At 38.2% G+C, this 72,089-nt stretch overlaps 3 protein-coding genes, 1 long non-coding RNA gene and 1 pseudogene across 5 annotated transcripts; 2 read left to right on the top strand and 3 right to left on the bottom strand.

The window, feature by feature from the left end:
- Positions 1 to 2,710: 2,710 nt before the first annotated feature.
- Positions 2,711 to 18,090, bottom strand: LOC128205552 (uncharacterized). 2 transcript variants are annotated; one of them, XM_052907285.1, is made up of 17 exons: positions 17,987 to 18,090; positions 17,651 to 17,679; positions 16,699 to 16,783; positions 15,641 to 15,725; positions 12,442 to 12,605; positions 11,855 to 11,965; positions 11,257 to 11,400; positions 10,891 to 11,102; positions 10,326 to 10,399; positions 9,617 to 9,979; positions 8,374 to 8,473; positions 7,795 to 7,924; positions 7,263 to 7,355; positions 6,734 to 6,972; positions 6,463 to 6,519; positions 3,355 to 3,493; positions 2,711 to 2,804 (listed from the first exon to the last, which is right to left on the bottom strand). In XM_052907285.1, the coding sequence occupies exons 6-13, from the start codon at positions 11,909 to 11,911 to the stop codon at positions 7,272 to 7,274; spliced, it is 1,164 nt and encodes a 387-aa protein (XP_052763245.1). In that variant the 5' UTR covers positions 11,912 to 11,965; positions 12,442 to 12,605; positions 15,641 to 15,725; positions 16,699 to 16,783; positions 17,651 to 17,679; positions 17,987 to 18,090; the 3' UTR covers positions 2,711 to 2,804; positions 3,355 to 3,493; positions 6,463 to 6,519; positions 6,734 to 6,972; positions 7,263 to 7,271. The 2 variants fall into 2 exon arrangements, with proteins under 2 accessions (XP_052763245.1, XP_052763244.1); XM_052907284.1 differs by lacking the exon at positions 17,651 to 17,679 and having other exon boundaries at positions 17,987 to 18,088.
- Positions 18,091 to 18,523: 433 nt separating this feature from the next.
- On the top strand, positions 18,524 to 24,459 carry LOC128205553 (uncharacterized). Its single transcript, XR_008256274.1, has 7 exons — positions 18,524 to 18,728; positions 19,857 to 19,977; positions 20,447 to 20,584; positions 21,504 to 21,666; positions 21,945 to 22,093; positions 23,620 to 23,679; positions 24,220 to 24,459. It is a non-coding gene; the product is annotated as an uncharacterized LOC128205553 (long non-coding RNA).
- A 1,273-nt stretch (positions 24,460 to 25,732) lies between these two features.
- On the top strand, positions 25,733 to 30,640 carry LOC128204449 (60S ribosomal protein L19-like; annotated as a pseudogene).
- Positions 30,641 to 34,474: 3,834 nt separating this feature from the next.
- On the bottom strand, positions 34,475 to 38,673 carry LOC128205554 (uncharacterized). The gene is made up of 2 exons (XM_052907286.1): positions 36,468 to 38,673; positions 34,475 to 36,314 (listed from the first exon to the last, which is right to left on the bottom strand). The coding sequence occupies exon 1, from the start codon at positions 38,586 to 38,588 to the stop codon at positions 37,599 to 37,601; it is 990 nt and encodes a 329-aa protein (XP_052763246.1). The 5' UTR covers positions 38,589 to 38,673; the 3' UTR covers positions 34,475 to 36,314; positions 36,468 to 37,598.
- Positions 38,648 to 48,766, bottom strand: LOC128204450 (uncharacterized). The gene is made up of 3 exons (XM_052905865.1): positions 48,610 to 48,766; positions 47,659 to 47,823; positions 38,648 to 43,455 (listed from the first exon to the last, which is right to left on the bottom strand). Exons 1-3 carry the CDS (start codon positions 48,764 to 48,766, stop codon positions 38,648 to 38,650), a joined length of 5,130 nt encoding a protein of 1,709 aa, XP_052761825.1.
- Positions 48,767 to 72,089: the final 23,323 nt, after the last annotated feature.

The following is a 72,089-nucleotide window of genomic DNA, read 5'->3' on the forward strand; positions in this document are numbered from 1 at the left end:
GTAAAACTGTGATCTGATCTTTTTTTGCAGGGTATGAACTCTTAAATGGTTTCCACAGATTTATGCAAAAATTGGCTTATTCAAAGACCTCATATAGTAAAGTTGTCAAAACAGTCAGCAAGAGCGCAGCTTCATATTGTACCTTTATGTACCAGCCTTTTACTTAACATAAACACCCAAGGGTATTGACATAAAAAAATCATATACATGTACACATTTATAGTATTAACAAGGATTGCATTACCCAGCAACCCTGACTAGGTATTTCTGAATGTAACTCCCATTTGTGAACAATAATGCAATAATTTCAGTAAACATGCCCCTTTTTCTGCATGTCCTGAAATTATCCAACTTGTGTATAGTAATGCTACAACAATTCACCTTCTAGGCTTCTACTAACTTCTATGTCGCCTTTTGTAATATTTTTTTTAATTAAAGGTCAGTATAAATACCTGTATAACATAGGCACCGCATGATGTTCCATCCCTCTGTTTTGCATGAGGAAGGAAGTTGATGTTCCAGTGTTGAGGAGATGTCTCTATCCCGTGCTTGTACCTCTCATTCATGAAGGCACTAAAAAATTCAAACTCAGATATTATAGGAAACTATTTTTGTTGTTATTCTTCAAAGGAGGATGTGATTGTAATAGTTGGTTACTTGAAATGATATAATCTTATGGTAAAAGGTGCAGAAACAATTTAAGTCTCATTTGACAACTACTGACACTGCATTACATGAACTTAGAAATGAACAGTATGAAAGCACAAAAGAATAGTAATGAAATGTGGTATGACCAGTAAATAAGAGCATTCGAGAAATAGTTTTAAAAGTGAAGACAAAGCAATTAAATGTAATATGAATACTGAATTAGCGCATTCAACAGGGGGGTTGGGGAGGAGGGAAGTAAAAGCAGTAACTGAAACATGCCATACAAATGAGATGACATTAACTTCAATCTTAAAGTAGCAAACAATGTTAAAATGCACAATGCACAATAAATGCCCGAAATAGTAAAAAATATTTGCATTCAAACTCTCGAACAGTATGCAACACTTGATAAGTTACCACTTGGTTCACTTACTACCATTTTTGTAGGTAGAGGGTTTTTGACTTTTGCAGGTCTCCCAATGGGTTAATGTATATAATACACCTCTCTCTTGGCTTTATTATCTTGTGAGTCATTACAAACAGAAATGTTAACATGTAAACAAGATAGAAACGACAAAATCTAAAGTGTTTGATTAATTAAGTATATGAAGCTACAAACAAATTGAAACTTAAACCATCCAAGCAGATCATCTTACAAAACAAGGTAATTAAAAAAACCGGCATTCAAGAAAAAATAGTAGTACTAAAACACAACAAAATTAAGCAAGAATTACTAGAAAACTAGAAAGGCTGTTTTAGAAGTGGCAACTTTGAATGCTGATTTCTATCATTCAAATTATGATTATAAACAATTAACAAGCATAAAGAAGAGGAAGAAGAAGACAGCTTTCAATTAAGTACCTTAGAGCTATAATTTGTGTATTGGTATCTACATTAAGTCGTTGTGTTTTCTTCTAAGAACAAAATTTGGTGGAATAAAAAAAAGAATAAGTAAAAAGAATAATGAGAAACACAGTATGTTGTCCACCTTTCAGTAAAATAAGTAGACAAAAATGATTAAGGAATACTATTATGAGGTCCAACTTAAATTTAAACAACTTACTTTAACAACTTACTAAATAATACATTTATGGAAAATATTAATTACTGATAACAAGATTGTTACAGGGTATTGAAGAGCAGAAAGCGCAAAAATATTAAATGATTGGTGAATGCTAAAAGATAAACTGTGTTCTACTATCGTCTTATTAGGTAGAAATACCGTGTTTTATGCTCATTTCTTTCAAATTAAGCTCGGTATCTTTCAAAAGAACAATTGATTTTGGCATTTAATCACCCCTTTTTGGAATATTAAATCAATATTATTAATTGTGGTTAATCTTATTTGTGAGTAACAGTGCATCTTTCAATGAACTTATTAACATTTTTATACTTTTCGCACAATACCCTTATTTTTAGGCAATGCTGTATTTGGATCAGGCTATAGGAGGGGAAAGAAAATAATTGAACTTAGGTCTGAATTTGTCAGTACAGCAATGCTCCTAATAGCAGATCTTACATGCAAATATGGCTGCATGAATGATTGGAATGCGCACTAATATAAATAACCCTTATCAACACTCAGTGGTGTTTGAGTGTGACTTAATTTTAACAGCTACAAGTTCAAAAGAATACACAATTATGTAAACACCGCAAAAAATATCAATAAAGTTAATTTATATCCTCACTTGAAGGGATTATAAGGTCAACCCAATCCAAAAGTCGATAGTGCAACAGATGAATAGATGATTGAATAAATGGTTTTGTGTGTGCCATCAACTAGAATAACTCACCACCAGAATCCAGTGACAGTTGTTCTCATTCACTGCACCAATGACTGATTCATATTGGTTGAAGTTTACCTGCAAAATATAAGAATTAATCCTAAAGCCTATTAGTTGAATCATACAACTTACAAATAATTTACATCCTGATAGATTTATTAACATGTTCTTTAAAACATTTTGATTGTAATAACAATAACATCAAATGTTAACTTTTATATACTTTTAACAGTCACAAATAAATCTGGCAACTTACTTCTCTCAAGTAACCAGTCCTTTCAAGACAACCTCTAAAATGGCAGTTGCATTTATACAGTCCAGGTGGAGGACCTTTCTTCCTGCTGTGGCGATATGTAAGCAGGCATCAATCAGCTGGAAACATAATTTGTAAAGGACTTACTACAGATGAAAGAACTACGTCAAACCTTAAGGTGACATAGTTGAAACACAAAACTTACTATAGAAAATGATAACTGACTCACGACTTTCCTATAGACTTTGTTGCACAATGACCAAAGCAATATTGACAATCCATTCAGGCCAATGGTGACATATTGATCAGGCCAATAGTGACATATCGATCAGGTCTATGGTGACATTTTGATCAGACCAATGGTGACATTTTGATCAGGCCAATGGTGACATATCCACCCGACCAATGGTGACATATCCACTCGACCAATGGTGACAAATCCATCCGACCAATGGTGACATATCCATCAGGCCAATGGTGACATATCCACCCGACCAATGGTGACATATCCACCCGACCAATGGTGACATAACCATCAGGCCAATGGTGACATATCCACCAGACCAATGGTGACATATCCATCAGGCCAATGGTGACATATCCATCAGGCCAATGGTGACATATCCATCAAGCCAACTTGTGTTACACTTCAAGCATGCATAATAATACCATTGAAATGTGATCGCAAAGCTTGCTTCATCTGACAACGTGCTTTTAAGGAATTCAAAGCTCCTTCTGGTGAGAACATAAGGCCCAATGTTCATCACACGGGTGTCATCTATTGGTTGATGAAGAATTGTTCTCAGCACTAAAAAAAGAAATCATCCATGTGTCAACATTGCATATTGAAATTTCACAAATGTCTTTAAATAAATCACTGTTATCTTAAAAATTGAACACGTTTTGAAGGACAAGAGATGTTTGTCAAACATTATGCCCCCCATGAGCGCCATGTTGTCAGGATTATATGGACAATTGAATGAAATATGCATGGACCGAAATGACAGCTGATTTGTTGCCATTAAGGCAGTTTTCAGATTATGACCATTAAAGTGTGAGGATAGAGTGTGTTATGACCATGACCTTTGAACTCAAAATCCAGAGTCATCAGCTGGTCACCAGAAACCTAAATGTCAAGTTCGAGGGCCATGGGTGCAGGCATTGTCAAGTTATCACACAGACAAGTTTTTTTCGTTCAAGGTCACTGTGACCTTGACCTTTGACCCCTTAAATCATAAGGGGTCATCTACAAGTCAGATGCAACTCCAAGTCAAGTTTGAAGGCCATGGGTTCAGGCATTGTTGAGTTATCACTCTGACAACCTTTTACCATTCAAGATCACTGTGACCTTGATCTTTGGCTCTATGAATCCTAAAATCAATAAGGGTGATCTACTGGTCAGGCTTAACATCCATGTCAAGTTTAATGATCATAGGTTCAGGCATTGTTGAGATATCAGTGGGAGAAGATTTGTAAACTTTTTTGCGTTAAAGGTTACTGTGACATTGACCTTGGCCTGATGACCCCCAAAGTCGATAGGGGTCATCTAATGGGCAGGCCCAACCTTCATGTCAAGTTTGATGACCATAGGTCCAGGAATTGTCGAGGTCGCTTTCAAAGTCACTGTGACCTTGACCTTTGACCCCTAAAATCAAAATGGGTCATCTACTGGTCAGGCCCAACCTCAATGTCAAGTTTGAGGGCCATGGGTGCAGGCATTGTTGAGTTATCACTCGGACAACCTTTTATCATTCAAGGTCACTGTGACCTTGACCTTTGGCTCAATGACCCCTAGACCATCTTCTGGCCAGGCCCAACCTCCAAGTCAAGCCTGAGGGCCATGGGTGCAGGCATTGTCGAGTTATCACTCGGATAACCTTTTACCATTCCAGGTCACTGTGACCTTGACCTTTAGCCCAATGACCCCTAAAATCAATAGGGACCATCTTCTGGCCAGGCCCAACCTCCAAGTCAAGATTGAGGGCCATGGGTGCAGGCATTGTCGAGTTATCACTCGGACAACCTTTTACCATTCCAGGTCACTGTGAACTTGACCTTTGGCCCGATGACCCCCAAAAACCATAGGGGTCATCTCCTGGTCAGGCCAATTCTTCAAGTCAAGTTTGAGGGCCATGGGTGCAGGCATTGTCGAGTTATCACTCGGACAACCTTTTACCATTCAAGGTGACTGTGACCTTGACCTTTGGCCTGATGACCCCCAAAAACAAAAGGGGTCATGTACTGGTCAGGCCCAATTCCAAGTCAAGTTTGAGGGCCATGGGTGCAGGCATTGTCAAGTTATCACAAGGAAAACATTTAACCATTCAAGGTGACTGAGACCTTGACCTTTGGCCCGATGACCCCCAAAAACAATAGGGGTCTTCTACTGGTCAGGCCCAACCTCCAATTCAATTATGAGGGCCATGGGTGCATGTATTGTCGAATTATCACTCGGACAACCTTTTACCATTCAAAGTCACTGTGACCTTGACCTTTGGCCCGATGACCCCCAAAAACAATAGGGGTCATCTCCTGGTCAGGCCCAACCTCCAATTCAATTATGAGGGCCATGGGTGCCGGCATTGTTGAGTTATCACTCGGACAACCTTTTACCATTCAAGGTCACTGTGAACTTGACCCGATGAGCCCCAAAAACAATAGGGGTCAGCTACTGGTCAGGCCCAACCTCCAAGTCAAGTTTGAGGGCCATTGGTGCAGGCATTGTCAAGTTATCACTTGGACAACCTTTTACCAATCAAGGTCACTGTGACCTTGACCTTTGGCCTGATGACCCCCAAAACAATAGAGGTCATCTACTGGTCAGGCCCAACCTCCATGTCAAGTTTGAGGGCCATTGGTGCAGGTATTGTTTAGTTATCACTCGGACAAGCTTTAAAATTATTTTATCATTAAAGGTCACTGTGACCTTGACCTTTGACCCGATGACCCCCAAAATCAATAGGGGTCATCTACTGGTCAGGCCCAACCTTCATGTGAAGTTTGATGACCATACGTCCAGGAATTGTTGAGTTATCACTCGGACAAGCTTTGGTCTACCGACGGACCGACCGACCGACCGACAGACATACCGACATGCCTGTGCAAAGCAATATACCCCTCTTCTTTGAAGGGGGGCATAATAATACACTGCAATCATTACCTAATATAAATAAAGCAAACAGGCAGTCAAAATAAGCCTAAATTTAAGTTATCAACAGTGTTTCTTCTATCACTGAATATGATCAACATCCCATAACAACACTATTAAAAACAGGAATGGAATCAAACAGAATAGAGGGACCAAACATGATTATATTTACACAACTTTGTGCTTGTATAAATTCAATACAATTTCATGGTACATAACTCTAGAAAATCTTGAGGTAAGAAAAAAACTGTTAAGCAATCCATGATTATCTCGTCTTACTAGACAAGATTTAATAGTAAATGAGGAACTGGTTCATGAAAACAGTTTTAATTAGAATTTATAAATCAATTAATAAAGGGCCATAATTTGCATTGTATGCGTATTAGTTTAAGTTAACTTGATTAATTAATTAGGTTCAATGGCTGAGACCCGTTAAATAAGGTCTAAGTGTAATACAACATGTTTTAGTGATATATAATTTTTAAGTGTAAAATATTAAGGGCCACATTTTGCATTATATGCAAAAAAAAATCAACACAGTTAAGTAAATGCTTAGTAGCCACTACCTTTTCTGTTTGTGGATATGAATATATTAAATAAAAGCAAAAATCACCATTTCTTTATGTTACCTATATCACCATGTCAGAGCTCAGATGTGGATTGTTCATATTGCTTGTCTGGAGTACCTGCAAATATAAAATGTATATCATGAAAATTTAACAACAAATACTACTACTTTAGGCAAAGAAATAACCCATTTTATTAAGTAATTTTGTTCACTTAAATGAACCTAATCATTGTTGTCTGATACCAAAGGTTTAAACAAAGCCCAAAAAACAGCAAAGAGGTAAAACACCATAGTGCACTGTATTATGACACATGTTCGTAATAGTGCGCTACCTTTATCCTCCTTCTGCATGTGGGCAGGCATCTCCTGTTCCATATTGGTAGTGGCAGGCATCTCCTGTTCCATATTGGTAGGGGTAGGCATCTCCTCTTCCATATTGGTAGTGGCAGGCATCTCCTCTTCCATATGGGTAGGGGCAGGCATCTCCTCGTCCCTATCGGTAGCAGCAGGCATCTCCTCTTCCATATGGGTAACGCCAGACAAATCTTTCTCTTCTGCTAACTTTAATGACCTAAAAAAAAAATCTTTTGAAAAAGTGCCTGATTTGCAAGTTTAATAAATTGGAAAGTATGAGATAATTTTAGTTCGATAATTGATTGGTCTTGGATGTTAAGGGTAACAGTTTATACAAGCCAATCAAAACTCGAAATTCAAAACTTTGAAGAGCATAGGTAAAAGCAATCTCAGATATTAACTAGAAAATAAATGGCTTTCACGGAGTCAAGCAGACAGATAAATGGACAATGCAGTATCACTCTACCTCTTCTGAGTATGCAACCATTCACATGTCTAATGAATTACCTCTCTTCCTCAATTACCACATCTGCAGTGTCTTGGGGAAATATCATGTCCTTTTTTGTTTAAAAGCGACTGTCTGTGGTACTGCACCCATCTCTGAAAAAAGATTCTAATCCTAATATAATAATTTGAATAAATGTGGCCCATAGACTATATAACTATTCTTAACCATGTATGGTAAGCATAACAAGGTGCATAATAGCAATATGTCTAGGTGATTGTCCGATATAGGAAATGAGAACAAATTCTTTAACAGAACTGTTCAAATATGGAATGAGAGCACTCCAACATAAGCCTGAACCCCTGTGACATGACATGAGGGGGATTGCGCGTGGTTAATATAAATAAAATTATGTCAGTAGGACCATATTTAATTTTTTTACCTTGAATGGTTAACAGTTGTAGACACAACCATGGCTTTAACAATATCTCAAGCCATGTTGAATACCTATTACAAAAACAAAACATACATATGTTGACTATTTTGCACGCCATGGAAATTGCTAGGAAGACTTATTTGAATGACCATCTTTACCTTACTCTCTTTTAACCAGAATGTCTGAAACCAGTCTTGTAGACGTTTGTTCCAATGGCTGGATTCCTTCAAAGCATCAACAGCTTCAGTAAAACTCTGTTCATCAGAGGAATTGGCAATGCTACGCAATCTGCAAAAAAAAAGAAGATATAATGCTTACAATGCTTATAATAACAGGACACAATGAACACACACACAGGAATCATACCAAACAAACTGAAAAAGATACCACCATTGCACATTAAGAAGTTAGTTATGAAATTAAAGTATTGATAGAAACAATGTATACTTCTGGAAATATGGTAATTCTTAAATAAATTGAAGATGAACTGTTGTTCGAAACTTGTAAATCACTTTGGTAATGCATGATGAAATTTCAAATTGTGCACCATCTTAATAGTTTTACTGCGCTTGTTAGCATTCACTTTATTGTGCTTACTTTGGACTATCAATTAACAATTATCATAAAATTTAATTCCAATGCAGTCTTGAAGTAATTTATATACCCATCAATCTTTACATGTTTTAAAAACGTTTTTATTAAAACAGCACTGGTTAAAAAATAAAAAGATAACTTACAACTCCAAAACCTCCTTTGGATGAGTCACTCCATTAGTAGGTCCAACCCAGCGTTTCCATGATTGCTCTCGATGGAAGTCACAGAGAATCGTAAAGCAACCTGCAATAAAGAGGTATTAAAAAAAACAAGCCAATGAATGAGTTATCTATTGATTGTATACACAGGGTTCATACAGATCTTGGGTACCAGAATTCCATGATTTTTCCATGACTTTTCCAGGATATTGCTCAGTTTTCCACGATACCATCCAAACACACGAAACTCAAAATCAGGACAATGATATACACATTTTACTGGTATACTGACATTTAATTTGGGGCAAAATAAGAGCTGTTATTTTGTTTTGTTTTAATGAGTCATATTTGACAGACCAATAAGTTTGTCACACACGGTACACAACGCCTTTCGGTTATCAGACTTAAATGGCTTCAACAAGTCCTTGTATTGTTCAATTGTGTCCAAATGAGAGTTGTATCGACAAATTCCTTTGCTATGACTCATTTTTTACACCTCGAAAACACGCAAAAGCACACCAAAAAAAAAAACGGAACTGGGCAGTAGTAAACTTTTAATGTTCGTTTCGTACCCAAGCAGATTCGCACTCCATATGGAATAGAATAGTTTGTAGCGATGTAATTTCACGATTTGTCGTTTAAATTTGGATTCTTAAGATTAAATTTTAACAGATTTATTTTTTACGCACTTACAGACTTATTCCAGAATACTTTTCAACTTTCCATGATGATTTTTAATATTCCATGATAAAATCCAAATAATCAAGATTCCATGATTTTTCCAAACAATACTCATTTTCCATGACCTTTTCCAGATCTGTGCGAACCCTTTATACAAATTTAACTGAATCAATGAACAAGACAAAACACTTGACTAATCAGGTTATTACTGAAAGGAAACATAAGCCTAACAAGGGCCAAGAGTTATCTGACTTGAATAATTTATTACAGCACCATATCCTGGTAAGAAATTATTATATCTTTACCATATTTTTTTTTATATAGTCCATCCTACTGCCAATGTGACCCAATGAGTTATTTTAAAATTCATTGTAATGCATGTTCATCTGTTGAAAACAATTAACTGGTTCTTTGAAATCTTCTTTGTTGTTTTATTTTTTCAGTTATTTTTGAATGATGCATGAATTCATTGGGAAAAATTACAAGACAAAATTTAAATTACAAGACAAAATTTCTACAGTTTCTAATATGTCATGTGCAATTTTACCTGGAAATGTTTCCTCAATTGCCTTCATTTCTTTTCTATCATAGTCAGTGATGAAGTATGGCGGTTTCCATGTCGGATTCCAGCTCTTCAAGACTGCAAGACCCCTTTTAATGTGGTAAGTGGTCTCAGTTGGAAGGACGAATGAACCTACAACCACATATCCACTGTTGGTGTTCACACACACAAAACAGGGGCACTTCAAACTTGCAGGTCTTGTAGGTGGCATCCAACAAACAGATCTCCTGACCATATTTCTCCAGAAGACGCTTCTGCCCAGAAGATTGATGGACGAAGAGAAAGTCTTCAACACCAATTTCTTCATTATCTCCTTCATCGTCATCCTTGGAGAAACCTTCTTGGGGACTAAAGTTAAACAAAAAAGGACTGATTTATATAAACACAAATGTTAGAAACAAGAGCAGTCACTGTAACAAAGAAAACCCAAAAATCATTATTATAAACAATGACACAAATTTGAGCGCTTTTTTATCAAACAGGATTTAGAATAGTAGAAGTATGACATGATGCAACATTGACAATTTAAGCAATTAATGTTCAATAACTAAAATTATATCACTAAAACCTACTTTAAGACAGTTTTGAACATTTTTGCTTTACAAATTTATACTAACAATCTATTTTAACTAAAATTACCTCAAATCATTTAATATTTTAACAACCTAAACAAAATGGATTACAGCTGACATACCCTGAAGTGTAATGGAAGTTATCCTGCGGTTGTTCCCTTCTCCACTGGTCAACATGGCGTCTTCAGTTGAAAATCTAAAAACAATTATCATGACACGAGGTTAAACCTTAATGGGCAACCGTCACTTTAGGTTCTTCAAAAGAAGCTATTTTTCCTAGATACAGTGACATTGAACAATAAACATTCCAATGCAAAAATTCTGGACTTAAAGATGCAATCTTACTCCCAAATAAGATTCATCACAATTCATGATGTGTTTAAATATACAAAAAATGAATAAATGTCGAAAACAATATTTCTTAGATTTCTTTGAAAAAAAGGTGCAGAAAACTAAGCTTTCTGCCTTATGAGGCAAAAGTAGATCAGATTATATTTTAGCAAAAAACATGGTTACAATCTTGCTTAATATCAGTAATTAATATTTTCCATAAATGCATTAATTAGTATGTAGTTCAGGGTTTATCACTCAAAGTTTATGTTTGTTAAACATGTGTATACAGGTATTGATTTGAATAAGGGAGTCATTTTAAGAGCTTTTGTACCAACATTTTTAGTATTAACTTACTGTCGCACACACATGGCCGAATACATGTGGTTTCTTATGATCTTCCGGCTTGGATAAAATCTGCCATTCAGACGGCTAGCAGATGGAAATTGCCGTTTTGTGAAACCAATTATAGCTCTTTCCATTTCATCTACTCTCCTTACACCATCCCCAACCAGGGAGTATATTTTGTCGATGATTGTCTTGTCAAGTCTCTGGTACACTGAGCCAAACTACATGAAATTAATAAAAAAGAATTGTCTCTTTCTTTGACATTACAAATAAAAAGGGACGTATAGAACCTTTAACTTTATATGCTTTCATTTGTAAACACAATTAACAATTTTATTTCTTTATCAAAATGAAATCCATGTACAGAGTTCCTACCTCACCAGTGATGTGGCTGTGGCAAGACTCATCCGGAACATATACATACACCCTCATACACCAGTTGACATGATCAGATGATTTGAGAGCGTTGTCAAGTAACTTCCTCTTTATGGATTTCTGATGTTCAGAGGTAGAGGTGATCTTAAAAAGAATATTTGATTCACTGACAAAAAATGCAATAAATAATAATCCACAGGCTAAGGGCTATTCTATTCAAATATTATATATAACACCCAGGGAAAAGGCACTTTTAAAATATACCGCCCCTACAGAGGCAAATTAACTCCTTCAGGGTCTAAATCCATGGGTTATATGTTTTACTAGAATAACCCTGAACACATGTAGTTGATATTTTCTTCCAACAAATCATGTGGCAACACAGATCCATGCACTGTCAATATTTTTACCTTATTTTTTCCAGGTTAAGTGGATACTAAAATTATCTAGCTTATAAATACTATCTTACCAACAACTTGCAGCAATTCATGACTTCTAGTTTATCAATGTTATTGTCTGATCTAGCAAGAACAAACTATATAAAATCTTATAAATAAAATAAATAAAGACAACTTTCCATATTTTTAGTATTTTGTACCTTGTTATCAGGAAACCGTATGACTGCCCTCATAATGATGGAGGCCCTACAATCCATTTTCTTGGTGCTGTAAACAAGCTTCCTGCTCTTATCAGAATACCCATGTTCAGGCTGAAGTATATTATTCATTAATTTATACCTTTTATAGATGGTCAACATTTATGACTATAGATGGTTGACAAAAAATTGCTGTAATGGATGACAATGGGCTAGATCTGTGAGGCCTGAGAAGTATGAATGATTTAAAATGAAAAATCCTTTGTCTTAAACTGTTAAATTATATAAAATTTGTTCAGGTTAACATTTTACTGAAAACTTACACATTGTTGCACTGGGTACAGATTATTTATTAAAAGAGTTATTGTCAGAAATTTACTTCATGCGGTTTTCTAATAATATAGAAAGAACTGGTACCCTTGCATTTTTAAAAGTCTTTAATAAAGCAATGACAGAATGAGATATTTGTTTTACTACCCAATTTGTTGAACTGGATATAGGCAGATCCTGGTTCTTTTCATTCAATATTAGCTTAGTGTTCAGTGCATGAATATCATGTCATATTCAAAATCAAGGCAAAATTTACTAACGTTTGGTATTTTTCTCCTAGACTTTAATTTGTCTGATCGGTGTCTATCTTTCCAACACTCGCGTATCTGGCGACCAACAAACTGGAACGGCACACCATCACACCGAATGGGAAGTAAAGGGCTGGAATGTTCCTCAAAATATATTCTTCCACCTATTGGACCTTCTGTAAGGAAATTATAATAAAAATATAAAAAAAATATCATTAAATTGGAATAGATAATTTCTGAAAATACAACTTAGTTGTTATTATAAATCAAAACATAACAAATCATATGAAATTAAATGGTAACAGGAGAAGATGTACCAACACAAATTTGTACCATTTAAATTTTATGCTGTAAACAGAGAAATCTTTCCAAATATGGAGTATTTAATACAGTTTCTTAACAAAACAATTAAACATGTTATGCACCAGCAAATTGAAACCTAGCCACAGCATATAGGGAACTATATTTAACATTTGGCTATTAATTGTGTTCAAATGCCACAAGTCGACTGATTCATACCAATGTAAAATACATTTATAAACTATAAAGTTCTCCACAATATTTAACACTGCATTGTTAAGTTAAAACACAAAAGTAAAAATTATTTTTAGCCAATACTTTTCTCTTATTTCATTTTTTTATGAAACACAACAAAGCATCGCCTTTTTTAACTATCTAGCAAGTGACTTTCGGCCCAGCTAACCCCGGGTAAAATCTCCGCCCTGCGTGGACGAACTGATGGTAAAACCCCGGCCAAATGTCACCGCACCCCAGACACTATATAAGGCCCAATCTCCGCTAGATTTGGCGCAAAGACAATACCACCGCGGTCACCCGGCCCTGCGAGGCCACCTGGAAAGTAAAAACACAGCCCATTTCCCCGGCATACCCCTGGACCTTTGATAGCGGGAGAACTATGTGGGAAGACGGGCAGTGTTTAGACCTAGGCCTCAGAGTGCTGAGTAAATTCGATGGTTATGGTCTAGTGCCGAAAATAGCCAGGAATGGGCCTTACCTAGGATGTCCCCGGGAAGTCCTTTTAAAATGCCATCCAGACTTCTTTTTGAGCCTTGACGGCATTTTTGAATCACTCCTCCCGGGTAGTCCACCTAAATAGCCGTCAACGAGCCTTTTGAAGATTTTTAGATTTTTTGGCAGACTCGAGACAGGGATACATAACAAATGTCAAAATAATAAAAAAGTATCCCTGATCGCTCATTATTGTAGCTATCCTCCCGGAGAACGAGGGCATTTGGCAGGTTTTACCAGCAATTTGTCGCTGCAGGACGACAATTTTACCTGGGAATGGCTTGACAGAAGATCAAAGTCCCTGCTATTCCCCGGATCTGGGGAGCTGTGGTACTATTTAACTGTAGTCTAAAATAATAGACGTATTATACGGGATTCTTCCAAAAATCTAAAATAAAATATGTCAAGGTACAATTACTTGGACTACATTTAACAGAAGTCTAAAGTAATAGACATGTTATAGGGGATTCTTCTGTTTTGACAGAATTAAATGAAGAAAAACCCATCAACCTCATAATAACTCGTTGGATATTTATAAGGATATAAAAATATCGCACACCCAGAATGCTCTCAAAACAAATATATCAAATCTAAATAGTTTCAAATGAAGACTGTACCAGAAGATAGGTAATTAAGATACTGTCCTCATAATTGGGACGAATTCTCCGTATATTATACACAATGTATTGCACGATGTTGTAGTGGTATGAGTTTTTGTTGGTAATTTAAATGATTTCTTTGATAACTGATACTGTTATCTGTACTGAAGTGTAGTGCCCAAAATTCTCAGCTTCACTAATTTTCATGGTATAAAAATATGAGTCATTGTATATCTATTTATTTACCTGGATATTTAAAATGCTCTGACTTCACTGTCACATATTTTTCCGACGTTGCTATCTCCCGATTATTTATAAAGGGATTAACTTTCGCAAAAGCATCCTCGCCATCAAAAATTCACTTGCGCCATTTTTATTGAACTTGTGATAGAGTGCGAAGGCGCAAAATGGCGCCCTGAGTAGCGGACGTAGCTCCGCCCCTCACCGAATACCGTCTTCCATACAGTAATTTCGAGCATTTAAGTGCATTTCAAGTAGCCCCTCCCTCTCCCCCGGGCCTCTTAACCGCCTAACCGCCTAACCACCCCCTCACACACGGCATACCCTCCTAATAGAAGCCACCAGCCTAAACTACTCCTTCTGCGCACAATAATGCATATGATTGGGAATATAAAAGTGTTTTCCATTAATTAGATGTAGCATTTGAGGGCATTTTCTAGCCCCTCCCCCTCCATTCCGCTTTCCAATCCCGTAGCCAATAGGCCAAACACACGACATACACCCCTCCCACACATTACAGTTCTAGCCCACGCATCCCCTACAATATCGCAGACAATACTGTATATGGGAAAATGAAAGTATCCCCTAGTAATTAACTAGTATTTGAGACCTTTTCATAGCTTCTCAAAGCTCTGACTTCCCCTCCCTCTCCCAGCCACCCCCACACACGAAATACACACCTCACACTCAAAACAGTATGAACCCCAGCCGCACTCCTCCCCACTCGCACACTTATTGTATATATACTTATGAAAATTAAAGTAATTAAAGTGTTTTCCGGATTTCGGGTTTTCTGTTTTCCGGTTATTCCACCATGACGTGATATTTGCACTGGATTAATTTCTGCCAGTGAAACCGATATTTTCCTGACAACATTAACGTGCGGCGATGTCATTCTCCCCCTATTAAGGTATGTGATCATGGGTATGCGAAACATGTATATAGATTTCTAAGGCAGTGTATATATATATCCTTCACGATATTAACCATCACAATCATGTTAATGGTTGTTCGTAACCAACATAAAGGGAGAGTACTCTGTTTGACTAATCTTGTGGAGAACCGTTTGTAGCAACAATCAGTGATTTTTGAAAAAAATCAAATCCAGCTTAAACCTTACTGTTTCAGATAGATATAACCATACTTATAACAAAAATGTATACTTTTAATATGTTATGTCAAAGCACATAGAATTTAACAACTCCAGATTATGCAAAAAATCAACATTCGGAAAGTCACTTTTTTCACTTTTCACAAAAAGCTGACCCAAGTTTTTTATTCCACTCAAGAATGTTTTTCCAGTGCACAATTCACTCCTGACTGCTTCTATAACCATCACTGACCTATCCTGTATCTTGTATTGGACCAAGCAACTTCTTAGTATGCTGCTAAGATGAATCGAAGTGCGCCGCGCCAAGACAGAAATACCTGAAAACATACATATAAGACATTAATATGGGGAAAAATGTTTATCACATTATATTTTACATTACGTTTACATACATGTGATAACGTCCCGGACGTCCGGGATTGTCCCGGAAATCGTATCTCTGTCACAGAGTCACGGAGGGTGCATGTTTGTCTCGGAAGTCATAAAAAAAAAACGAAAAAAAAAAATCTCTGAATCGGAATCGATTATCCTATTTTACCAATGTAAGTCAGCTATTTTGCCTGTCCGGGACACTGGTCGTAAAACACAGGACATGTTGACACTAATCCGTTAATTGGTACGTGTGTCGTCGAGGTCATCGTCAATCACCCGATAATTAATCTATCGGCCTATTGTTGTGCTTAACGAGTGGGGGAGGGTTCTTGTATACAAATTCATTGTTTTCATATGGATTTGTTTGGTCTTATGAATGATAGCTTTAAATTGATGAATTGATATTTTTCACACATTTACCGACAAACGAGCATGAAGGTAAGTTCAAAGAAAGTGACAAAATGAGTAAAAAAACAAAATTAAAACACGGAAAACATCCCATATTCCTTTCAAATTTCAAAGTCGATACATCGTTATACTTTAAACAACTTTAAACAACTTACGCGTCCATAAGGAATTTTAGTGTTTTGACATTTTTTTCCGAACTATCGTGTGTATTTTTACGCCGAAATAAAACTCACGATATGGGGTTTACAGGTGGTTATATAGAATGCTTTAATCACGTGACCATGGTAAGTCACGTGATCGCTTTATACAGCCGATTGTTGACACGTCTCTATCAAAATTATATGCATCTCCAAACGGAAAAAAAGCTCATCGACTGGAAAATCTTTTTTGTCGTCTGGAAAATATTGTGTGTCATAAATTGCAAACGTTTTAAATGTGATGAAAAAATAAATATTTTGTAACGCATGTTCTCAAAAGCGCGGGAAATATATAAATACATATTAAACTGACCTATCCTGTATCTTGTATTGGACCAGGCAACTTCTTAGTATGCTGCTAAGATGAATCAAAGTGCGCCGCGCCAATACAGAAATACCTGAAAATAGGCAAAACATACATATAAGACATTTATATGTGAAAAAATGTTCATCACATTATATTTTACATTAGTTTCATAAAAATACATATTAAACAGGTTAGTTTCTCAATTATGAAATGATAATGCGCTGCAAGAATGATATAATGTCAGGTTAGAAGCTATGAAGTTACCCCATAAACCAACTGTTAATATAATTCTGAACATAAACTGATGAGTTGTTAGCATGTGTTATTATTTTACATTATCTACAGAAAATAAACCGAAATAGCAAGCATCATTAGCTTTAGAACCAAAGAATGGAATGTGATATTTGTCATTTAGTATGTAAAAAACGGCCTTATGTTTTATTCAAAAATAATTAACTTTTCTTAACTAAAACTCGGAAACTAATCTACTGTTCTAGGCAAGCAACATTTGTTAACATTATAAAGCATCTAAACTTAACAACATGCTACATGCTTTTAGTATTAACTTAACAATGAAACATGAATGCTTTTAGTATTAACTTAACAATGAAACATGAATGCTTTTAGTATTAACTTAACAATGAAACATGAGTGCCTTTTAATAGTATTAACTTAACAATGAAACATGATTGATGAGGGATGAGATGAGAGTGTTAAACTGGCACCTGAAAATAATAAATGTTAATGGAAAGTTAACACTCTCCCCCAGACACAGAGGATTTCAACTGGAACATGTGCACTGTTAAATGTGTCTTACATGTAAATAATGTGGATTATGCCAACACCAGTTTCTATGTCAATATCTGAAAAGCTCAAATAATCTTCATTGAACTTTAAATACTGCTTAAGCTGATCTTTTATAAATAGCACAATTATTCTACCACAAGCTGCAAATCACCTTGTTTGTAATCCTGACATAAGTTTCTTCTGAAAATGAATTGAATACAAATGCACTTATTTTTTAAACAAAACCATTTCTTAACTCAGTTATACACATTACTTTCAGGTTTGACACTGGAACCAATATTTGTGCATGATAAATGAAAAGAAACCCTTGCCTAAAATTAGTTTTGCTTTTTTTAGATTATATATTTAACATCGATTGCAAAAAAAAATGTATGAAAAGTACGAACGATTTTGAGTACGAAAAGGATATCACAAAAATGCATCAATTTATCAGACAAACAAATAAGATTCAATAAATGCATACATGCAATAACTCAATATAACCAACCTGCACCAAACGGCAATATTGTCATCTACCAGATACAAATCGCTGTTGCAATTACGAAGTAATACGCATTAATTTTTGTTTGTAATCGTTCCGGAAACGTCCACATTAGCAAGTGCTCGATTGGCAGGGGAGGTAATTTTATCCATTCTTAACTCCCCTCGCGGTCGCGCACCAATATTGAAAATAACCTAAATTCACATATATTACGGTTAAATACGGTGTAAATGTTTCCCATTTTATTTAGAATAATGATCAAACTTCATTAAAACCACAGAAAGATCCACGTATATGGCCGTTTTCAACAAAATCGCGATTTGTTTAGTTTTCAAACCTTATTCTCCCTACTAAAAATCAGCATGTTTATAATATGTAGGTCATATACGCCATATTTGGACTTAATCCCACCCATTTATGCTAATATTTCATTTGGTTAACCTTTCTTTTCTTGGCGTATAAAATATGCTAAATTTCCGGGTCAGGTTTTAGCGAAAACACCGATTGCGCAATAATTGGCTTTGCACATGCGCGGTTGACGCTACCGTTTGTCGTTTTTTTTCTGTAAAGCTGGACTTTCTTTTCTCATTTATCACCACTGTTACATTTTGTTGACCTACACATCAACACATTCAGGTTAAGACGTGTTCGTACTAAGGTATCTCTGAGGTATTAACTACATACGTAATAGCGTATCTTCGGACGTGTATATTTCAGATGGCTTCAGCCTTCATCAGTGTTAAAGAGGGTAGGTATATAACTATATATACATGACACATTATAAGGGGGCATAACAAGACTAATTATTTTTGATATATGTATTAATCAGTTATCTTCCTTTCTACAAAGCAAGGCGTTCACATGGATCAAATCTCTGATATTACAGTAGTCTAAATATAACAGGGGCGGTACCAGGAAATGACATTAGAGGGGGCATTACCCATAACACTTACGGCTGCAACTTATTGACATTCGTCCCTCTTCAGAACCGAAAGCATATGGCATAAACTATTTGCATGGGGGTTTACAATTACTCCCTTTAGAACTTTTAACAATTTGTAGTCAGAAACGGTTCATTTGATGCATATTTTATTACTTTTTCTTCCATGTTGAAATATTAAGTAAGCTTGGAAGATTAAAGAGGGGGCGCACAGGTGCCCCCCCACCTCTTAATCCACTAGTGTATAATAAAGATATTTTTGGAAAATATCAGGGCGTACAGCGCGGTCACAGCTATTGAGTTACATTAACAATTAAATACTATTTTAAAATTTTGTTGAAATAACAGCATGACTATCAGAATATGATAGAAAGACGTGTATTCAGAAACAGTCAGATCCAGTGCGATCATACAAACACTTGTCTTTTAATAGCATCCCGGTATGTTACATCAGTGTATGAAAACATCAGGGGCTCGTATTCCACTCCTAAATTATACTGGTCTTGGCATTTGACATTGGGACTGAATAGATTTGGGGCATCTGTAAATAATTCATAACATTGTACCTGGATCTGATACACCAAATAAAACCAAAACTCTATAGATCTAGGTAAAACCGTCAAGTGAAGCAGTTGGAAATGTTAATGATATTTTACTGTGCTTGAACAATGGTTGATTGATTGCTCATGTAAAAGACAATCAAAATGTTCGAAACACTCAACGATGTGACACATATAAACATTTTAAAGCTCTATTAAACCCAGAATTTTTTTATTTATTACTTTACCATTTTATGTAAGAAAATTGTTATTAAAATATGAAGTGTCACTGTGTAATTTGCGTTACACTGAACCATAAAAAATAATAACATGGCACATTATTAACAATATTTTGTCTCTGAAAATATCAAAAAAATATTAGGTTGAATTATTTCAGGTGTTGATAACACTCCGTTTTGTTGCAAAAGGCAAACTTCTCAGTGAAACAGCAAATAATCATGATGTATTCAAGTCATCATGCTATCAGTGAATAATAGGCCAGCTACAGAAATAATGAGGTAAGGTAACACGAATATTAATTCTTATAAATAATACACTTCCTTTTAATATTTATGTCTGAAGGACCTAGTCACCTTTCAATCTTGGAAAAGGATAATTAAATTTATCAGTCGATGCAATTAGTCTTTGTTCAGGTTTTATCAATGGAAATGGAACATTCTTAAACGAATGATGCAAAAATTGATTGTCGGACTATGACAAATTCATACCAATTATATGGTAGCACTTGGCTGGACTGATGATTATACCGAGAGTTGTTGTAAGTAGAGAGGCCCTCTATTGTTATCTACCTGTATAATAAATACTCGAAATTTGGCGACCAGTTCTAGCGTGGAGGGGATAAATGCTACATAACTGTTATATAAATACAATTATTTATATATTTATGTATATTTTTTATGGACTTTACATGTAATCCTTAATTTATAGCAGTCGAAACATAACGTTGGTGTATTTTCTCATTATCAGATCATCCATACACAGAACGAGACGGCAACCATGAAGAATGGGTTGTAAGGCTGCATTACGGTAATGGCACACTGATGGCAATACAGGCCCCGTCTACCGCAAAGGATACTATGAGATTGATGTTGACAGGCCATTGAGGTAAACAAAACATTCTTGTAAATTGTTTAATTTTAAATTGTCACAAAATATACTTACACAATTCGAATGCAAAGACAAAGGTGCGAAGTTTCTTCTTCTCTTCCCCTGGCTTCGCATTTGTGTCTTCGCTTCTTCGTACTTTAGCTTCTTCAGCCCTCCGCCTTTTGTTGGCGCAAGCGCTTTACAATACAGGCGAACATCGATGGCATGAATTCCTCATTGGCTTGAAATCCTCGTTGGCTCGAACTGGATGTAAAGGACTGTTTCCTTATATTCAAGATAAGCATTCCGGCCAACCGGGTTCAACTGTAATTTAATATTGCTGACCATGATGTTGATGTTGCAATGCCCAGATATTGTCATATTAACAACAAGATGAGAACACTCGCTTCACACCAAGTTTTCACGGGTATGATTCACGGCCTTGGTGCATATTGTCACCTGAATGCATAAACTCTCTAAATGCTTCTTTGTCTATACGCAGTTACTGAGTTATTGCACTAGGGTGATAATATGAGTTTGTAGTCATCAAGCCAGACAAGTACCGGTAGATTTCCTCCCAGACCTCAAGACCACACTCTTGCGAATTTGCATTTAAATATCTTCATATACTTGTTGTTGCTACTTTAATATTTTGATCGGTATGGAATCAATCACAACACAGTTTTGTGCTAAATAAATGTTAAGGGTCAATGTTTTCAAGCCATGATTTATACGTGCATTAAGAACTTTCACGCATACAGATAATTCTTGCTTAAGTTAGGTTATTCTTTCACTGCGAATATATTGATTATAATTGACGTTTAATAATTTGTCTGTGTGTTCCTGAACTGTTTAAATATAACACAAACTGGCTAATGGTTTAGCCGAAACAAGAAAACACAACAAAGCTATTAGTAATATTTACGTGTTCTGTTAGGGCCATCGTGTGTAACCGTCACGCAAAGGAGCAAAGAAGTGAAAGGATAACGGCAAAAACACTAAGGTACAAAGTCAAAGGAGCGAAGGGACGAAAGAGAAAACAGAAATGCAAAGTTACACCCCCTCCTTCACATTCATACTTTGGTACTTGCGCATCTGCGGTAAGCAGATTCAATTGATATCATAACAATTTCATTACGGAACGCATGTCACGTAATTACATTGCAGTCTTTGAGGTTTACACATTATCATGCCTGTTTTATAGTCTTTAATTATGTATTTTAGCTCAATGTTTCCTTACCAGTTCTTGTGTCCATTTTCAGAGGTCATGAGAAAGAATCCCTCTTGGAATAGAGGCGGTCATGTTTTTCATTAGCCCACTATCACCGGCTTAAAGCCATCAACAAACACTTAATAATAATGTTGTGTGTTTTTTCAGTCCAACAAGAACGCAATCGTTGATCAATGCCCAGTCGATGGAATGGTACTAGACTAGAAGAGGGGACTGAAGAGGGCAGCAAAGCAACTTTTATCCGCAATCAAGCTCAACGGCTGCACGTCCAATTGGGTCAGGCTGTTTCGGTGCAGGTACATGATATATGAAGCTCAAGTTCATCACAGTGTTTTTACAATAATTCATCATAGTTAGGCCACTGTTTTTTTTTATTGTTCAGTAAACAAATAAATTTCAGAAAATAAAATAAAATTAGAAATCCCAAACTTTTTTTATCCCTCCGGTCACAATTTTACCTGTCGATTAAAATAAAACGTTGGGGCAAACTCTTTCCACATAAATTTTCATTGGATCTTTAGCCAGTTGTCTTTAAGTCATCCAATGGTAAGCGCTGATATTTGTATCCAAAGTTTGATTGGACAACAGCGATCGAAGAAACATGGCGGACTGGTTACAGTTAAGCTATTTCTCGGACAGCAAAACAGTAAATTCATTGTTAAAATAAATGAAAATGATACTGCTGTTAATACAAGCATTCCCTCTAATACACTCGTAAAGAATCTATACATGTAGATATCGAACGGCTGGAAATGCAAGTTCACATGAAGGGAGATCGTCATACCGAATCACATGCCGGGCTCCATGTTGATACAATTCGGGGTCAAATTCATTGTCATAAAGCTTCTGTCAAAAACAGAGGAAGAAAACGTGCCACCTACAAAGACTCTCAATTCATTTGATATAATGATGTCCCCGACAACGAAATTTGATTGGGTATGTCCTGAAGGGTATTATTCAGTCATTATTTACTCTAACTAAATGTTTTTATTTGTGCTGGTGCCACGAACTTATTATATTCCGTGTTTGTGCCATAACAAAAACTCTGCACATAATAAGTTCAAAATAGTTTTTCCTTTCTCTTGCTGTGTATAAACCTAAGAAGAAAAGTGTGCCGTGCTTTGGGATTTTAACCCACAACCACTGGAGTACTAGCATGGCCATCTAAAAACAGGATTCAGACTCATTGTTTGGTCTGAAATGGTGTTTGAAAGCCATTTTGGGACCAAATCAATTGAGCTAACTTGTGTTAAGATTGTGAACAGTATCTAGTCATTACAAGCAGTCATGTGATAATTCATATGAAACTTCATTGTTAAATTTAAAGTTTATGTTAAGTTTGTGAATAGTTTCTAGTCAGTATTACCAGTAGCCATGTGATTATTCAAATGAAACTTCAGTGTTTAATATAAAACTTATGTCAATATGGTGAACAGTACCTAGTCAGTATTTACTATGGTGTGATAATTTAGATAAAACTTATAAATAGTGATCTATATCGAACTGCTGGTAAGATTAAATGATTTGAACACCATTCAGGCAGTAATTGCTCAGTGGTTGGAAGATAACTAGTGTTTATATAGCACTGGTGGTAAGATTAAACCCTGTTTGGTGTTTGAAGTATTAAAGTATTAAATTTTTATAAGTATCTTATTAACAAATGTTTTATTTCCTGCCAAAAAATGAAACAAGATTTTTATATTTTATTTTATTTCCTCCTCCTACGAACATATTCAATTATGGCGGTTCGTTAAACAAAGAATAAACAATAAAATGCCTTAAATGTATAAAAAAAAATGAAATGTTTTCTCTTAACCTTTAGAGTCTTGGACTTGCCACCCAATATACCAAAGACAGGGGGACACACGCCTTCAACGAAAAGGTTAGATTCAGCCCTTAACTCCAACGGAACATATTAGGCTAACATTCAACAACATAAGGGGGGTACAAATCGCCAATGGCAGTGCTTTTACTACTACAGTTCCTTGTTCAACATTGGCTTGTCTCCCCGTGCTCGACACTCGAGGAACGGTGCATGTAAGGTCAAGCTGTCTGAATCAACTATGGTGTTGATGGTACTTTGGCCAATCTTCATTGATGTCATTTTATCCTATATTAAATGAAGAACTGTTTCCTAGCAATATTAAACTACAGAGACAATCCAATTAGTCACACTATATTAACGGGTCTTTATATAAACTAATGATTCACTAGTCATCGAAATTAGTTTTTTTGTATGAACAATTTATAAGCTACTGCTTGGCATTACATTTGGCATTAACATATAAAAACCAGAATTTGAGCAAGCCCGGAAAGCATTTTACCAGTACAGAGCTCGCGGTCTATGTATAATTGTATTTTATCCTTTTCAAGGTGGCATTTATTACTCAATATTAAGACGGTTGTTGCGTTTCTTCTACAGATCCTCCACCGCAAGGTCAGAGACGTCGAAGATTTAATCCTCCTCGTGACGAAGCTGACCATCAGGGGGATCAAGCCGAAATCAAAGCACTCCATGCAATCTTGTCTTTTAAGTGGCTGGGATTCGTATTCCAGTGGAGATCTTTCCACATCCGGACTGCTGAAGAAAGTGTCTGTTATATTCGGCCACCGTGTGTTTAGAACGAGTGATGAGGATGAGGAAGACGATTGACATTCCGGTGAGGATTCTTGTTGTGATGTTGATAATTATAATGAAGGTATTAAGAGGATGATACTGTGATTAAGGGTTATCTTATTATTATTATTTAAATTATTATTATTTGAATTATTTTTATTATTATTATTATAATAATTATTATTACTATTATTATTATTATTATTATTATTATTATTATTATTATTATTAAAATTATTATTATTTGATTTTTTTTAATTATAATTATTATTATTATTATTATTATTATTATTATTATTCCCCCTTCGAAGAAGAGGGGTATATTGCTTTGCACATGTCGGTCAGTCGGTAGGTCTGTTGGTCGGTCGGTCCGTCGGTTGACCAAAGATTGTCCGAGTGATAACTCAACAGTTCCTGGATGTATGATCATCAAACTTCACATGAAGATAGGGCCTGACCAGTAGATGACCCCTGGGCAATCGGGTCAAATGTCAAGGTCACAGTGACCTTAAATGGTAAAATGATTTTAAAGCTTGTTCGAGTGATTAATCAACAATGCCTAGACCTATGGCCATCAAACTTGACATGGGGGCTGGGCCTGACCAGTAGATGACCCTATTGATTTAATGGGTCATCGGATCAAAGGTCAAGGTCACAGTGACCTTGAATGATAAAAGGTTGTCCGATTGGTAATTTGACAATGCCTGCACCTATGTCCCTCAATCTTGACTTGGAGGTTCAGTCTGACAGTAGATGACACCCTATTGATTTTGGGGGTCATCAGGTCAAAGGTCAAGGTCACAGTGACCTTGAAGCCAACTCCATAATTCCTGGACTTTGGGCCTGTCCAGTAGATGACCCATGTTGATATTTGGTTTCATCGGGTCAAAATTCAAAGTCATAATGACCTTCAACACGAAAAAGTTAACAAAGCTTCTCCCAGTAATAACTCAACAAAGCCTGGACCTATGATCATCAAACTTGACATGAAGGTTGGGCCTGACATGTAGATGATCCTATTGATTTAAGGAGTCATCGGGCCAAAAGCAATGTCACAGTGGCATTAAATGCAAAAATGTTGTTGGAGTGATAACTCTACAGTGCCTGCACCCATGGCCCTCAAATTTGACGTTGGGCCTGACCTGTAGATGACCCGTTTTAATTTAAGGGGTCATTACATCAAAGGTCAAGGTAACAGTGACCTTTAATGCAGAAGGTTGTCTGTGTGATAACTTCACACTGCCTGCACCCATGGCCCTTAGACTTGACTTGGAGGTCCATGCAAATTTCATTCAATTGTCCAAATAATCCTGACAACATGGCGCTCAGTTGGGGGGGGAGGGGTGAGGGGCATCATGTTTTACAAACACCTCTTGTTATAGTTATTATTATCATTATATCAATATTGTTTTTTTTAATATTATTATTTTTATTTTTTTATTATTATTTTTTGTTTGTTTTATTTTTATTATTATTTTTATTATTATTATTATTATTATTAGCTCGACTATTCGAAGAATAAGGAGGGCTATACTACTCGCCAGATCGTCGGTGTCAGTGTCTGGTTAAAGTTTTAGGGCAAGTTGGGATTTTCACTTATAACCCCAATACCCTTCATTCAATTCACATGATACTTCACACAGTTGATAAGGGCCATCACACAGTGAGGTTAGATAACTCCATAGTGTTCGTAAAACAGATTCTGACCCCTGACTGACTAAAGGGAAAACAGGTGCCCGTATAGTTGTTTATTTCCTGTTTTGATGAAACCGAAAGTAGACTGCATATCCTCCTGGTTAGCGTACGGACCTATAGGTCCATGGTTAGCGCTTCATATAAAGCCTGGGAAAATATCTGGTGGTTTTATTTTTTCAAGAAAATGCAGAAAAAAACAAACCATGTCAGATAATAAAATACGTCTTGGCAGTCAAAAAAGGTACATTTTCCCGACGTTAAAAACGACTAAAATAGTCCAAGATATGCTCTAGAATGCACCACAGACGTTCCCCATTTAAAAAAAATCCGGGGGGGGGGGCATGCCCGCGGACCCCCCTAGTGTGCGTTGACATTATGAGTGTCCCTGAATCGACCCAATAAATTATCACATGTATGCTAAAGAACTAAGGTTAAATTTATAGGGCAGGTTTGGATATTTATTAATAACCTCTAAACACTTCATTCATTAATTAATAATTTACAGTTGTTCAGGGCCATCACACAATTAGGTTAGATAACTCCATATTATCCTTAAAACATGTTATGACCCCTGACTGACTTGGGAATTTAGGTAAAAGTTTTCCGGCAGGCTGAAGTTTTAGGGCAAGTTGGAATTTTAATTAAAAAAACCCTTCTATACCCTTCATTCAATTGTTTTAATACTATACACACTTAATGACGACCTTCTTACAGTAAGGTAATATAACTCCATTTTAACCCTAAGTACAAATAATGGCCCTTGATTTAATTTTTTTTCTTGATTTTTTTTTAATTTTCTTTCATTTCTTTAACAAGGAAAAATTTTTGTTCTTCACCAGATTTTCGAAAAGGGAAATTTAGTTATAAGAGTAACTTGCGTCATAATTCGGGCGGGCTGGTAGGAGGGCACCTGATGTATCGAATAATTTTAGCTAGGTTTGACATATAGAGACCAAAGTTGGTATATAGTCAGAGTTTATGGAACTCTTTTATTGGATTGAGTTTGAGGCCCCTAGGAGCAAGGTTACGGTCAAAGTTACTATTGATTGAATAATGGTTGGTATTGAATAACTTAAGTAAGGGTCGAATTATTGCATCCAATCTCGGTATATATGCAGTTTTTGGAGATCTTTCATGAGATTGTATTTTGGACAATGACAGTTATGGTCAAGGTCAAGGTCACTGTTGCTTTAAATAGTAAAATGGTTATTACTGAATAACTATAGTAAGGGTTGACATAGTGTGACTAAACTTGGTATATAGGACAGGTTTATGGAGACCTTTCATTTGATCGCCTTTTGGCCACCTAGGGGCAGGATCACTTACTAAAGATAACCGTTTCGTACTGAATAACTTAGTTATGGTTGACATACTGTGACCAAACTTTATATACAGGAAGAGTTTATGGAGGATTGTGTTTGGCGCCACTAGGATCAAGGTCATTACAAAAAATAAAAGAAAGCAGTTGAAATTGGATTTTTTAACATAAACGTCATGAAAGTGTCCCCATCATATTTCATCGATAAATTTATGAGAGAAAAAACGATTCAGTGTTTCAATAAAATAGAATTATCATTTCAGTATTCAATTACTAAGTACAATTCATTATACATCAGTTTTATTTATCATTTAAAATTGTTTATAGTCACTCTCCATTAAATTTATGTATGTCTTAACATGCTTTGTTTTATTTTAGTCTAAGCTGGTTATTTTCAACAACGACATCGACTGCATATATATAAAAAAAAGAATATGCGTCATTTCATATTTCTAAATACTAAATAACACTGAAAAATAACAAACATTTTTGTAATTGATAAGACAGCCAATTGCTCATAAATGAAATGGTTTACATCTTGTGATATCTACGTATATATTCCAGAAGGGGTAACAGACTTTAGGTGAAGGGCATGTTCAGCACATGACCAAAGTCATTTGGTAATTGTTTAACTTCTTATTTATACAATACTCCGGAATGCCACATTTTAAACTGAAACTTTTTTTCGTAGAGAGTGCCCTAGGGAAGGGGGGGGGGGGGGGTGGATGTCCAATACTGCACTCCAAATCATTTTTTATTCCAACCTGACCTGTTTCGTGTAATTATTTTACCTGTTCAGGTAAAAGAAAGAGTGCAGCCAATGCCCGTATGCGATAGAAGGTTATCTGGATGAGAAGAATGAGGGTTCTCCGCCGACTCTTGACGCGCTTAAGGGAGGCGAAGAAAATCGACAAGCATCTGTATGTACCTACCCACTTAGGATTATTTCAGGAAAAAAGTATAGGGTTGTCCTAGCCTAGAAGTCTGATAAGTGTGAAAAATAGTGACTATATTCATATGGTACTTGGTACTCATGTTTCTAGAGGCATAAAACTCTAGCTTGAATAGTTGATCAGTCTCTTTTTGTAAAACCATGCTGAAAAACAAACAGCAGACACGTTTTGGTGTCTGCTTGGAATGCACTTGGGTTATTACTTCCATTGTAAATGTATACATGTAGGTACATTGCAACTTTTAAAGGGTTTTGTCCTCTGGTCAAGTAAAACACCTGCTTGGGATGCACTTCCATTTGTAAATATATATGTATATTGAAACATTGAAAGGGTCTAGTTTCTGAAAGGGCAACCGGTTAAGTGATCAAATATAACATGTTCTTGTGAAAGCAATTACTTTGACTCACTTGTATATCAAACATCAGACTTTAAGTATAATGTCGTTGGGAAAATACGGCTTTTGGAAGCATGTTTGCTTCTTAAGATAAGAAAGGGGATAAGTCTTTCAACTATTTATTTCCCGAAACAGTTCAAGGATGTCTGAGGTCTACACAGGCTGAAATAAGTGCATAAAAAGTTTGGGATAATTCAGAAAGAGTTTATTTTTGTAATAATAAACACAATGTCTCCAAAATCTGTATTTATCTCCCTTTCCCTATAAACCTGTAACCTGTATCGAGCTAGTATAATTAAAAGGGAGTATATTTTTGCAGTTATAAAGGCATTAATGTCTGTATTTATCTCCCTTTCCCTATAAACATGCAATTTAAAGGGAAGAGAGCAATGAATATTGTGTGAAGTCATACAATGGAACCAGTCATCAAAAATGAGATTTTCTTATTCAAACCTGAATATAACGTGTACATATATTCTAATTCATATTATTGTAAGATTTTCCTGAACAAGCCCTAAACATTGGTATATGTCATATATATAATCTTCTTCAAGCCCAGGGTTGATTCAGCTTGCAGACTTGTGTTGATTGTGATTAATTTAAGTTAAAATGATTGAAGGATATGAACAAAAATCCATTTTGTGTTACAGATATGTTAGCTGAATATAATTTAACTCTATCATTGATGTATGTGAAGCTGTTTCATTGCATGAAACTCAAGATTTCGATTTTTGCAGGAACCATGAGCTGTACCTGAAGTCCAAGGGTAACGGCTTCAAGAACAAGTGTGTACTCATGGAGCACATTCACAAGAGGAAAACTGAAAAAGCCCGCTCCAAGCAGCTCAGGTACTTTACTGTGCTCCTTGTAAAGATTCTCTTTTCTTGGTCAATAGTAAAATGGTTTCGATATTTTGACCAGCAGCTTCTGGGCTACTTTAAATACTTGAAGAAATTTGCCTACAAACAAGCGGCAGCATTTTTTTTAGTTTCTTATCTTTAAGATATTAATTAATTTCAATAAAAAGTTTAAAGAATTCAGTGATAGCTAATCACTTTCAGCGATAGATACATTGTGTATCGTTATCATTTCACCAATCTTTTAACTTCAGTGACCTCGCTGACGCCAGGAGAACCAAGGTCAAGGATGCCCGCAAACGCCGCGAAGAGAGGATTGCACAGAAACGAGCAGACCTCATCAAGTCATATGCTGATGATGACTCCAATAAATAAACTATTGTTCTGTATTTGTGCGTTATAAAATGGGATCCGAAAGAGAGTTAATGTTGTGCTGCTTATAGATACAAGCGTAAAAAGCATCTTTGTAGATAGTCTTTACTGAACTTTACAAAATTTAAAAGGCTACTGTAAGCAAATATTTCAATATTGATTAGCTAGGCGTAATGTACATTTAGATACTCTTGTCATACTAAGTTAATTTGGCGAATGATTATTACGAAGTCAGAAAACAATTATTATTGAATATATATTAAACCATTTTAGCAAGATTCCTTTCATGCACAGATGCTTTTGTTCCGCTAGTAAAGAACTCCCATCCAATATAGCTGTTGACATGACAGATAGAAATGTTCCCCCCATCTTCTAAATGGATTGGTTACATAGAAGAGCTCTCTGTGATCTGTCTTGTCAGTCCGTCTTGTAAAAGAGTATGTGTCAAATCCATAAACTGCGGTCACACATAGATTATTTTCATCTGTAGCTACTGATGCTGCTGTGCTTCAACAAGGTCACATAACAAATTGCAAAAAAGGTTTACCTTAAAAGGGCCCAATATTACAGGTTGATGTATTATTGTGTGCGACTCATTTGACTTGTGATCAAAACAGAAACATAAAACATTAATAGCAGATCATTTGTGTAAAGATAAAATAAATAGTAACGCTAATTTGGCTCTTTTAAAGTTTTTGTGGTACCGTCACTATTAATTAAAGAAAGAATACATCTTTAATAGCTTTAATTTATAATTATTTACCAAATATATAAATACATCGATACAGCTAGTGAAATGACCCCTGTAAGGATCATAAACGTTCATCGGTAGCATTCCTTTGAGGTCGCAGTTCACATTTAAGGACCGCTCTTAGCAACACATGGAGAGAATGATGAATTCTGCTATATCTTACACTACACATGCACATGTGTTGATGAAGCTCACATCTAGCAGAAACCCCTCGTACATTAGGGTATCCATGGTTTAGGGTCGATATTACAGCCATCATATATTGTTCATCGCTTCAACCAAGGCCAAGTATCTCATACACAGTTTATCGTACACATCATTTATTATACCTAAGGAAGGGGGTGTGGTTGATGTTATTTTGTACACAGTATTTTGGAGACTGTTTTTATGCCCCCTTTTGAAAAAAGTGGGGTATATTGTTTTGCACATGTCGGTCGGTCTGTCTGTCTGTCTGTCTGTCGGTCGGTCGGAATACCAAATGGTTTCCGATCAATAACTTGAGAACGCTTTGACCGAGGGACCTCATACTTGGTATGTGTATTGGTCATCACCAGCAGATGAACCCTATTGATTTTGAGGTCAGTGGGTCAAAGGTCAAGGTCAGTGTGACCTTTACATGAAAAACGGTTTCCGATCAATAACTTGAGAACGCTTTGACCCAGGAACCTCATACTTGGTAGGTGTATTGGTCATGACCAGCAGATGAACCATATTGATTTTGAGGTCAGTGGGTCAAAGGTCAAGGTCAGTGTGACCTTAACATGAAAAACGGTTTCCGATCAATAACTTGAGAACGCTTTGACCCAGGGACCTCATACTAGGTAGGCTTATTGGTCATGACCAGCAGATGAACCCTATTGATTTTGAACCCTATTGATTTTGAGGTCAGTGGGTCAAAGGTCAAGGTCAGTGTGACCTTTACATGAAAAACGGTTTCCGATCAATAACTTGAGAACGCTTTGACCCAGGAACCTCATACTTGGTAGGTGTATTGGTCATGACCAGCAGATGAACCCTATTGATTTTGAGGTCAGTGGGTCAAAGGTCAAGGTCAGTGTGACCTTAACATGAAAAACGGTTTCCGATCAATAACTTGAGAACGCTTTGACCCAGGGACCTCATACTAGGTAGGCTTATTGGTCATGACCAGCAGATGAACCCTATTGATTTTGAGGTCAGTGGGTCAAAGGTCAAGGTCAGTGTGACTGTAAGCTGAAAAAAAGGTTTTCTGATTGTCCATATTTTATTTAAGTGTCCAAATCCTACTAACAATTTGGCTCCCAAGGGGGCATAAATGTTTCACTAACATCTCTTGTTGTACACTGTATTTTGTGCACTGCATTTCGTACTCTGTATTTCGTACACTGTATATCTTACATTGCATTTCGAACAAAGTTTTCTATTTGTGCACGGGACAACGATAGTGAAGTACTTTGTACGCTTCATTTCGTACACTGCATTTCGAACACAGTATTTTTAAATTATGCTCGGGTCTTGATTGATTTATTATTGGACCGCAATGTCACATTCATAACGATCAACTAGCTTTGTTTCAACGAAAAACAATAACAAGTAAGTCGATTCTAGTTCATGTATTACAAATTAAATGAACCTATTCCTATGTTTGCTGTCACACCCTTGGAATAAAGCGGTCAAACTTTTAACCTATATTACAGATCAGACAATCTATTTAAATAATTGTAGTAGTAGGTGAAACGATGATAGAGTATTCGATACAAAAAATCGGAATTGTCCGACCAATAACTATATAAGCATTAATTTTGTCTAATCATCACCAAATTTGGTCAGAATGTGTATGGGTACAAACTCTTGGACAACCCCGATAACCAGTCATATCTAGAGTAAGCGCCATTAGATCATAGAAATTACTTAAATCTGTCTTGTCCGATCAATAGTTTCAGAAGCCATTTTCCATTCATCACAAATTTAGAAAATGTTTTTGTTTATGGGCAGAATATCCCCGTTAGATTCGAAAACCAGTCATGTCGTCTTAGTCATTCCAGAGTTACGACCCTCGAATTGCAGTGTGCACTCTGTACATTTGGTTTGCGTACAACTAATAAAAAAAACAAACTCGGCGCTCTAAGAAAGGACTAGCGTATTTTGTAACAGTTAGCTTTCTGGCTTTTAATTGTGTTGTTTGGAAATCGGTCGTCCAATGCAATACATGTTACTCGCAAAAAAGAAATAATTTCTTCATAACATATTGTTTCTATGAACTGTATCTCGCCAATCGGAAAAAAGAATACTGTCAACGTTGAAATAGCTAATTATGTCTTCCGAATGATTGCATATAGATTATAGTCATAAAACTATCCGTTTGTGCGACAGCGAGTCCGCCCGTCTGCTGTAGGTTAATACATAGAAAAATAAAAAAAGTTACAGTAAATAACAATAACACTGTAAGGCGTAGCCGGAGCACGCCAGAGTACAATAAGCGACGTCATGATAACATCAGAGATTCAGTCACATTTTTTTTCAACGTAATCAACTCGGATTTGAATGCAATTTCTATGTCTCTGTAACCATTTAGTGTAGGTATCGCTGAACCAGTCACTGTCGTATGACGAAACAACATTTTGCGTATACATGCGTCATCAAACCGCACGCCTCGTAGCGCTGCCATAGTTTCCGGGTAAACTCTGAAATCCATGGGGGCTGTAGGGTGGATGCTGAATAATTTCTAAACCATGCAAGTTGATTTCAAGGAGGGTCGAGTCAGCTCTGTGTCCTGAAGTGTTATCTTGGTAGAATAGTATGCGCTCGGGGTTTGGGGGATTGGGTCGTTTTTTCTTCGATGCCTGCATCATGTCACGCCTGAGAACCTAAGTTATAAAATCGGTCGTCCAATGCAATACATGTTACTCGCAAAAAAGAAATAATTTCTTCATAACATATTGTTTCTATGAACTGTATCTCGCCAATCGGAAAAAAAGAATACTGTCAACGTTGAAATAGCTAATTATGTCTTCCGAATGATTGCATATAGATTATAGTCATTAAACTATCCGTTTGTGCGACAGCGAGTCCGCCCGTCCGTTATAACATTGTCTCAGCAATAACTTTGTTTTTATAAATGAGATCATCGTTTTGCAATGTTGACTTCATCGCCAAATTTCTTTCCTTAGTGCACCAGTCAATTGTAACCACGGTCCCCCAGGTCCGGGGGATACCGCAGTGCCGGGTGAATGCGGTGGTTTTGTCTTCGTTCCAAAAATGGATGGGATCAGCCTTACCTAGAGTCCCTGGTGTGCGGAGGCTTTTGGCCGGGATTTTACCAGATATTCGAGCCCAGGAATTTAAGGATTATACCCAGGCTTTGTTGGATCGAAAGTCAAAGTCCCCGCTTTGCCTCGGACCTGGGGGTGGGGCAACTGTTACACAGAGTCGTTGAAGTGTCGTGTATGGCAATTGTCGTCTCGACTTTTCACACAATCGATTGTTTAGCAATAGTTAGTGTCTCAGCTATAACGTTTACTATCTACACATGTTATATAATATTAGGCCAAGGCAAACTGAGTCAATGTTCAGCGTCATCGGAAAAGTAGATTTTCAGCATTAAAGCTGCACTCTCACAGATTGACCTATTGTGTTTGTCTAACTCTTACGTCATAGTACGTTTCATGCATACTTTTGTTGTTTTTCATTAGTTTGTGTTTCTTAAGCATTTGATTGATTCTTGCAAGAAATGCGAGCATCGATATTTCATATCTTTATTGCAGATAATGTTAACATATTAAACATATTCTCATAATGAATTGTATAATATACAACACTCTATATTAATTTCATGAAATGCAAAACTGGTCTCAACATATTTTACAATTATAGTTCATTGAATGTATCTTAAAATACAAACTTAACATACATCTTAAAGAGCGATAACTTCTATTACTCTTTATGGCAACTGTAAATAGTGTGTACACAAAACTTTAATGTAATACATGCATATGTAAGATTATCAACAGAACATAAATAAAACATAATTGTCTTCCAGTTCAAATATTCAACCTAATTAATACATTGAAATTGGTTAAAATGGCCCTTGATCATTGACTAGAAATAATACATCCTCACAAATACATGGCGATCTCAGAGTACATGTAATGAAAGAGCATACAGCATCACTGGGTGTGTACAGCATTTGAGCACAAATTATGGCATATTGAAATTAAAATATCAATCGATTAGGTTCTAAACAAAATACATGTATGTAAAACAGACTATAATATGTCAATAGTTATTGTGTTATTTTTTCCAAACACATGCATGACCTCTTTAGATTTGGGATATATTTAACATTGTAACCAGTTATGTAATTCCGAGAAAAATACAGTCCACAAACATGTTTTAAGCGACATAGTAAATTGTTTTCTAATTTATTAAAGTGACACTCTTTATTAAAATATTTTACATACACATGTCCAACAAACATAAAATTTGAGTGTTAAACCTTTAAATACTTATTAAATAATGCATTTGTGGAAAATATTAATTACTGATAATGTAATTGTAACCGTGTATTTAATAGCTGAAAACGCACAAATATTAAATGATTGGTGAGTGCTAAATGATTTACAGTGATCAACTATCATCTCAAATGGTAGAAATACCGTGTTTTCTGCACCTTTCTTTCAAATTAAACACAGCATCCTTCATAAGAACCATTGTTGTCGATATTTATCAATACTTTTGGGTAAATTAAAACTATTGCATTAATTGTGGTACATCTTGTTTGGGAGTAAGAGTGCATCTTTAAAAGCTCTATATACAAATACAGCGAGTTCATTTAACTATATTAACATATCTTGGCATAAGTGTTCAGTGGTTTTTACAATATATTATGTGTCTTTGTACAATTTCTGAATACATGTTATATTAAAAAAAAATGAACTAAAACATTTTACAAGATTGAATCGTACTATTAGCAATATCTATAGTATACGAGGGTGATCGGGAAGTTCGTAGACTATTGCTCGAAAAATAAAATAAATTACTATATACTTGGAAAGAATATATAATTTAAAGGTTAATGTATATTGTGTCCACGATGTATAAATATAAGGTTAATACATAGAAAAATAAAAAAAGTTACAGTAAATAACAATAACACTGTACGGCGTACCCGGAGCACGCCAGAGTACAACAAGCGACGTCATGATAACGTCAGAGATTCAGTCACGTTTTTTTTCAACGTAATCAACGCGGATTTGAATGCATTTTCTATGTCTCTGTAACCATATAGTGTAGGTATAGCTGAACCATTCACTGTCGTATGACGAAACAACATTTTGCGTACACATACGAAGCTCACTGGCGTCATCAAACCGCACGCCTCGTTACGCTGCCATAGTTTCCGGGAAAACTCTGAAATCCATGGGGGCTGTAGGGTGGATGCTGAAGAATTTCTAAACCAAGCAAGTTGATTTCAAGGAGGGTTGAGTCAGCTCTGTGTCCTTGAGTGTTAGAATATTATGCGCTCGGGGTCGAGATTGGGGGGTTTCTTCTTCAATGAATGCATCAAGTCACGCCTGAGAATCTGAAGTTATAAAATTAAGTCAAACTTTGAATCCTGACAGTAACGCCAAAACAGTGCATTTGAATAAAAAAATATTATTAGATTCTAATATTGTTAAACTTCTTAGTATTTTAATAGTTAAAATAATGTCTAAAATGTTAATAATCTGCTTACCTTCAAATAATAACTAGCGGTCCCTGTCTGGCCATCGGGAATCTGGTGCAATAGGAGCATGGGGAGGGGTCCCCGGGGTTTTCCATATACATGACTGGGCTTTCGTCTTCGGGTCGAAGTGCCATAACCAAGTTTCGTCGGTTTGTAACTATGCGGTCGAGAAATTCTTCGCCTTCATGCTCATACGGGCGGACGAACTCTTGCGAACAGTAAACCCTTGTTGCCCGCTCGTGATCTTGAAGGAGTCTCAGCGCCCAGCGCGCGCACACTTTAAACATGCCTAATTCTGTGTTCAAAATTTCATGCACTGTAGAAGTGGAAATATCTAGTTCAGAAGCTAACTCTTCTCCAAGTGTGTCGCCTGTCACTGTACACCATATCTTTCAGTTTATATCTAGTTCAGAAGCTAACTCTTCTCCAAGTGTGTCGCCTGTCACTGTACACCATATCTTTCAGTTAATCTGAAATCGAATATTTCAGCTTAGACGGCCGGCCACATCGTTGATCGTCTTCTATAGAGCACCTTCCTTCCCGAAACCGTCGGTGCCACTTAAAGACAAGCGCCCTACTGCATTTATTGGTCGTATTAGGAATGTAACATCTTCAAACTTTCACTTTGTGTCTTGTCTAATCCCACGCAAAATTTAATGGCTGCTCTTAACACGACGTCGCCCGTTGACGTCATGGTTTTGAAAATATGGTAAGTGACAACGCCGTTAAAATGCTTATTTCTTTCAAAAGGAAACAATAACAAACGTCACAATTTCAGGAAATGACATCATAAACGTTGGACAGTAGACGATTTCGCGCAGTCGTACGTAAAAGAAAACGCATTCAAATGCGGTAGTAATAAATTTAATAAATGTTTAAAAGTGCAAAACTTTTACGTACTCCGGGTGCGCGTTTCTATGGACACTGATAATTCAGCAAAAAATACAAAATGTTTTTGTATCTCAACTGCACGGTTATAAAAATAATAATAAAGTTATACGAACAGGCTACGAACTTCCCTATCACCCCTCGTACAATCTAACATTTTAAATAACTCTCCTACTTTTCCAATTTCAACACGTTTCAAATAAAACTGAGAGTCAACTTATGTAGTAACAAACTTGTGTTCATTTGAATAACTTAGCTAATATACGCGAATCCCTCCGAGCGATATATTTGAGATATATTTGTAATTTGTCCGTCGCTCTGTAATGCTTCTTGAATGTGCGGTATCATCTTCGAAAGGTTATTGCTGACAAGCACCCATGATTTCTCGAGCTGGGTCGGGATGATGATCAAATGATGGAGGCTGAGGTTCTGTAGTGTTACCACAGTGAGGTCCGTACAGGAGAAGGAAAGGTCCTGGTTGCCGTCCTCAGGATATAAAAATTTGCCCAATCGTAGTTGCTGTAGTTTATCGCACTGCTGAATATTAAGGTTCTCATTTAAAGTAGCGTTGTATAGACGGAGCTCTCGAAGTTTGTTTGTGAACTGGCCCTTTTGTGTGAATATCACTTCCGTGGGCGGTATATTCTCTCGCATGTATTTCTTGATGGAGACCCAGAACTCCTTCCGCGGGACCGTGAGAAAAGTCTCATGCTGGCGGCGGTGGTTAGTCAGTGATAGCATAGTGAGTGCCGTAAAGGACGACAAGTCCAGGTGAAAGTTGTCAGAAAATGTTAATGTGTTTAACTGTAGTTCTTGTAGTTTATCACATTGCTGTATATTAAGTGTTTCATTTAAAGTAACGTTGTCAAGGCTGAGCACTCGTAGTCTGTTTGTAAACTGTCTCCCTTCTGCGAATGTCACCTCCATAAGCGGTATGTTCTCTCGCATGTTAGCATAGATTGAGACCCAGAACTGCTCCAGCTGGGTCGGGTCTATGGTCACCTGCCTTAGTTTGAGGTGTTGAAGTACTACATTAGAAAGGTGCGTGAATGAGGACACGTCCAGGCGGAAGTCGTCAGAAAATGTTAACGTGTCCAGCCATAGTTTTTGTAGTTTATCACACTGCTGTATATTAAGTGTTTCATTTAAAGTAACGTTGTCAAGGCTGAGCACTCGTAGTCTGTTTGTAAACTGTCTCCCTTCTGCGAATGTCACCTCCATAAGCGGTATGTTTTCTCGCATGTTAGCATAGATTGAGACCCAGAACTACTCCAGCTGGGTCGGGTCTATGGTCACCTGCCTTAGTTTGAGGTGTTGAAGTATGTTACATTAGAAAGGTGCGTGAATGAGGACAGGTCCAGGCGGAAGTCGTCAGAAAATGTTAACATGTCCAGCCATAGTTCTTGTAGTTGATCACACTGCTGTATATTAAGTGTTTCATTTAAAGTAACGTTGACAAGACAGAGCTTCTTTAATGTGTTTGTAAACTGTCTCCCGTGTGCGAATGTCACCTCCATAGGCGGTATGTTCTCTCGTATGTTATCCTTGATAATGACACAGAACTTCTCCAGCTGGGTCGGGGCGATGGTCACATGCCTGAGGCGGAGGTTTTGAAGAACTACCCCAGAAAGGTGCGTGAATGAGGACAGGTCCAGGTGGAAGTCGTCAGAAAATGTTAACGTGTCCAGCCATAGTTTTTGTAGTTGATCACACTGCTGTATATTAAGTGTTTCATTTAAAGCAACGTTGTCAAGACTGAGCTCCTTTAATGTGTTTGTAAACTGTCTCCCGTGTGCGAATGTCACCTTCATAGGCGGTATGTTCTCTCGTATGTTATCCTTGATAGAGACCCAGAACTTCTCTAGCTGGGTCGGGGCGATGGTCACATGCCTGAGGCGGAGGTTTTGAAGAACTACCTTAGAAAGGTGCGTGAATGAGAACAGGTCCAGATGGAAGTCGTCAGAAAATGTTATTGTGTCCAAATGCAGTTCTTGTAGTTTATCACACTGCTGTATATTAAGTGTTTCATTTAAAGTAACGTTGTCAAGACAGAGCTTCTTTAATGTGTTTGTAAACTGCCTCCCGTGTGCGAATGTCACCTCCATAGGCGGTATGTTCTCTCGTATGTTATCCTTGAAAGAGACCCAGAACTTCTCCAGCTGGGTCGGGGCGATGGTCACATGCCTGAGGCGGAGGTTTTGAAGAACTACCTTAGAAAGGTGCGTGAATGAGGACAGGTCCAGGCGGAAGTCGTCAGAAAATGTTAACGTGTCCAGCCATAGTTCTTGTAGTTGATCACACTGCTGTATATTAAGTGTTTCATTTAAAGTAACGTAGTCAAGACTGAGCTTCTTTAATGTGTTTGTAAACTGTCTCCCTAGTGCGAATGTCACCTTCATAGGCGGTATGTTCTCTCGTATGTTATCCTTGATAGAGACCCAGAACTTCTCTAGCTGGGTCGGGGCGATGGTCACATGCCTGAGGCGGAGGTTTTGAAGAACTACCTTAGAAAGGTGCGTGAATGAGAACAGGTCGAGGCGGAAGTCGTCAGAAAATGTTAACGTGTCCAAATGCAGTTCTTGTAGTTTATCACACTGCTGTATATTAAGTGTTTCATTTAAAGTAACGTTGTCAAGACAGAGCTCCTTTAATGTGTTTGTAAACTGTCTCCCGTGTGCGAATGTCACCTCCATAGGCGGTATGTTCTCTCGTATGTTATCCTTGATAGAGACCAAGAACGTCTCCAGCTGGGTCGGGGCGATGGTCACATGCCTGAGGCGAAGATTTTGAAGAACTACCTCAGAAAGGTGCGTGAATAAGGACAGGTCCAGGTGGAAGTCGTCAGAAAATGTTAACGTGTCCAACTGCAGTTCTTGTAGTTGATCACACTGCTGTATATTAAGTGTTTCATTTAAAGTAACGTTGTCAAGACAGAGCTCCTTTAATGTGTTTGTAAACTGTCTCCCGTGTGCGAATGTCACCTCCATAGGCGGTATGTTCTCTCGTATGTTATCCTTGATAGAGACCCAGAACGTCTCCAGCTGGGTCGGGGCGATGGTCACATGCCTGAGGCGAAGATTTTGAAGAACTACCTCAGAAAGGTGCGTGAATAAGGACAGGTCCAGGTGGAAGTCGTCAGAAAATGTTAACGTGTCCAACTGCAGTTCTTGTAGTTGATCACACTGCTGTATTTTAAGTGTTTCATTTAAAGTAACGTTGACAAGACAGAGCTCCTTTAATGTGTTTGTAAACTGTCTCCCGTGTGCGAATGTCACCTCCATAGGCGGTATGTTCTCTCGTATGTTATCCTTGATAATGACACAGAACTTCTCCAGCTGGGTCGGGGCGATGGTCACATGCCTGAGGCGGAGGTTTTGAAGAACTACCCCAGAAAGGTGCGTGAATGAGGACAGGTCCAGGTGGAAGTCGTCAGAAAATGTTAACGTGTCCAGCCATAGTTTTTGTAGTTGATCACACTGCTGTATATTAAGTGTTTCATTTAAAGTAACGTTGTCAAGACTGAGCTCCTTTAATGTGTTTGTAAACTGTCTCCCGTGTGCGAATGTCACCTCCATAGGCGGTATGTTCTCTCGTATGTTATTCTTGATAGAGACCAAGAACTTCTCCAGCTGGGTCGGGGCGATAGTCACATGCCTGAGGCGGAGGTTTTGAAGAAGTACATCAGAAAGGTGCGTGAATGAGGACAGGTCCAGGCGGAAGTCGTCAGAAAATGTTAATGTGTCCAGCCATAGTTTTTGTAGTTGATCACACTGCTGTATATTAAGTGTTTCATTTAAAGTAACGTAGGCAAGAGTGAGCTTCTTTAATGTGTTTGTAAACTGTCTCCCGTGTGCGAATGTCACCTCCATATGCGGTATGTTCTCTCGTGTGTTATCCCTGATAGAGACACCGAACTTCTCCAGCTGGGTCGGGGCGATGGTCACATGCCTGAGGCGGAGGTTTTGAAGAACTACCTCAGAAAGGTGCGTGAATAATGACAGATCCAGGTGGAAGTCGTCAGAAAATGTTAATGTGTCCAGCCATAGTTCTTGTAGTTGATCACACTGCTGTATATTAAGTGTTTCATTTAAAGTAACGTTGTCAAGATTGAGCTCCTTTAATGTGTTTGTAAACTGTCTCCCGTGTGCGAATGTCACCTCCATAGGCGGTATGTTCTCTCGTATGTTATCCTTGATAATGACCAAGAACTTCTCTAGCTGGGTCGGGGCGATGGTCACATGCCTGAGGCGGAGGTTTTGCAGAATAATTACTTTAATATTTCCACAAAAGGCCAGGTTTAGATTATCAGTTTCTATGTTCAAATCGGATAGACAAAGAACTGTTAATTTGTTAAGAAACAATGTTGGAATACTTTGTAGAGAAGCATTGCCCTCTTCTTCACTCGATATGTATAATGTGTTAAGTTGTTCCATGCTTGTAATGCTTGTATTAACAGGGTATTCTTCGGAACATTCAATATCACACGAATATAGTTCGCTAAGGTTGTGTTGCAAGAGTGGACGCGTTGACGCAGCGATTTCCCTATTTAACCTTGCATGTCTTAACGTAAGTTGCGGCTCTGACACACCATTGTTCACACATTCGTTGTACGCCAGTTGCACGGCCTCTTGGTACTCGATTATCTCATTGGCATAAAATGTGTTTTCTCTGTAAAACTTCCGCTCCATGTTGCCGAATATTTCCGAACATCGCCGGCCCTGCTCGTAATTCATCACGCACAAGAATGACATTATGTCCGGTGAAAACACAGTATCGAAGTTGTCTTCAAGCTTAAGCCAGTCTTCACTCGTGAAATTCAGTGACGAAATATATATTGCTGCAAACATTTCCTGGTAGGTTTTGTGTAGAAAATGGTACACTTTGTTTTCAATACTGCACTTGTGTGACCTATAGGCTGAAATGAGTCCTGAATCTAAAAGAAATTGCCCATCTAGTAACGAATGCATGGTTTCCTCATCAAACTCGATCTTCGAGTTAACTAACATATTGAGAGCAATCTTGCCTGTTTCATAAATCAAACAGGATTTTGCTTTACACAATTTCCGTCCCTCAAAGCATTTAGGAAGAGGTCTTTGTGTGGGAATTTTATTTTGTGGACGTTCTGAAAATTCTTTTCTCTTTTTCATTTCTAGACTGAACATCGTTTCTAATATGTCTGCATAGATGTGTGATCTTGTTGGTCCAAGCGTCATACTTGTTTTGTTATTTTCTGATGTTTCGTCGTCAATACGTTGGTCATGCCAGAGACTGTATAGTTGCAGACCCACGAGCGTGTTGGAGGATAGTGGCTGCAGTTTCCTAGCCTCCAAAGTTGCTAAGAAATCCTGAACTTCAAATATGGTCGAATATTGTGCGTTTAAGATTTTATTCACGTGTTCAAACAGGTTAGTTTGTGAAATGCGACTGAGATCATCAATATTAACATGCATGTACTTCGGTAATACCGTATCTGCGAGTTTCCACGGGCGGCATGTAATAATAATGCTGTACTTCCGTTTGGCCATTGCTGAGTCAAGCTTTGACAAGGAAGACTCGTCCATTCCATCTAAGATGACCAAACATCGTTCGTCCATGAAAACTCTTCTCAATCTGTCTCGATCTTGCTTAGAGTATCCAATCACATTCTCTAAATGCGCAAAAATAATTTCTTCAATGGAATGGGTGCTGTGTGGTGGAATATCCTTCATTGGAATGTAGAGAAGATAGGGTATGTCTTCTAAAGATTCAAAACGAATGACAAACCTCTCTTTAAATGTGCTGATTGTATCCGTCTTGTGACCATGTAACTCGCACCACAAAACAGCTAAAAACTTACAAAACGATGTTTTACCAACACCAGCATTCGCGGTTATGATTGTAAATTGCTTCGTTCTATCAGCAGGAGTCAACATTTGTTCAAGGGATGTAATCGGACGTGTCTTATGTTCCCTTGGTCCGTTCTTCTTGCTTATCCGTTGTTGTAAAACCTCAGACAGCGTTGGAGAAACGTAAAATTCCTTCAGACGTGAATCATCCGAAGAAATAAACGGTCCAAGCGAAAGGAACGAGTTGCGTTTTAAATGGTCGTTTAGTAGAGTTTCTTTTAGCTCTGGAACAAAGAAAACATTTTTGTTATATTCCACATTTGCTATTGTACAAATATTTAAGTGACACTGCAAGGGAACAAAACTACCACATGACCACAGATGTTAATGACCACGGTGCCATTTACACAAACAATACAAGCTAAAGTTTTTGTATTCAATTAGTAATCGATTTAAAAAAGAGACTGAGCCCACCGTTTGCCACTTTATACTTGTGTTTTTTTAGTAAAAAAAATATAAATCGGCGAAGCAGACGACCACATATGGAAAGTAATAACACGGCTATCTTTAATAGGTTATTCACGAAAACCATATCATTAACGCTTATATATACCATTTAAAGTACGTTTGAAAGGTGAAATGATTTTGTTGAAAGAAATTGTAAACTATCAAAACATGTGGACCACAAAACTACGAAACTGTAGGCGATCAACCACACTTGTTATCAGTGTTTAAGGGTAGCGAATAAAGCTTCCATCGACAAGATGTAACCTTAACCATTAAAAAAATCGGACAGCACGCTCTGTTATGCCGCTTTATCTTAGAAATGAATACAATAATCCTGTAAAAGCCATTCGGAACTCCTCGGCCATTTTTATCGAAAACAACCTCGGATGTATGCCGGTACATCAGCTGAAGTAGTTCGTAAAATTTTAAATAATATCATTTATGAAATGTAGTGTTTTAGAATTGTTTTTATTGATCCAAGTTTAAATTGATTGTCAGTGAAGTATATTATTGCAAACATAATTAAGATTTCCAAGAGTTTAGTCATAAAGTTTAACTGCTAAATAAAATTACTACGCGATCTACTTGCAGCGGACTTAAACGTACCTCTTTTTGAGTATGTAAACCGTCCAAATACATCCGAGGTTGTTTTCGATAAAAATGGCCGAGGAGCTCCGAATGTGTAAAAGCAATACAAAACAAGGAAAAATTGGTGTTATGTAACCCTAACATAAGGTCGTAAAAATTGTGCGTGGTATTAATTCAATTGAATGAAGGCTATAGGAGTAATAAGTAAAACTCCAGTCAGGCCCTATAACTTTTGCCTGACACAATGTGCCCTTAAACTTTAACCTAAGCTCCGAAGTCAATCAGGGGCAATAGTTTGTATTTAGGATGCTATGGAGTTAGGTAACCTCATTGAGTGATAGTCCAGAACAAGTGTATTAAGAAGTAAGTGATTCAAATGAAGGGTATTGGAGTGATAAGTGATAAGTGGAAATGCCAACGTGCCACAAAAATTATACCGGACACAGACACCAATGCCGGGGCGAGAAGTAAAGCCTCCTTATTTTTCAAAAAGTCGAGCTAAAAATTAGGCCAAATCTACAATTTCTTAATTACTTAAAGAAATACTGCACCCAGAGATATGATTCAAGTTGTTTACACTTTACCTCAATGAGACATATAAGTTTACGAAGTTTGATATATCAATATCTCACAGACTTTTAAAATTATGCACCGGACTTAAAATGAGTATGAAAATTAACCAAGGGAATAAACAAACATACTGCACCCAGAGTTATGTTTCTTATGAACCGCACTTCTCCTTAAAGAGAGTTTCTTTTAAAAGATGTTTGAAGTAAATACTTCGAAGATCTTTTAAATTATGTTCCGGACAACAAATAAGTATTAAATTTAAGAAACGGCTGCAAAATAAACATGCAGCTCGAAGTTTGGCTTTAATGTATTGCATTTCTCTTAAATGAAAACTATCTCTCAAATTTATGCTCAGGACAAAAAATACTGCACCAAGAGTTATGGTTCTTGTGTACTGCACCTCACATAAAGAGGTATATCTGTATGTGAAGTTAAAATCAAATACTTCAAATAAATTTTAAATTATGTTCCGGTCCAAAGATAAGAATGAAAATTTACAAAGTGCAATTTTCAATACTGCATCAAGATTTATGGTTTATGTGTATTGCACTTCTTCTGAAGGAGATCTTTCGTTATGTGAACTTCAAAGTCAATACTTCAAAGACTTTTCATGTTATGCTCCAGATAAAAAAAATAAGAAAAGAAATAAGAAAAAAAACACTTTAAAAAAGTGCACCAAGGGTGAGATTTATAAAGTTTGAAGTCAATACCTCAAAGACTTTTCCAGATTGTACGGACTCACGTACTCAAGTGCACGCACACACACACGCGCGTGCGCACAAACAGTCACAAGCGCCTACCATTGATATATCCCTTTCGCCTTTCGACGGGGGGTGGGGTGGGCGTTAGGGCAGGGTAAAATCATACCAAATGTTTTATGCAATTGGCCTGAATTCATTGTTAATAGTAGCATTTATTACGATTCTATTTGCTTTCTGGATAATATGTTCCTATGAAACACTGGTAAACCGCCGCTTTGTTGACTTTCCGGATGCCATGTAATTCAATAAAAAATAAATACAAAAGGAATGAAGAAATGAATCTCGTGTCGTTAAAATATTGCCGTTCAATCGGTAAAAGTGTGGGATTAAGATAAAATTTTGGTCGGTCGAGTTAGCGCAAAACAACAGCAACAACACAATAAAATATGCCTCGTAAGTTATACTAACAAGAGCTGTTAGCATATGTGTGCTTCCACACCGTAACCAGATTTTTTTTGTCGAATAATAAAGGGCAGGTATTTGCATTGTATGCATGGTAGAGTTATCTTACTTGGTTAATTATGAAGGTTGTTTAGTTAAGTCACAATGCAATGCATGATGCATTGCTGAGATAAAGACTTAAATGTGAATATATATGAAAAACCTTAACCAGAATTTCTAAGTCGAATAATAAAGGCCCATACTTTGCATGATATTCAAATAAGTTTAGTCTAACTTCATTTATTAAGTACGTTGGACAGTTGGAAATACATATCTAAAGTTTCAATGCAACACATGGAGAGATTATGACTTAAAGGTGCTCTCATGCAAAACCTTAACCAAAATGAGACGCCGATGCCGAGCTAGGGTGAGCAGAATAGCTCTTCTGATTCTTGTAATTGTAGAGCTTAAAAGCTGTCTGTTTAAATTTTTAATGATGGTATGTAAACATGAACAAAATTAAAGTAAGGTTCAGTCTCGTTCAAAAACGTTCAAAATACTACTGTCATTAAAGGTATAACTGTTAACAGTTATTTGGCACCACGCACGATTTATTGGAAAGCCATTCAAAATTGACTAAAAAATTGTGGTTGTTCGCCTTGTTAACTGTTATAAATGGCATAAGCCTTTTTTATATGTTTTTGGGAAGGAACCAGTTGTTAATATCCGTTTTATTATTGTTTTTCGCAAGTTCTACAAAATGTGTGGGCGCCGCTAATTCCGAATTTGTTTCTGACTGTTTCAAGAAGTAAAACAAAGAATGACATACCATATAACACATGAAAGCAGAAATCAAGTGGGGTATGGTGGGCTGGGTCTTAACTGTTTTAAATTGATTACCGATAAGAAAGAAATTATAAAAACCTATGCGTTTTTGTGTATAAATTTTCCCAGGGCCATTCACATTTGTGTTCACGTGATTTTCTTCTCCCTCACAGTGAAGTCATAAAAGATCAGCAGTGAAGCTTAAGCCTTCCCCTTCTTCATGTTATGTTTAGGATATACTTGAACACACTTTGACATTTTTACTGGTTTCTGTTTTTATTGCCCAAATGTTCATTCATACACACATTTATAAATGACATATATATGTATACCATTTAATACAAACCGTTATACTAAATAGTATCAATGTGAACAAATAAATATTTATCTAACTCTTTGTTTGAAAACTCCTATTAGCGTTTGGTACTTTGTTTTCTAAAAAAAAAGTAGACAAAAAAAAATAAAAATAGGAGAGGTGGTGTGTATTTGATGTTTCGGAATAGTGTTCCTAACATAAATGTTAAATTTAAGAATGAAAAAAAACCCTACTTACTTTAAAACAATGGATCTTATAAAGTACAGTTCTTTGATGGATATTTCATTCAAATGCGCTGTACAATACTACTATATACTAGAGCCGTTTTACTAAGATAATAAGTGTTCTAATTGTTGCCATCGTCTATTATAGGTGTTGATTTTATTTTTCATTGTTGCTATTGTTTTCTCTATCATGTTTATATGTAGACAGTGGAATTCAAATTAAGATTTGTATGCACCCACTGGTTGGAACAAAATCATCGGTAAACGTTTTAATACCGGATGACATTGGTTTCAATAATGTAACATTGAACCTACCCGCTCTAAAGGCTTCTTCCGCCTGTTGTCGCTGCTGCTGCTGCTGCTGGTGGTGCTGTGTAATCTCGGTCTTTTTTCTAGTAGCTAGTTCGTCAATGTCTCGTTTGTGTGCTTCTGCGCCTTCATCAATACGTTCTATTTCTCGACGCCCTGCATTTCCAATGGCTGTAACATACATATTTGTATTTGTCTCTATCTGCGCCTGGTGTATATTCGTCGTGTCTTTAAATTAAATTTAAAATGTGAACGTTATATTCGTTTCGGGTATAAGATGAGTAAACCTAATTATTTTTAAAATGACTGGAACATTTAACATAAAAAATGTTCATTGGCAGATTTATTCCATTTTCAGTTAAAAGTGCACTTTATGTGTAGTGTTAACATATCAAAATATAACAATGAATGTAGTCAAGTCCTGATATGTTGATTTGCTGACGATTGATAGTTATAAAGTAAAAAGGTTCGAACTTTCAATGTAGACGGTGGAATTCAAATTAAGATTTGTATGCACCTGGTGGGAACAGAATCACCAGAACACGTGTAAATACCGGATTGTATTATATGCTTGACGGTAGTTTAAAGAGAACTACCAGTAAAATAAAATTGAGATTTCACTGTTTCAAACGGAGAAATATCACATTGATATTTTTCATTGAAATTTAAGCCGCATTTGTTTCAAATTAAACGGCAGCGCTAACAGGCGGAGAGACAATTACATCGACGTCATTTTTAAAACGACGTTACGTGAGCATAAATATTTGCGCGTATTTTTTAAAAAGTATTATTAAATGAGAATTCCTGTCAATTTAAGGCATATAATAAAAAGAAAAAAAATGTTTGAGTCAGTGTTAGATAGCAATTAATTTCATCTCGTGTACACCAGAAGTGTATAATTTAAACCAACAGTTATCCTCTATACATTGTGTTTCATACTGAAAACATTGAACCTACCCGCTCTGATGGCTTCATCCACCTGCTGGTGGTGCTTGTTAATCTCTGCCTTATTCCTAGTAGCTAGTTCGTCAATGTCTCGCTTGTGGGCTTCTGCATCCTCATCAATACGTTGTATTTCCTGATCCCCAGCATCCTCAATGGCTGTTACATACATATTTGTATTTGTCTCTATCTGCGCTTGGTGTTCATCAATACGTTCTATTTCTCGATCCCCAGCTCCTTCAATGGCTGTTAAACACAGATTTGTATTTGTCTCTATTTGCGCTTGGTGTATGTTCGTCGAGTCTTTAAAGATAAATAAAAGGTACATACGTAAAGGTAGTGAAATGTGTAATCATATTTTTTTTTAAATGACTAGAACAGGTTATCAAAATCATATAAGAGGCTCATTGGCAGATGTATTCCATTTAAGGATTAAAAATCGACTTTTTGCATTTTATTGGGGTATGGTATGCAATGAGGCTGTTCAAAATGGGTGGAGTCCGAATCCACCAGCATTTTAAACTGCGCCATTGCATACCATAACCGAAATACAAAATGTCAATTTTTTACATACATTTATATTTTTTTAATGTACATTTCTGTTAAAAATAAATAAATTATTCAAGTGTTTTTTTCTCTTTTTTCTTTCTCTCGTTGTTTTCAACGGTAGGTAAATGTGAACAGCTACAGTAACCTAAATCTATAAAACAATGAATGCGCAGAAAAAAGTTCCTTATTCATGGGTTTAATTTCAATATTTTCAGGAAAAGATTATTTTAACAACGTGTTATAACTGTATTACAGCTAGAAAAATACAACTGGAGTTGTTGGAGAAAAAAATAACAATAACAAGAAAACAACAAAAATATCGCCACTTACAAGTTTTCATTATATCTCGCGAAAATACACGAACCTAGCGTTTATTTGTCATCAGTTTTTAAATTGGAGATAAATTCCAGTCAATTTACTTGTTGAGTGTTTTGTTGAAGGATCAGTTGATGTATGAACCATGTTGGAATAAGGTGTTGGACAAATCAGCAAGTGCATTGCCATTTCTTTGGTAGTATGTATCGGATGAAACGGCAGTGACGGTGAGTGAGGTAACGTGTTTAGCAATGGATACTTTCGCGGAAGGAAAGCCAGGGGGCGCGAGAAGACTTACTGTTGAACTTAGCTGTTTCTTCTGGACGTTTCCGGGTGCACTTCAATATGTTATTGTTTTATTTCCTCGATTTTATGTTTTGCCAGATGCTTTATTTTTACCAAATGTCAATTCCGAATTCCGAAATAAGTCGTCATCATTGTCATTTAATATTTCTTCAACTATCCATCCATCATGAAATCAAAATCTACATTAGAATCGATCAAATTATCGTTGCTAATTCTGTTTTAACTGCTTTATACTGCATATTTTAGTTTTGCAGGTTGCCAATAATTTTACTACGATTTGATTGAAAAACATAGTTCCGTAGTAAATATGCCCCGTCCATTAGTATTATTGCGCCCATTGACAGGACAGAAGAATCAAACAAATGCACGCGATTTCAATGGAAAATGTCATTGTACTTAATACAGAAATAATGTGGAATTGATACACAACAACAATCGTTAAGGATTGAAGTGTTAAAGTAAATATATTCGGATAAACTGCAATCGATTTGTAGTGATTACTTATTTTAATAATTAAACACTGATTGTAGACAACTCCTGATATATGTTAATATGTTTACGATGGAAAGTTCTAAAGTAAAACTTTTCCTGTGTTAACAGTGAAACAAATACGTTGGTATGTATGTCATACAGAGGGCTGCAAAAGTCACTGGAAAACGTTTAATTACCAGATTACATTGTTTTCCACACTTTTATCATTTAAACTACCCGCTCTGACGGCTTCATCCTCCTCCTGCTGCTGCTGGTGCTGCTGGGGCTGTGTAATCTCGGCTTTCTTGCTAGTAGCTAGTTCGTCAATGTCTCGTTTGTGGGCTTCTGTGCCCTCATCAATGTGTTCTAATTCTCGATCCCCAGTACCTTCAATGGCTGTTGCTAACTCATTTGTATTTGTCTCTAACTGCGCTTTGTGTTTGTTCGTCGAGTCTTTAAGATAAATAAAACTTGAAAGGTACATACGTTTAGGGTCCGAAACGTGTTATCATCAGCATTTATGAAATGACTAGATCAAAATTTAATACACATACAAGAGGTTTATTATGTATTCCATATTCAGTTGCAATTGCACTTGTTGTGTAGTGATTATTTATTTAAAAAAATTAAACAATGATTGTAGACAAATTCTGATATTTTGATATGATTGAAAGTTCTAAAGTATAAAGCTTCGAACTGTGACATTTCATATGTTTACAGTGGAACTTATACTTTCGTTTTTATCTTATACTGGGGTCTGCAAAAATCAGCGGAAAACTGTTAAATATCAGATTACATTCTTGTCAATACTGTAAATATTAGACCTACCCGCTCTGAAGGTTTCGTCCTCCTCCTGTCGCTGCTGGTGGTGCTGTGTAATATCGGCCTTCTTAGTAGCTAGTGCGTCAATGTCTCGTTTGTCTGCTTCTGCGCCCTCATCAATATGTTCTATTTCTTGATTCCAGGCATATTCAATGGCTGATGCTAACAAAAATATAATTTAGCATATGAGAGTTTTATTGGCAGACGTATTCCGTATTCAGTAAAAATTGCATTTGATGAGTAGTGATTACTTATTTTTAAGCTTTAACAAAGACCGTGGAAAAATCCTGGTATGCTGACAATTGATAGTTCTTAAGTAAAAAGGTTCAAACTTTGACATGTTTTATGTTAACAATGGAATTCGTTCTTAGATCTATATGTCCTACTGCTGGGTGCAGTAATCATTCGAAAACGGTTAAATACCATATTACATTGTTTTCAATACTGCGAACATTGAGCTTACCCGCCCTGACGGCTTCATACTTCTGCTGGTGGTGCTGTGTATTCTTTCTAGTAGCTAGTTCGTCAATGTCTCGCTTGTGTGTTTCTGCTTCCTCATCAATAGGTTCTATTTCTCGATATCTGACATCTGCAATGGCTGCTGCTAACAAATTTGTATTTGTCTCTAACTGCGCTCGGTGTTTACTCGTGGAATCTTTGTTGGATTTCATTTCCTTACTGTCATCGAATGTTTTTATTCTTGTCTTTTTCAAGGAATCTCCCATAATGACTTTGCTTTTGTATTTCTTCTCTATAAGGTATTGTTGTTGTTTGAAACTTATTTTTTACCAACTTGTTGCTAAATTTTCTTCAACAAATAACCCTTTTATTCGAATCTAAATCGTTATATGAAATAATTACTTTTAAGTTCGCATTGTTTTCAAATGTTCATCTGTATATTAATTTTTTATTGTAAAGTTATTGTTTTCACCAATTCAAATTGTTATGTTGAATGTCTATTGTGAAGATCACATATGATGGTGTTTAGAAAGGGTGTACGCCGACATTTGGCATATTTACTCCCGCTGTAAAAAAGATAACACATTGTATACTGTTCGTAATATATTTTCGATTACAAGTAGTAAAATTTAAAAACATGTATATTCAACTTGATGTGTTATTATATGAAAGTAGCTTATTTCAAAATCACAGCTGAGGGTAAAGATATTCACACTGATACATGTGCGAGTGCCACCCCGCACTTATACATTTTTGAGTGCCCCCTCCCCCCGCACTGATACATGTGTGAGTGCCCACTGTCCGCGCACAGATACAGCTGTGAGTGCCCCCTCCCCCTGCACTGATACAGCTGTGAGTGCCCCCCCCCCTCATTCACAGCCCCCAACCCAGACACATGTGTGTGAGCCCCCCCACCTCCCCAAAAAAGAAAAAAAAGAAAACACCAACACATACGCATAAAACTGTGATTGAACGTAATTCCACCCAACTTATGCATGATTAAATTCCCCCTTCCCACTTATACTTGTGTGAGTTGCCAAGAATTCCACGGATATATGTGTGAGTGCCCTCCCCCTTTTCTCCTGATACATGTGTGACTGCCCTCCTTCTCCACTGATACATATGTGAGTGCCGCCCTTTCCTACTGATACAGGTGTGAGTGCCCCCTATTCCACTGATGCATGTGTGAGTGCCCCCTATCCCACTGATGCATGTGTGAGTGCCCCCCCCCCCTTCCCCACTGACACATATGTGAGTGCCCCCCTATCCCAATGATACATATGTGAGTGCTCCCCTTTTCCCACTGATGCATGTGTGAGTGTCCCCTCCCCCTTCCCTACTGATACATGTGTGAGTGCCCCCCCCCCTTCCCCACTGATACATGTGTGGTTGTACCACCCCTTCCCCTAATGAAATATTTGTAAGTGCCCCCCTTCCTACTGATACATGTGTGAGTAGCCCCTTCCCTACTGATACATGTGTGAGTATCCCTCCCCCCTTCCCCATTGATACATATGTGAGTGCCTCCCTTCCCACAGATACATGTTTGAGTGCCCCCCTTCCCACTGATACATGTGTGACTGCCCTCCTTCCCCATTAATACATGTCTGGTGTCCCTCTTCCCACATTTACATGTGTGAGTGCCCCTTCCCCACTGATGCATGCGTGAGTGCCGCCCTTTCCCACTGATACATGTTTGGTGTCCCTCTTTCCACTGATACATGTGCGAGTGCCCCCTTCCCCACTGATGCATGTGTAAGTGCCCCCCTTCCCTACTGATACATGTGTGGCGCCCCCTTCCCACTGATGCATGTGTGAGTGTACCCTTCCCCACTGATGCATGTGTGAGTGCCCCTCTTCCCCACTGATACATGTGTGAGTGCGCCCCCTTCCCACTGATACATGTGTGAGTGCCCACCTTCCCTACTGATACATGTGTGAGAGGCCCCTTCCCTACAGATACATGTGTGAGTAGCCCCTTCCCTACTGATGCATGTGTGAGTGCCCTCCTTCCCCACTGATACATGTGTGAGTGCCCCCCTATCCCACTGATACATGTGTGAGTAGCCCCTTCCCTACTGATACATGTGTGAGTATCCCTTACCCTTTCTTTATTGATACATATGTAAGTGCCTACCTTACCCATTGATACATGTGTGAGAAGCCCCTTCCCTACTGATGCATATGTGAGTGCCCTCCTTCCCCACTGATACATGTGTGAGTGCCCCCCTATCCCATTGATACATGTGTGAGAAGCCCCTTCCTTACTGATACATGTGTGAGCATCCCTTCCCCCTTCCCAATTGATACATATGTGAGTGCCCCCTTTCGCACTGATACATGTGTGAGTGCACCCCCACCCCTTCCCACTGATACATGTGTAAGTGCCCACCTTCCCACTGGTACATGTGTGAGTGCCCACCTTCCCACTGGTACATGTGTGAGTGCCCACCTTCCCACTGGTACATGTGTGAGTGCCCACCTTCCCACTGGTACATGTGTGAGTGCCCACCTTCCCACGGATACATGTGTGAGTGCCCACCTTTCAACTGATACATGTGTGAGTGCCCACCTTCCCACTGGTACATGTGTGAATGCCCACCTTCCCACTGGTACATGTGTGAGTGCCCACCTTCCCACTGATGCATGTGTGAGTGTCCCCTCCCCCTTCCCTACTGATACATGTGTGAGTGCCCCCCCCCCCTTCCCCACTGATACATGTGTGGTTGTACCACCCCTTCCCCTAATGAAATATTTGTAAGTGCCCCCCTTCCTACTGATACATGTGTGAGTAGCCCCTTCCCTACTGATACATGTGTGAGTATCCCTCCCCCCTTCCCCATTGATACATATGTGAGTGCCTCCCTTCCCACAGATACATGTTTGAGTGCCCCCCTTCCCACTGATACATGTGTGACTGCCCTCCTTCCCCATTAATACATGTCTGGTGTCCCTCTTCCCACATTTACATGTGTGAGTGCCCCTTCCCCACTGATGCATGCGTGAGTGCCGCCCTTTCCCACTGATACATGTTTGGTGTCCCTCTTTCCACTGATACATGTGCGAGTGCCCCCTTCCCCACTGATGCATGTGTAAGTGCCCCCCTTCCCTACTGATACATGTGTGGCGCCCCCTTCCCACTGATGCATGTGTGAGTGTACCCTTCCCCACTGATGCATGTGTGAGTGCCCCTCTTCCCCACTGATACATGTGTGAGTGCGCCCCCTTCCCACTGATACATGTGTGAGTGCCCACCTTCCCTACTGATACATGTGTGAGAGGCCCCTTCCCTACAGATACATGTGTGAGTAGCCCCTTCCCTACTGATGCATGTGTGAGTGCCTTCCTTCCCCACTGATACATGTGTGAGTGCCCCCCTATCCCACTGATACATGTGTGAGTAGCCCCTTCCCTACTGATACATGTGTGAGTATCCCTTACCCTTTCTTTATTGATACATATGTAAGTGCCTACCTTACCCATTGATACATGTGTGAGAAGCCCCTTCCCTACTGATGCATATGTGAGTGCCCTCCTTCCCCACTGATACATGTGTGAGTGCCCCCCTATCCCATTGATACATGTGTGAGAAGCCCCTTCCTTACTGATACATGTGTGAGCATCCCTTCCCCCTTCCCAATTGATACATATGTGAGTGCCCCCTTTCGCACTGATACATGTGTGAGTGCACCCCCACCCCTTCCCACTGATACATGTGTAAGTGCCCACCTTCCCACTGGTACATGTGTGAGTGCCCACCTTCCCACTGGTACATGTGTGAGTGCCCACCTTCCCACTGGTACATGTGTGAGTGCCCACCTTCCCACTGGTACATGTGTGAGTGCCCACCTTCCCACGGATACATGTGTGAGTGCCCACCTTTCAACTGATACATGTGTGAGTGCCCACCTTCCCACTGGTACATGTGTGAGTGCCCACCTTCCCACTGGTACATGTGTGAGTGCCCACCTTCCCACTGATACATGTGTGAGTGCCCACCTTCCCACTGGTACATGTGTGAGTGCACCCCTTCCCACTGGTACATGTGTGAGTGCACCCCTTCCCACTGGTACATGTGTGAGTGCCCACCTTCCCACTGGTACATGTGTCAGTGCCCACCTTCCCACTGGTACATGTGTGAGTGCCCACCTTCCCACTGATACATGTGTGAGTGCCCCCCTTCCCACTGATACATGTGTGAGTGCCCACCTTCCCACTGGTACATGTGTGAGTGCCCACCTTCCCACTGATACATGTGTGAGTGCCCACCTTCCCACTGATACATGTGTGAGTGCGCCCCCACCCCTTCCCACTGATACATGTGTGAGTGCCCACCTTCCCACTGATACATGTGTGAGTGCACCCCTTCCCCACTAATACATGTGTGAGTGCACCCCCACCCCTTCCCACTGATACATGTGTGAGTGCACCCCCACCCCTTTCCACTGATACATGTGTAAGTGCCCACCTTCCCACTGGTATATGTGTGAGTGCCCACCTTCCCACTGGTACATGTGTGAGTGCCCACCTTCCCACTGATACATGTGTGAGTGCCCCCCTTCCCACTGGTACATGTGTGAGTGCCCACCTTCCAACTGATACATGTGTGAGTGCCCACCTTCCCACTGGTACATGTGTGAGTGCCCACCTTCCCACTGGTACATGTGTGAGTGCGCCCCCTTCCCACTGATACATGTGTGAGTGCCCACCTTCCCACTGATACATGTGTGAGTGCCCACCTTCCCACTGATACATGTGTGAGTGCCCACCTTCCCACTGATACATGTGTGAGTGCCCACCTTCCAACTGGTACATGTGTGAGTGCCCACCTTCCCACTGGTACATGTGTGAGTGCACCCCTTCCCACTGGTACATGTGTAAGTGCCCACCTTCCCACTGGTACATGTGTAAGTGCCCACCTTCCCACTGGTACATGTGTGAGTGCCCACCTTCCCACTGATACATGTGTGAGTGCCCACCTTCCCACTGATACATGTGTGAGTGTCTTTCTTCCCAATGATACATGTGTGAGTGCCCACCTTCCCACTGGTACATGTGTGAGTGCCCACCTTCCCACTGGTACATGTGTGAGTGCCCACCTTCCCACTGGTACATGTGTGAGTGTCTTTCTTCCCAATGATACATGTGTGAGTGCCCACCTTCCCACTGGTACATGTGTGAGTGCCCACCTTCCCACTGGTACATGTGTGAGTGCCCACCTTCCCACTGGTACATGTTTGAGTGCCCACCTTCCCACTGGTACATGTGTGAGTGCCCACCTTCCCACTGGTACATGTGTGAGTGCCCACCTCCCCACTGGTACATGTGTGAGTGCCCACCTTCCCACTGGTACATGTGTGAGTGCCCACCTTCCCACTGGTACATGTGTGAGTGCCCACCTTCCCACTGGTACATGTGTGAGTGCCCACCTTCCCACTGGTTCATGTGTGAGTGTCTTTCTTCCCAATGATACATGTGTGAGTGCCCCCCTTCCCACTGATACATGTGTGAGTGCCCACCTTCCCACTGGTACATGTGTGAGTGCCCACCTTCCCACTGGTACATGTGTGAGTGTCTTTCTTCCCAATTATACATGTGTGAGTGCCCCCCTTCCAACTGATACATGTGTATGTGCCGCCTTTCCACGGATACATGTGTGAATGCCCACCTTCCCACTGATACATGTGTGAGTGCCCCCCTTCCCACTGGTACATGTGTGAGTGCCCACCTTCCCACTGGTACATGTGTGAGTGTCTTTCTTCCCAATTATACATGTGTGAGTGCCCCCCTTCCAACTGATACATGTGTATGTGCCGCCTTTCCACGGATACATGTGTGAATGCCCACCTTCCCACTGATACATGTGTGAGTGCCCACCTTCCCACTGATACATGTGTGAGTGCCCACCTTCCCACTGGTACATGTGTGAGTGCCCACCTTCCCACTGGTACATGTGTGAGTGCCCACCTTCCAACTGATACATGTGTGAGTGCCCACCTTCCAACTGGTACATGTGTGAGTGCCCACCTTCCCACTGGTACATGTGTGAGTGTCTTTCTTCCCAATGATACATGTGTGAGTGCCCACCTTCCCACTGGTACATGTGTGAGTGTCTTTCTTCCCAATGATACATGTGTGAGTGCCCCCCTCCCCCACTGATACATGTTTGAGTGTCCTTCTTCCCAATGATACATGTGTGAGTGCCCCCTTCCTCACTGATACATTTGTGACTACCCCCCTTCCCACTGATACATGTTTTAGTGCCCCTTTCTCACTGATACATATGTGAGTCCCCCCTTCTCACTGATACATGTGTAAGTGCCCACCTTCTCACTGATACATGTGTGAGTGCCCCCTTCCTCACTGATGCATGTGTGAGTGCCCCCTTCCCACTGATACATGTGTGAGTGCCCCCTTCCCACTGATACATGAGTGAGTGCCCCCCTTCCCCACTGATACATGAGTGAGTGCCCCCCTTCCCCACGGATGCATGTGTGAGTGCCCCCTTCCCACTGATACATGTGTGAGTGCCCCCTTCCCACTGATACATGAGTGAGTGCCCCCCTTCCCCACGGATGCATGTGTGAGTGCCCCCTTCCCACTGATACATGTGTGAGTGCCCCCTTCCCCATTGATACATATTTGAGTGCCCCCCTTCCCCACTGATACATATGTGAGTGCCCCCCTTCCCACCGATACATGTTCGAGTGCCCACCTTCCCACTGATACATGTGTGAGTGCCCACCTTCCCACTGATACATGTGTGAGTGCCCACCTTCCCACTGGTACATGTGTGAGTGCCCACCTTCCAACTGGTACATGTGTGAGTGCCCACCTTCCCACTGGTACATGTGTGAGTGCACCCCTTCCCACTGGTACATGTGTGAGTGCCCACCTTCCCACTGGTACATGTGTGAGTGCCCACCTTCCCACTGGTACATGTGTGAGTGCCCCCCTTCCCACTGGTACATGTGTGAGTGCCCACCTTCCAACTGATACATGTGTGAGTGCCCACCTTCCCACTGGTACATGTGTGAGTGCCCACCTTCCCACTGGTACATGTGTGAGTGCGCCCCCTTCCCACTGATACATGTGTGAGTGCCCACCTTCCCACTGATACATGTGTGAGTGCCCACCTTCCCACTGATACATGTGTGAGTGCCCACCTTCCCACTGATACATGTGTGAGTGCCCACCTTCCAACTGGTACATGTGTGAGTGCCCACCTTCCCACTGGTACATGTGTGAGTGCACCCCTTCCCACTGGTACATGTGTAAGTGCCCACCTTCCCACTGGTACATGTGTAAGTGCCCACCTTCCCACTGGTACATGTGTGAGTGCCCACCTTCCCACTGATACATGTGTGAGTGCCCACCTTCCCACTGATACATGTGTGAGTGTCTTTCTTCCCAATGATACATGTGTGAGTGCCCACCTTCCCACTGGTACATGTGTGAGTGCCCACCTTCCCACTGGTACATGTGTGAGTGCCCACCTTCCCACTGGTACATGTGTGAGTGTCTTTCTTCCCAATGATACATGTGTGAGTGCCCACCTTCCCACTGGTACATGTGTGAGTGCCCACCTTCCCACTGGTACATGTGTGAGTGCCCACCTTCCCACTGGTACATGTTTGAGTGCCCACCTTCCCACTGGTACATGTGTGAGTGCCCACCTTCCCACTGGTACATGTGTGAGTGCCCACCTCCCCACTGGTACATGTGTGAGTGCCCACCTTCCCACTGGTACATGTGTGAGTGCCCACCTTCCCACTGGTACATGTGTGAGTGCCCACCTTCCCACTGGTACATGTGTGAGTGCCCACCTTCCCACTGGTTCATGTGTGAGTGTCTTTCTTCCCAATGATACATGTGTGAGTGCCCCCCTTCCCACTGATACATGTGTGAGTGCCCACCTTCCCACTGGTACATGTGTGAGTGCCCACCTTCCCACTGGTACATGTGTGAGTGTCTTTCTTCCCAATGATACATGTGTGAGTGCCCCCCTTCCCACTGATACATGTGTATGTGCCGCCTTTCCACGGATACATGTGTGAATGCCCACCTTCCCACTGATACATGTGTGAGTGCCCCCCTTCCCACTGGTACATGTGTGAGTGCCCACCTTCCCACTGGTACATGTGTGAGTGTCTTTCTTCCCAATTATACATGTGTGAGTGCCCCCCTTCCAACTGATACATGTGTATGTGCCGCCTTTCCACGGATACATGTGTGAATGCCCACCTTCCCACTGATACATGTGTGAGTGCCCCCCTTCCCACTGATACATGTGTGAGTGCCCACCTTCCCACTGGTACATGTGTGAGTGCCCACCTTCCCACTGGTACATGTGTGAGTGCCCACCTTCCAACTGATACATGTGTGAGTGCCCACCTTCCAACTGGTACATGTGTGAGTGCCCACCTTCCCACTGGTACATGTGTGAGTGTCTTTCTTCCCAATGATACATGTGTGAGTGCCCACCTTCCCACTGGTACATGTGTGAGTGTCTTTCTTCCCAATGATACATGTGTGAGTGCCCCCCTCCCCCACTGATACATGTTTGAGTGTCCTTCTTCCCAATGATACATGTGTGAGTGCCCCCTTCCTCACTGATACATTTGTGACTACCCCCCTTCCCACTGATACATGTTTTAGTGCCCCTTTCTCACTGATACATATGTGAGTCCCCCCTTCTCACTGATACATGTGTAAGTGCCCACCTTCTCACTGATACATGTGTGAGTGCCCCCTTCCTCACTGATGCATGTGTGAGTGCCCCCTTCCCACTGATACATGTGTGAGTGCCCCCTTCCCACTGATACATGAGTGAGTGCCCCCCTTCCCCACTGATACATGAGTGAGTGCCCCCCTTCCCCACGGATGCATGTGTGAGTGCCCCCTTCCCACTGATACATGTGTGAGTGCCCCCTTCCCACTGATACATGAGTGAGTGCCCCCCTTCCCCACGGATGCATGTGTGAGTGCCCCCTTCCCACTGATACATGTGTGAGTGCCCCCTTCCCCATTGATACATATTTGAGTGCCCCCCTTCCCCACTGATACATATGTGAGTGCCCCCCTTCCCACCGATACATGTTCGAGTGCCCCCCTTCCCACTGATACATGTGTGACTGCCCCCCCCCCCCCCCTTACCCAATGATACATTGTAATTGCCTCCTTTTCCCACTGATACATGTGTTTTTATCAACAAAAGTAAACTTAAAAATGTAAGCAAACTCCTACCGAACAAAAACTTGAGGACAAAGAAGAATTAAACAAAATCAATAGACCCGCATGAAATGCATGTACATGTATACAAAACCTTAACCATAATTTCTAAGTCGAAAAATAAACGGCTGAAATAGGTACTTTATGCAAGAATTATCAAACTAGATTAATGTGGAATGGTGGATGGTTGAGAACCCTTGAATAAAGTTGTAAGCAAAACATAGAGTAATGACCAATATATTGACTTATGAGCGCCTACATGAAAACCTTAACAAACATTTATGTGTCGAGTAATAAAGAGCAATGCTCTGCATAATATGACAGATAGAGTAATATTTCTTGAGTTTATAAGTAGGCTGGACTTCCTACAGAGTCATTACTTAACTTGAAGTATTTGCTAAGATATTGTCTTACAAAAGCTAAACCAGAATTTCAGACTTAGAATAGTGGAGTCAAAAATAAGTGATGTTCCGATTATCAAATATAATCGAAAATTAATTGGTTGGACCTGAACTCGGTGACAATCGATTGAATTTTAACTTATTTTTAACCAATTGTCCTCATATCACTTGCATTCGTCTCAGACTATAATAACATTTCAGAAAATGAACAATTTTAACAACATATCCTTCTAAGCCTGAACTCGAGAAGGCCTAGACAGGCAACTCACCATTGACATCTGTTTTCAACAAAAGTTCGCATGTTTCGTCAAATTAAACAAACGAGAATGTGTATAGATTAAATACAAGTGTAGATTTTATTGTTAAGAAAAAACAACTAGTTATTTTGAGGGTAACAAAAGACATTGATTGTATCTACAGCAAAACAAGAGCTATTCTTTTAGATTAATTAATAATGTGTTACCAAATTCCTTATGTATGACGTCTCGCAATTTTTTTTTAAAATGGTTATTTATAAGTAAGGGGAGTAACTGTATTGTGTCAAAAAGATGTTACAATCCACTAGTTCAATCCCTACTTGTACTGTACTACGGCGTGTTCACCATGATTTTTACTTTATTTTCATTCTGGTTTACTTTATCTACACAAGTTTCATCTATAAACCTCACCATCTCTATCCATCACATGTTTTTGTTTTGTTTTTCTAATTCTTAATGGCGGAAAAGATAAGACAAAGTTTTTTTGTTTTGTTTTTATTGTTAGGACGAGAAAACCTAAGCAATGTGTTCAACATATACACAAAATGCTATGTGACAGACTCTGTTATCATTTTGGCTGGGATTTAGCGGGAACAGAGAGAACGGTTTGTAAAAACATGCCTATCACCCTCGGGCACAACTAATTGTTCCAAGGACTCAGCAAGCCAGACGGCAACCGATCTTTGAAACTTAAACCTATCGCGTAGACATCGTCATGCTACAAGTGATCTTATGATAGCAATCTTCAACAAATGCTCATACATTTACGAGCTTAATGTTAAAAGTGATCTTATGATGGCAATCTTCAACAAGTGATCTTAGATGGCAGTCTTCAACAAGTGATCTTAGATGGCAGTCTTCAACAAATGATCTAATGATAGTAATCTTCAACAAGTGATCTTAGAATGGCGAACTTTAACAAGTGATCTAAGAATATCAAGTTTCATGCTACAAGTGATATTATTATGGCAATCCATAACAAGTAATCTTATGATGGCAATTTCGACAATTGAACTTATGATGGCAATTGTTAACAAGCGATCTTAGAATGACAAGCTTCATGTTAAAAGTGATCATATGATTGCAATGTTCAACAACTGATCTTAGAATGGCGATCTTCAACAAGTGATCTTAGAATGGCAAGCTTCATGCTACAAGTGATCTTATGATGGCAATCTTCAACAAGTGATCTTAGATGGCAGTCTTCAACAAGTGATCTTAGATGGCAGTCTTCAACAAATGATATAATGATAGTTATCTTCAACAAGTGATCTTAGAATAGCAAACATCAACAAGTGATCTTAGAATGGCGAACTTCAACAAGTGTTCTTAGAATATCAAGCTTCATGCTACAAGTGATCTTATTATGGCAATCCACAACAAGTAATCTTATGATGGCAATTTCGACAATTGATCTTATGATGGCAATTTTTAACAAGCGATCTTGGAATGGCAAGCTACATGTTACAAGTGATCATATGATTGCAATGTTTAACAATTGATCTTAGATTGGCGATCTTCAACAAGTGATCTTAGAATGGCAAGTTTCATGCTACAAATGATCATATGGCAATCTTCAACAAGTGATCTTAGATAAAAAGAATCATCACGCTACAAGTAATCGTAGGATGGCAATCTTTAACAAGTGCCCATAGAATGGCATGCTTCATTCTACAACTGATCTTAGAAGAGCGATCTTCGACAATACATCTTAGCAATGCTGTATCATCTTTTAGAGTTGAAGCCTATGATAACAATTACACTATTATTATTATTGTTAATGATTTCTTGCTTAAAACGAAACTAGGTGCTTCCAATCAACAGTGTATTATATCGTATATGCATTCATCTTTTAGCGAAGTAAATAAATTGGGTAATTCTAATACTTGATAGAAGAGTCCTTTGTTGGTTTATATAGTATTTGAAATATTTAAATTCTGGAGTGGTCCAAATATAAGATAAAGACTATGATAATAAATATCTGGTTCTAACTCTATAGCATCTTTAAGGAAAAACTGTAAGTTGTGTAAAAAGTAGAACTGAGTATCAAATCAAATGTTCGATACGATATTTGTATCGATAAAAAATTGCCGATATCTGATATACCTAGGTTTAGGATTAAAATTGGCAATTAATGAAGTTTGTATGATGAACTATCAACAGCTTGATTTATTTATTCGCATACTATGATATTAGGCAAGTCTGGTGAAAAGAAAACTGAACATATGATCACATCAGGGCCATTCATGGCCATTGGTTTCATTTTCCTCGAGAAAAAGTATGGCCTCCAAAGCGTCCTGATCAAGACATGGCTTTTCCGATGAGAGTATTTCTGCTGATGTTGAGAACACACGTTCAGAAGCAACTGAAGTTCCTGTGAAAACAGGGTACTTTGAAACTAATTTTGCTAAGTTTATATTAGATTGAACTGAAGCGATTGACTCGATTTTGGTGTTCTCTATATAGTTTTATTTCATACGCATGCATCTCTTTTGCTGACGGAATAAATGATGCGGGAATGGATATATGTGTCTCTATTTTAACAGTATTGTTCGAGTTAAAAACCGTGCCGATGCGTACATTTAATTTATTTCAACTGGACACAGTGAGCTCTCCAGTCATTGCAACGATCTAGAAATCGTACTCGCTGAAAGTCACACGATACATGTTCCACTTACTTGATATTAAAATCTAGCGATATCTAAAAAATGGTTGTATTGCCTTTGTAGTACTGTTTGAAAACTTATATGACGGCGCTCATCGATGAAATGACACAAAATAAATAAATAAGACAAATGTTTTTCAAGCTTTTATTTGATCGATATTTTGACCGATACGCGAACGTTCAATACGATATATCAAACAAGAACCGGTACTCAGCGCTAGTAAAAAGTGGCTGAAGTGGTTAAAATGCCATCATTACAGTTATTTGAAGCCCTCGAACCGAAATCATGATATCTTTTCATGACAAATCTTACTGTGTGTATCGTCGACAGTGTAGATATTGATTTTTACATCTATGATGTCTATCTTTCAAAATATTGTGTTTTTCTTTAGAATTTCGATACGAAATGTAAAAATTGTATAAAAACTCTTTTATTTCGATTATAACGGCAACATTTTTTATAAATAAATGCATTGAAAATATCAAAAAGACCAGAAAGGATGAATACATGTCGAAAACAATGGTTCGTATGAAGGATTCCGAGTTTAATTTGAAAGAAATGTGAAGAAAACACAGTATCTCTACCTTATGATACTAAAGTAGATCACTGTAAATATTTTAGCATCCATCAATCATTTAATATTTTTAGGTGTTCAACTATAAAATACACTGTTAAAATCTTGTGATCAGAAATAAATATTATCCATAAATGCATTATTTAGTTTGTAGCTTAAGATTTACCACTCAAAGTTCATGTTTGTTATACATGTGTAGGTTTTGATTTGAATAAGAGTGTCACTTTAAATAAATTACTAAGAAAATGCCTTTTCGAGAGTAATTTTGAAAAATATAAAAGTATTTTGTACATGATGTAAAAAATCACGCATGGGTAAGATTATAGCATGTTGTGAAAATGAAAATTGAAGTATTTGATATAATAATACAGGTTAAGCGATACAAAGAGAAGAAGAGATAAACTTCAGAAACATAATGCCAACAGCAGTTTCGGTTTGATTGACAGTTACGGACAATACTGTCAACACTCGCCTAGAATCAGCTTATGAACGCCTCAACAGAGTTAGTAAATGATGGTGAGCAGCAACAAGTCAAGTCTTAACTACATTTTGAATGCAGATTGACAAACAATATAACGCCATATGTCTTTCCAACGAAATGTAAAATAAAACAACAAACAAGTTAAAACAATGATACACGGATAATATTTCGCGATAATTGAATATCGTTGCACTGTTATCGTTCTTATTTAAACCGCCTTCTGAATGTAAATTGTCAACACTATTGCGCACTTATTGAAAAATGGTGAGCAGCAATTATTTCAAACTACACTCTGAGTGTTTATTTTGCACCAATAAAACGCGATTTGACTTTTATCCTGTCACCTGCATACAAATCGGTCCAATAACAAGGTGCCGTGTAAACTTTAGTTTATTAGGATAGTAGACCACGTGATGTTTATCTACAGTCAGGTGGTCATGTGACCGCGAAAACGAACTTCTTTTATATATCTGCAATGTCAGAAGAAAAGCAGAACTGCCGTTTCAGTATCTTATCAATGGACCACTAACAGCCGACCTCAGCAATCACTCGCCCATAAAGTCCCATCATTATGCAAAATAATGACACTGGCAAAACAATCGACCTGGAATCTTCATGAGATGTGAAAATCTTACCCCACCCGCAAATGCTGGAAACTGTGAAACAGCATTCAACGATACTCGTCGATAGTTTATTTCATTTCTGTGGTGAATGACAAAATCTCACTTACAACAGAAATGAATGATCTCTTTGCCAGTGCAGTTATGATCATTCAACACTATCAACATCATTTAAATCCATTTAATATGTTGCGATTGTTTGTAAACACTCGTGATCTTGAATTTTGACCTGTGGCTGTGTACTGTACTCTGACTTGCGGAATAATTGTTACATCATCAGATAATGTTCAGAGACTGATCCATGCTTATGCACGTTTAAAAGTATTTTTATGTTTTGAATTGATATTGACGTATTAAAATGCAATGACTTTGAATATAAACGTACTAAAAATGTTGAACAGCTTTACGAACTATTTTGGGGGCGATTTAAACATGGATACCGAGTGTGATGACGTCAACAGGGAAAAACAGTTGTCCCCCTTACTTTTAAAGATTCTTATTAATTTTAAGGTTTTATAGTGTTTAATTAAACAAAGTAACAGGATAAATAGAATACTAGGTTAGTGCCGTGGATGGAGAAAGTTTATCTGGCTCGGCTGCGGATTTTATCGGGTTCGCCTTCGGCTCACCCGATAAATTCCTCCGCCTTGCCAGATAAACTTCCTCCATCCACGGCACTAACCTAGTATTCTCTAGGTCTCGACGATGTGTTTTATACATTTGACCTTAAAAAATAAATAAATCGTTTACATGGTAAAAAAATCAAGTCGTTCGCAATTTCTTATTACTTTTATTATTATAACCTTTAATTATGTATATGTTCAGTCTGTTGCTGTGAATTCTATCATGGAAGTCAAGCACGTTCCTTGATTTGTCAAGACCATACGATGCCATTCTCGGCAATAAAAAGGTACCACAGGAAAGGTCTAATTACCGCACCTTCCGTGCATATTAATGTTTAATAACAAATACAAATATTGTTTCCTCGAAATTTAGCCCACCTGATCCGCATGATTATATTAATGAATTCTACCGCTCGATTCTCCATATTATATTATTAAAAACTTAACAAATTATATGCCAGGACATTCCTCAAAGTAGCAATATGTTCATATTACTTGTAATATGTGCCTTTTATTTAATTTCGTCTGCCTATGGAAACCACTAGTTTCATCTGAAAGAATTATGTCGTTGACAAACCTAAACCAAGATTTACAGAGAAGCCACTAAATGAAAGAGAAAAAAAAAACATTCACAGACTGTAAAGCAATTTATCTTTACAATCTTGTTGATGAATTACGTTTATGAAACTCAATGCCTTTCTTGTAATTAAACTTCAGACAATATGCTTGTATTAATTTTCTTATTCCTATTTGTTCAATAATGACTTTGCCCTTTTGTCTTCTGTTATATATTTGATATTTTTACAAATCTTCCAGACACGTTCATACCATGCATGACAGGAAACTTATAATTCGTTATATTCCGTTCATTTAATGTTAATGTAAGGGATATTAAAACGCCCATAATATGACAACAGAATGCACTGTAAGAATGAAAATACAATATATGGTTATATAACAGACATTACATCAAAGTTGGTGAATAAAAAGAGTACTTCCGAATAAATTCGAACTTTGCTTAGTGATACCAACTATCACGCCGCAAACAAAATTCTTTTTCATTAATTAATATTTACACATCAACTTCCATTCCATATATGAGCTACCTTTCGGCAATTGCGATTATCATCCGATGAACGCATCATTTTCGAATATGTTTGGATCGTGAACCATCGCGTAATAATATTCATAAAATTGTTGAAAACTCGTTTTATTGTTTGTATTGTGTCAGAAGATCCCGTAGAAATAAATCGACATTTTAAAAAGTGTAAATGTATGATATGTTAAATGTATTGTTAACATTAGTGTTTATGTTTGAAAAGAGATTTCAAGTAGTTGATCTTTCCAGCGTTATTGTGGCGTCATTTGATCAAATGTTTCCGGTTACAGACGGGTCGTTCTATCTACAGAATGGGTGAGAAAGGATTACTGTAGGTTTTCTTAAATGCAGTAAAATATTTTGTAACATCTCAAAAAATAAATTATCGGTTTAAATATAAGTAACGAAATGCGGGAATGGTGTCATTATTGGGGATATGAAGGCAATTGGGCTGGTCAAAGTACGCGTGGAGTCCTTCAGACTCCCCTCACCTTGACCAGCCCAATTGCGTTTATACCCCGATAATGACATCAATCCCGCAATTCAGTTCTTAATTGAAAGCATATGAGTGATGATAATGACATGGAATGCTTAAGTCGTAACAAACAGCTGTACAAAGTATGTCATTCTATGATGCTCATGATGATATACGAGCAATATTAAGCCTGATTTCTCGGGCCATTAATACATGTACAGCATCACAGAGAATGCACGTACTTGATATGGAAACGAAACAACGCATGGATAATAAATCTCTTTCATATGTAACAAAAAACATTTCCGAAATGACCGTCATTCTCGCTACAGCGACAGAGCGACACATTGTATTTACAATGTATTGACGTCGTCACTGACAAGCTGACTACGCCGATGGTCAAACAGCTTCGCCGATGATTTTTTCTTGCACAAGGCGCCATACTAGCAAATTCAAAAGTTGAATGTTCACATCGGTATATAACAGTCAGATCTCATCTCAAGTTCAGAACATACAATCCTAACGTCTGTATCTTGAAAACTGTTTATATGCTAAATGCTTCAAACAAAAATTCAACATCCAACCACTCCTTCAATAACGTGAATTTTATCATTTAGTACGTCCAATCAGTATGAAATCGCTGACGCCATTCGCAATTACATCAGACGTGTGACTTAACAAATTTCAAGTTTATCCAATATCTGGTCGTCTTGAAAAACATTCATACCCTGTATGGTAAATATCATGCAGATCACAGTAAATACACAAATTCGTTTTGCTGTAGACAATTAGTATGTGCCGCATGTACAAAGAGGCGTCTATGTATTATGGGCAGGGGAAATTTCTCATAATTATAAAAGGTATTTCTATATTCATTGCCTAAAACTAGTATTGCCAATCTCCTTTAACTATCTCCTTTACAGCAAAAAACATATTTTACAGTTAAAGATGAGCTTCCATTCCAATACGGTGACCATATAAAGTACTTTATTAACTGTTTTTAAACATACCTGTTGTAAGTTGTTAAAATAAAAGCCTTCATCGTCAGGTTGAACTGAGTATATAATCTGGATGGTTTAAACTCACAAAATAGAAGTTCTAACTTGGTAACACAGTTCTAATGTCAGTAAGTGTTTATGACATATACTTCTTTAAAAATTAAATAACCTTTTCATTACTCCATCAATTTCTACGAACGTTAATTGTGTTTAAAAGATACACCAAATATGTTTCAGTAGATTTATTGAGTTAAATGTCAAAGTTCAACATGCTACATCAATTCTAACATAACGTTTTGAAGTATACTCATATATTGAATCGACTTGAATATGGCCATGTTGATAGCCTGTTTCATATAAAATTAAATGAGTTATAGAAAAACATATCTGATTTGATATAGCACGCAACAAAACGATAATATAAACGTTATTGTTATAACGGTATAATCAGATGACTTCTTATCTCCAAGTAAGATTTAAAATACCATGTATGATTAACTATCAGCTGAAACGTATTTTGTGACTGATATATCTGTTAATATTCAATATTTTATATTCGCAATTTTAAAAGCGACATTACCTGAATAATTGAATTACTAACATTAAGCATGATTTATTTGAACTAAGTTACAAATGCAATCACAAAACTGTTTACAAATGAACACATTGGCTGACATTTTAAATTTGCGAAATACAGCAATATAGACGACATTAATTTCCCGCAGAATGGTCTCAGACGTAAATCACCATGAACCTTTGTTAATTGCAAAAGTATCGTGTTATATGGTTTATAACTGACTTAGTACTAAATAATCGTGCAATTGCGTTAATGTCACATCAAAATAATATATGTGTTGACGTATTGATATAAAATACATAAAAGTCTGTTTTCTAGGAAGTGTTACCCCGGCATTTGTGTTTGAGTAGGTTTTGTTGTGTTTTTGTTCGAAAGGTCGCCTTCAATTGATAGTTAACTTTTCACGTATATCTTTAAAATACAATGAATTCAATTAAGTTTCTAGTTTCTACTCATTTATTCGCTTGTGAAAACAGTTGTTCTTTGACATGAGTTACATGTGTTAAATCCGGTTTCATGTTCAAGCTGAGACAACGTACACATGGTCGGGCTTAAACTTATCACCTGTGTGGGAGGTGCGTTCATATAAACCACTAGACCACACTTATCCTGGACGGACTCTGAACAACGACATATTGTGTGATATGAGGTCATTATAACACCATCACCTTGGTCGGACTCGAAATAAACCTCTTGTTTGAGATGCAGCCACATATACTGCTTAACCACTTTTAAGGTTTTATACTAATTAAGTCACGTCATATAAACCAAAACAGCCTTGCTGTTTACATACGATGCCACGAGACCTTGATGACAATCGAGTTTTTTGGAGTACGAGAGAAGCAGTCACGCACCTTCCAGGCCGGACCAGGTCCCGTTAAGTTTTGCATTCTTCTCGAGGCTAAAGAATAATATACGTGGTAATCGCTATGAAGATCTGCATGACCTTCGAATCGCTGTGAGAACAGCAGTGGTACGATAACAGTGAGTGATACGGACAGATACTCAAGCAATAGGTTGAACGCCACGTGTGTACGTGCAAAAGGACCGTATTTTAAAAACTGTAAATGACGCGATGCAATGAGACTACGAAGTGCTCCTTCCAAATTGTTTTCATTACTGTGGATATGTATACTAGGGTGTATAAATTCCATACTGCTAAAATTGACTGCCAAAGAGATATCAGTGTCCAATCAGGGCTAGGTGATAGTAAGTTGACATGAAGTAAGATCCTATTAATTGAGAATGGGCGAAAATGTCGTTGAACGTTGAAATTCTTAATGATTAAGCACAGAACTTAATGGATGCTCATCTGCAATTTCATTGGTTGAGAATGTAGGTTGCCTTCTGATGCCTAAACAACTGGATTTAAGGGTACAGCAATATTCCATCTCAACTGCACTTTTCCGTCCTCATACCCTTACTTAATCAACTATCCACGAACGATATTGATGGTACAAGCAAGTTTTATCGAATAACATTGGATTTTATTTTAACTAAACTCTCTTTTGCTCGACGTTTTTATATAGCGGTTTGCTATATTAAGATCAATGTCGCTCAGACAATACGATTATATAATGGCTTCTGGGTCTTGCGGTCGTCAAGTGTCAACGCCGTCAGGAATTGCCTGACCAATACCCTGTTGATTACTGCGCCATTGACAAATTAACAATCGCTCACTGTAAAATAACGTATATTAAATAAGAAGTGGTTTCACCAAGTTGATCTGGGATTGAAAAGAAAAAAAAATGTGATTGATGGAATAAGTCAATTTACGAGACAGTCTGTCGCATCATTGACAGATTTAATTCATCAGAGACGCGACTTGATTATTTAAGTCATTTAATGTGAGGACATGTCCTACTAGGTTTTTGACTTTATTTCGTTTGCTGTCGAAAATGTATTTATTGATACAAAAAAGTATATATAAATCGAAGAAACTTATGTCTGGTCAACAAGCAACTGGCGGTCGTTCTCTTCTAATATTCCTTATGGGAATCATAAGCATTTTATATACCAATTATCGACCAATTTAACGTTGTTCCTGCTCAGTTTGCTAGTCGGTTATACGAAATAAGGTAATACGACTGTAGTTCACACTGAGACACGGCATATGAAAAGATATCGTCGATATCCCCTCTTCATAAGTATTTTACCTCGTTGCCGGAATTCTCGTCCAATCCTGTGATAGTTCGACATAGGAAAACCGGATAAACAATTACGCTGCAGCATTTGATACAAATCACATACGTATAATCATTCATTCCAGACACATATATATAGTTTTCAAAAGCTGTGAATAAGAGTATCAATAATTAGTCAAAGATCAAGTATGATGCGACCCGGAATAGTTAGCATTCATAAATGTTGATGTGCCTAGATGTTACATCAGCGCATCATGGATGTTTAATGGATTTTTGATTTTATTGAAACAACTGTCATCTATCTAATGAAAGATCCAAAACATTTGTTTAAAACATGGACATAAATATAGCACTAGTCTACTCGAAACTGGGAAACTATCTCCAATATGACTTTCCTTCGTTTGAATCATATACAGACATTCGAATT

Source organism: Mya arenaria, chromosome 10, assembly GCF_026914265.1.
Source record: "Mya arenaria isolate MELC-2E11 chromosome 10, ASM2691426v1".
Lineage (NCBI taxonomy): Eukaryota > Metazoa > Mollusca > Bivalvia > Myida > Myidae > Mya > Mya arenaria.

Coding starts and splice junctions, on each gene's coding strand:
- LOC128205552 (XM_052907285.1), bottom strand. CDS start 11,911: ATGGATTGTAGGGCCTCCATCATTATGAGGGCAGTCATACGGTTTCCT. Junction 8,474..9,616: donor AATTGAGGAAACATTTCCAG/GTAAAATTGCAC, acceptor TCTTTATTGCAG/GTTGCTTTACGATTCTCTGT. Junction 7,925..8,373: donor CCAAAGGAGGTTTTGGAGTT/GTAAGTTATCTT, acceptor TTTTTTTTGCAG/ATTGCGTAGCATTGCCAATT.
- LOC128205554 (XM_052907286.1), bottom strand. CDS start 38,588: ATGCGAGAAAACATACCGCTTATGGAGGTGACATTCGCAGAAGGGAGA.
- LOC128204450 (XM_052905865.1), bottom strand. CDS start 48,766: ATGTATGTAACAGCCATTGAGGATGCTGGGGATCAGGAAATACAACGT. Junction 47,824..48,609: donor GGATGAAGCCATCAGAGCGG/GTAGGTTCAATG, acceptor TGTATGTTACAG/CCATTGGAAATGCAGGGCGT. Junction 43,456..47,658: donor GGAAGAAGCCTTTAGAGCGG/GTAGGTTCAATG, acceptor TCTTTGTTCCAG/AGCTAAAAGAAACTCTACTA.